This window comes from Myxocyprinus asiaticus, chromosome 3 (genome assembly GCF_019703515.2).
Source record: "Myxocyprinus asiaticus isolate MX2 ecotype Aquarium Trade chromosome 3, UBuf_Myxa_2, whole genome shotgun sequence".
Classification (NCBI taxonomy): Eukaryota; Metazoa; Chordata; class Actinopteri; order Cypriniformes; family Catostomidae; genus Myxocyprinus; species Myxocyprinus asiaticus.
The window spans coordinates 5,759,204-5,810,965 of NC_059346.1; the positions used below are offsets into that span (position 1 = coordinate 5,759,204).

Genomic DNA, 51,762 nt, shown 5'->3' on the forward strand with positions numbered 1-51,762 from the left:
CAAAGTTATTAAAACTATGACATAACACAAATGGATGTATGGAAATATGTACACTGTAAACAAAAATCTTTTTATCAAGAAAAAAAAAGAAAAAAAAAAAGAAATCTGTTAAATTTACAATAAAAAAAAGTCATAAAATGTATATTAACCTTCTGAAACTGTACAAATCTGCTTTTTACTCTATAAGGTATTGCTAATCACTGTAAAAAAAAAAAAAAAAAAAAAAAAATTACAGAAGGGCACATGATGACATGAAGTTCACCAATAGTGGCTCTTCCAGAAGCAATGATTAATAAACATGTAGAGACAGCGCTCAGTGTGACTCACACAAACACTAAACACCATCAGGGTAACACGTGACATTACTGTAAAATAATGCAGTAAACATTTACTAAACTACATTAAATATAAAAGAGAACACCCCAATGTACATAACTGATATTAAAAATAAGAAGAAACATAACTATTCCCATAAAAGATAATGAAATATGATAGGTCATACAGGGAATTGTGGGAATGCCCGATTGTTTTTTTTTTTTGTTTGTTTGTTTGTTTGTTTGTTTTTTTACTGTTATTTTAACAATAATTTACTGTAAAAAGTACATGTACTCTCTTGTTAAACAAAATATACATTATTACCATTAATTATACAGGAAAATCTTACTTTTTACATCTAAAAACTTTAATTTTTACAACATTTTATTGTAAAAATTACTGTATTGTCTTTTAAAATATATAAAAAAAATGTACTGTATATTTTACAGTTAATACTCGTTAATCGATTAACGTTTTTTTTTTTTTTTGTAGCATTTTTACAGTCTTTTACCGTTAAAATTATAGTGTAGTAACCAAAAATGCTAAACAAATCAAAATCATTTTCATTGAGTAGCCATCTTTGTCTAGATTAAAGTTTTAAGTTTCATTAATAAATTCATATGGAGGCACATTTTATACTTGATAAACTAATTTCAAGAATTAATGCATAAGACTTTAGATAAAACAAATAAATAAGATCATAAGAAACATTACTCAATGAAAGATATGTACAATGTTTACCTTTAGTGTTCTAGAGCTAATCTAAACTGATATGCAGTGTTGATTTCATAACAAATGCAGTGTCAAGCATTTGTTAATAACACTAAAACAAGTGTCACAATTTGGAGTCCCAAAAGCTTAATAAGCTCTAAAATAGTGTTAATGAACTATTTAAGTATTCATATTAAAGCTGCTATCTGGTTGGGTTTGTGGTGTTTATTGTGTGGTTAGCTCTTCAATAGTTAGAGTGCTTTATAATGAATAGCTCTGACTCTGTGATGAGTCTGGCTGGTGCCAAACATTGAATCAGGATCAGCTTGCTGCAGCTTTTGTGCGCTGCGTGTTTTAGGTTTCTCTCTCTAACAAGAGCGTGAAAGCGGCTTCCTTCAGTTTTTAATGATATGGTTTGATGTATTTCATGTAATAAGCCAAGATTAACAATAGCAGTTTATAATGGAGTCAAATATAAAGGCTGCTGGTGTAACAATAGAACTTTATAGGCCTTTCTCAGGCATCTGATTTCTTGTTCATTCATCAGAAAACAGCATGAGAGGGGCTGAAACCCAGCCATGGGAAGGACAAAAACTGAGCTTAATTGGTGAATGGCCTTATATGACCTCATGTGGCTCTATAGGCAAGTCACTGTAGAGTTGTAAGATGAAATAAATTACTTTTAAAATTGAAGTTTTCATTCAAGCTGTGCGAGTTCACGTGTTGCAAGTGAATTGAATTAATAGTTCAAGAACACAACCTTGGGGGCAAGACCAAAATGCAAAAAGGCGCCATCTAGTGGAGAAATCAAGAAAAGAATCGAATTCACATCTAAATACAAAAAAATTCCAGCACTTCCCATGATATTAATGTTTTTTTTGGTTGGTTAATACCACCATGGTTTCATCTGAAGTTTCTATATACATAACATATCATGAGAAATTATTCAGTACCATAGTACACTACTGGTCAAATGTTTGGAAATGTATGATCTTGAAAATCTTTTGATTTAATGTTTAAATGCTTTTTTTTTTTTTAATTGCCTATTTTTTTTTTAGATTTAAGCATTAAAATTTGATAACAATTTCCATCAAATTCAACTGAGAAATCTTTAACACAATTAAGTTAATATAAATTGAATATATTTTAAGTTTTATTAATTTAATTTAGTTAAATATTACTCCATTCAAATTGATGGAAATTATACACTGGCCACTCTGCCATAAAGCCCAGATCAGTGGAGTGTTGCAGTGATGGTTGTCCTTCTGCAAATTTCTCTATCTCCACACATGATCTCTGGAGCTCAACCAGAGTGACCATCGGGTTCTTGGTCAGCTCTCTTATAAAGAGTCCAGGTTGTTCAAAACTTCTTCCATTTAAAAATTATGGAGGCCACTGTGCTCTTGGGAACCTTCACTGCAGCCAAACATTTTTGTAGCCTTCCCCAGACCTATGCCTCGACACAGTCCTGTCTCTGAGCTCTGCAGGCAGTTCCTTTGAACTCATGGCTTGGTTTTTGCTCTGATATGCATTTTCAGCTGTGAGACCTTATATAGATAGGTGTGTGCCTTTTCAAATCATGTCCAATCAATTGAATTTGCCACAGGTGGACTCCAATCAAAGTGTAGAAACACCTGAAAGATGATCCAGAGAAATGGGATGCACTTGAGCTAAATTTCAAGTGTCATAGCAAAGGGTCTGAACACATATGTCAATGTGATATTTCAGTTTTTTCTTTTTAATAAATTTACAAAGTTATCAAAAATCGTTTTTTTTTTTTCTTTCTTTTCTTTTTTTTTTTTTTTTGCATTGTTATTATGGGGTATGGTGTGTAGATTGATGTGAAAAAATAAATAATTAAATGAAAGCATTTTAGCATAAGGCTGCAACAAAACAAAATGTGAAAAGAAATGAAGGGATCTGAATACTTTCTGAATGCACTGTATATGCCTAAAAAATGGCAATTTTAAAAAGTCTATTTTTTCAGTACATTTATGGTTAAGTATTTAAAGTATCAATTAAATATAAATATATATAAAAAATTATTTACATTTAAATATACATTTTTTCTATTTAATAATATTAAATTAAATGCAATATCTAAATATCCTGTAAATCTTAAATATAAAGAATAGATTTAAAAATAAATCTTAACTATAAAGGTAAATGTGAAATCGAAATCTTCAGCTTTACATTTAGAGAATTTAAGTTATCTTTTTTATCTAAAGGAATGAGAGCTGGAACAAAAAGACCTACTCTTGCCAGATTTAGCCCACCTTAATAAGCCTAAAAGGATAGTTTTAAAATATGTTTATATATATTTATAGGTAAATACTTGAAAGAATAACCATTTAAAATCTTGAATAGATTGATACATTATATATAATATTTAATATGACATAAAATGTCATATAATATAAATTTCAATATCAAATCAAATCTGGAGCTAAATATTTAATAAATTTGCTCTATTAAAATATATTTCCTATTTATTTAATAGCATATTCAGAACTGGTTTCACAGAGCTTGTATTTTAGAAGTATTTCCACTAATGCCCTGTAGATTTACATTTATGCATTTAGCAGACACTTTTATCCAAAGTGACTTACAGTGCACTTATTACAGGGACAATCCCCCTGCAGCAACCTGGAGTTAAGTGCCTTTCTCAAGGACACAATGGTGGTGGCTGTGGGGATTGAACCAACAACCTTTAGCTTACCAGTTCAGTGCTTTAGTCCACTACACCACTCCACAGATGTAGATGGAACTCTGTTTATATGAAATGTCATTCAAAAGTACTATTTAATTAGCTTAAAGGCATATGTTATATATTAACAGTTTAACTTTCTGCACTTTTCTCACTATTATTTTTGAAACACACATTATTAATTGAACACCAAAGAACAAAGAATATTCTGACACTCTATGACTCACAAGCAAAAAATCTAAGATTTGGTATGTACTGTATGTATATATACAACAATCAGCCACAACATTAAAACCACCTGCCTAATGTTGTGTAGGTCCCCCTCGTGCTGCCAAAACAGCATATATACAGCTGTTGTCTATAGACTGCAGCTCTATTCCCAACCAAAAATAAATAAATAAAAGATACACTCTATACAGTATACTGTATATATATATATATACACTACCATTCAAAAGTTTGGGGTCACTTGCCTGAAATGTTTCTCATGATCTTAAAAATCTTTTGATCTGAAGGCGTATGATTAAATGTTTGAAATTAGTTTTGAAGACAAAAATATAATTGTGCCACCATATTAATTTATTTCATTACAAACTAAAATTTTATTTAAAAAAATAAAGTTTTTGAAATTGATGACTTGGACCAAATAATAAAGAAAAGCAGCCAATAAGTGCCCAACATAGATGGGAACTCCTTCAATACTGTTTAAAAAGCATCCCAGGGTGATACCTCAAGAAGCTGGTTGAGAAAATGCCAAGAGTACATGTCTGCAAATTCTAGGCAAAGAGTGACTACTTTGAAGATGCTAAAATATAACACAGTTTAGATTTATGTCGGATTTTTTTTAGTTACAACATAATTCCCATAGTTCCATTTATGTTATTCCATAGTTGTGATGACTTTACTATTATTCTAAAACGTGAAAAACTTTTCTACAAATAAAATAAGGAATGAGTAAGTAACCCTAAACTTTTGAACAGTAGTGTGTGTATATATATATATATATATATATATATATATATATATATATACACTGTATGTATATATATCTGTATGTATATATAGTGTATCATTTATTAGATATAGAGCTGTAATCTATAGACAAAAAAATAAGTCTTTTCGGTCACTGCATAATCTCTGTTCTTCCTTTAGTGTTATTTCATAGTTTTGATGACTACTATTATCCGAAAGTGTGGAAAATAGTAAGAATAAAGAATGAATAGGTGCCACATCAATTTCTGGAGTGTGGTGATGTGGCAGTGAGCTCGGCGCTGTCTGGTACAGTATTAAAGGGTTTAAGATCAGATGAGGCAGATGGCTTTTCTAAGCACCAGCACACCTGTTACATTCTGATAACTGCTGCCACTCTGCAAATGTGCAAATGCTGAACTGATTCTGTCTCACCTGTTGACATAAAGGACATTTAAATTTAAATGGAGCTACCAGGTTTGAATGTTCAGGATTGGATCCAGTCTGTTGATGTGTTGTCCTCTCTGCTGCTGGACTCTGTGGGGAATATGGACTGTACAGATGACTGGGAGCTGTGTCTAAGATTACTGGAGAATCTGAGTTTGGATCTGATCGGTCAAGTGCAGTGTTTGCTGGAAGACAGAGCAGTTTGCATTCATTTTCTGGGCTCCTTGTGGGCAGAAGATCTCTCGGTCTGGGCTTTTCTGACCCTATAGTCAAGAACAATTTTGCATAATTTAAACAGAGTAAGAGAGGATGTTTTAGACTAGAGGATTCAAATGAAAAAACATTCTGACTGACTCTTTTGGAAAAAGAACATTTAAATGACTTCACAAGTTTGGCATATTATAATGTATTTATTTATTTTTTATTTTTTTTACTTTTTGCAAATATATATATTATAATTAGTTTTTTGTTTTTTATCATTTATGCCGTGTGGAACGCAGGATCTGTCTGCTTCCACCTTACTAAAGGTTTCACTGTAAATACGACAAAAAGACAACAAATGACGTAAAGAAACAGGGTTACTAAAAACTACATAACCCATAGTGCATCACGCGAACAGGAAGTAAACCGCTCAATGACGTGACGGGTCTAGAGGTTCTGTACACAAATATCAAGGGCTGCTTAAATTTTTTATCACGAGATGTAACCATTCTTTCATCGGACCTAGTGAACATTTTCTCCAGATATCTCCCTGATAGTCTGTATTAACGCGTAAGTTATTTCCTTACTTCTTTCTATAATATTTAATTGTCGATCTTAACAATAATTGTGGTGAAAAAGTCAACCTCCGGTAGCTGTGACCGAAACGCTATGTACTATAAATTACGCAACGATTACGTGTCATGAAATAAATGTAGCGACCGATTTTTCTTGTTATTCTGCCGAAATAACATTATATAAAACAACATCTTCAAAGCTATATACATTTTAAATAGTATGGCTCTTGTGTTTCAGGTAATACAACTTCCTTTATTCTGTAAAATTCTTTAGGGGTTGATTTAATGTAAAATACATATTTGAGGGAATACTTTTAAAAGTATTTTAAAACTTTTTTTTTTTAAAGAGTTGTATTACCCGATCAATCCATCAATCAATCAAATTTTATTCAAAGTTATAAATCATATAAATGTTAACTAAATTATTCATTTTTATTAACTCATTTACATTTATTCATTTGGTAGACGTTTTTATCCAAATATATATATATATATATATATATATATATATATATAATATTATTATTATTATTATTTATCCAAATATATATATATATATATATAATATTATTATTATTATTATTATTATTATTTATCCAAATATATATATATATATATATATATATATATATAATATTATTATTATTATTTATCCATATATATATATATATATATATATATAATATTATTATTATTATTATTATTATTTATCCAAATATATATATATTATTATTATTATTATTTATTTATTTACTTAATGAGTGAATGATTAAGTTCTCATGGAAAAGATGTGTTTTTAGCCGTTTTTTGAAGACAGAAAGTGAGTCTGCTTCACGAGTAGTTGGGAAGGTCATTCCACCAATGTGGTACAGTGAAACCGAAAAGTCCGGGAAAGTGATATCGGTGCCTCTTTGTGTTGGTACAACAAGGCGCCGCTCATTAGCTGACCGCAGGCTTCTGGTGGAAACGTAGTTCTGCAGAAATGATTTTAGGTATGCTGGAGCAGACCCAGTGACTTCTGTATGCCAGCATCATCCGGCAGCCAGTGAGCAGAGACAAGGAGTGGTGTAACATGCACTCTCTTTGGTTCGTTGAAGAGCAGATGTGCTGCTGCATTCTGGATCATTTGCAGGGGCCTGATTGAGCATGCAGGGAGGCCTGCAATGAGAGCATTACAGTAGTCCAGTCTAGTTGTGACAAGTGACTGAACAAGAAGTTATATGGCATGTTCAGAGAGGAAGGGTCTTCCTGATATTGAAAGATATTTGAGATGTGGTGTGTGAAATTTAGTTGGTTATCGATGGTTACCCCTAGATTTTTGACCGTTTTGGAAGGCGTTACTGTAGTTGAACCCAGCTGGTGATGTTGTGTTCAACAGCAGGGTTGGCTTGAAGGACGAGGAGCTCAGTCTTCATTGGGTTAAGTTGTAGGTGGTGTTCCTTCATCCAGGCCGAGATGTCTGCCAAACAGGCCGAGATTCAAGCAGTCACCGTGGTTTCGTTGGGCTGGAAAGACAAGTAGAGCTGTGTGTCATCGGCTTAGCAGTGGTAAGAGAACCCATGTGCTTGAATGATGGGTCCCAGTGATGTTGTGAATATAGAGAAGTGGCCCAAGCACTGAGCCCTGAGGTACCCCAGTAAGTAGCTGATGTGACTTGGACACTTCACCTCTCCAGGCTACCTAAAAGGAACTACCTGATTGTCATCCAGCAGCTTGTTCTGTGAAAGATAGGCAGAGATCTGATTGAAAACTGCCCTTTCAAGTGTTTTTACCATGAATGAGATGAGAGAGACAATCATTTTTATGATTTATTTTATTCAAATTTTTAAATCATAAAAATGATTAGTGAGTTAAAATTGTTATCTCAATCATTTTTATGATTTATAACTTAGAATAAAATTTGATTCATTGATCGGGTATACAACTTTCTTTTACTTTGTATTATGCATTTATGCCTATTAAAAAATTAGCATTTTTTATAATTATAATAATACATTTTTATTGTTATAATTGTTTTATAATTTTAATTTATTTTCAACTTTATTCAGTTGAATCTCACGAAACCTCTCAAGAAAATGTCATGTTATTTCTCATCCCAAAATCAAAGTAAAGAAATAAGAAGTAATATTTTGCTTATATAAAATCAAGCCTATTTTTTGACCATTGCACTTTTTTGCTTTGTGATATTATTTTCATGAGAATTAAGCCATTAACCCCCCTCATTCTCATTACCGTAATGCAGAAAAATAAATAACATGTATTAATTTACATTTACATATAAATGATATATTACTTAGATTGTATAGTATTTGCATATTGGATATTTGTTATAGAAAATATATTCTATTATGCAATCTATTATACAATATACAATTCTAAAATGAAATGGTCCTAAAAATAGGCTTAACTTTCTTTATGCAAAATATAGATTTTATTCTTTAGATTTTGGGGTTAAAGTTGACCCGGACATGTTTCGTGATATTTATTTATTATTATTTTGATTAAGTGACACACTGCCAATCCTGATATTAATGCTCCGATGAGCTTGTAATTATGACGTTGTTGTTGTGTGCACACAGCTCACTAATCTTGATGCCGTTTTCTGTGCCAATCTGACTGATTGAGAAAGAAAGAGAACACAGTAAGGATGAGTGGCATGGCGCTCGCGCTGGAGGTGGTGGTGGTATTCTTTCTCGCGCTCTTCCTCCTGCATCGCTATGGAGATTTCCGCAAACAGCAGCGAATGGTGCTGTTCGCCACCCTTCTCGCTTGGTTCCTGTGCTTCCTCATCGTCTTCATCCTTCCGCTAGACGTCAGCACGGTGAGACCCTGCACTTGTTCTTTGGTAACACAACAGGAGAAGCAGAATGTTAGCCTCAGTCACCATTCACTCTCATTGCATCTTGCATATTATGAAAGTGAATGGTGACTAAGACAGAAAGAAAGTCGTACAGGTTTGGAAGGCGAGTAAACGATGACGGAGTTAACATTTTTGGCTGAACTTAATCTTTATTGCATTGAACACATGCTCATACAGAGTGACTTACAAAAAGGCCTTTAGTTTCATGTGTGTTACTGACATGAACATATGGCAATCATGCAATTCACTATACAAATGCTAATTATTACAACCTCTTGTAAACCAGGATGTTTTGGTGTCATGGCCTCTCGATTAAGCCACTGTTCTCTTATTTTCAACTTCTGAAATGTTTTATCTTCTTTTGCTTCTGCAGACCATATATAACCAGTGTAAGATTGATAATCAGGTCCACCTGGTGACGAGCAACACTTTCAACCTTGATAATTCTTCCAACTCCTCTGTATTTCCAACACAAAGGTAAAGAAATGTGTTATTTTACTAAGTAAAGCCCTACAATTTGTTTAAGTGCTGTTGTACAAACAGTGCTAGGACTTTAATGTTTACTTTACTACTTTACAGTTTTATCCAGTTATGCTACATTAACTTTTCAACTTCACCCCACCACTTCTGATTATAGGGTACTGAAGGCTTGTCATAAGCCTTGGAGTTATATCCCAGATGGAATTCTGCCCGTGTTCTGGAGGGTGGTGTACTGGACATCACAGTTTCTAACATGGTGTGAAAGAAATTCAGTCACTGCTGTTTTTTTACAATATAAAGTCACTGCTGAATCAGGAAGTGCTACTAGCATTGGGGGATAATGGGATAGTTCACACAAAAATGAAAATTCTGTCATCATTTTATTCACACTCATGTCATTCTCAATTAATGTGAATTTGGAGGAATAACTTGCATGCTCTTTTTCTTATAATTAAAGTAAATGGGGACTGGGTCTGTCAAGCTTTAAAATGACAAAAACAAAAATCATAAAACTATCAAAAAAAGTCCTCCATATGACTCGTAGGCTATATTACAAAATTTAAGCCGTTATTCACTGATAACCTGACATCATACGTCTAATATTTAAAAGGATAGTTCACCCAAAAATAAAAATTCTCTCATCATTTACTCACCCTCATGCCATCCTAGATGTGTGTGACTTTCTTTCTTCTGCTGAACACAAACCAAGATTTTTAGAAGAATATCTCAGCTCTGTACGTCCATACAATGCAAGTGAATGGTGATCAGGCCTTTGAAATAGGGCTGCAACTAATGATTATTTTGATAATCGACTAATCTAACGATTATTAGAACGATTATTCAACTATTCGGGCAGTTATTGCAACGATCATTAGCTCTTAATAAAAATACTTTTTATTAAGTTTAATTCAGTAACAAATTCACTGCAAAAAATCCTATAGTTATCAAGTGTTTTTGTCTTGTTTTCCATTTAAAATTGTCTAAAAATCCTTAAAGCAAGATACATTGACTTGAGAGGCAACATATAAGATATTTAGACTTGCTTTAAGAGAATGTATCTTAAATATGTGTATTTTTTCACTTGGTTATACTTCTGCGAGTGCAGTAAAGACAAAATATACTTATAATCAAGATCTATTCTCTAAAAGCAAGTCTAAATATCGTATATGCTGCTTCTCAGGTGAATGCATCTTTTTTTTTTTTATTACTTTTTTCTTCTGCAGTATAGCTGCTAAAGTAAATGTACATTGTTTTTAAGGAGTTTTAGATATTTATATTGGAAAACAAGCCAAAACAAAAACAAATCAAAAACGTATTTTGTTGCAGTGTATAATGGGGCGAAGACTCTCTCATCTTTCTGTTCACTTCAATCCATCTTTAAAACAAAAAACAAACTCTCTCTTATGAATAAAGCTGCGTATTGCCAATTTTCTTCACGATAAGAAATGCAGAGTGACACACACATTCTGATTCAATAAGTCTTGAGCCATCATGTTATAATCTAGCTGCATTAAGCACGCGCTCTAGAGGGATGAGTGTCCCCGCGTCAGCCGTTTGAAATGACATCAAACGGCTGTTCGACAATGAAAATGTTTATCGACAATTTCAATAACGTCGACTAATCATTTCAGCCCTACTTTGAAGGTCCAAAAAGCACATAAAGACAGCATAAAAGTAATCCATAAGACTCCAGTGGTTTAATCCATGTCTTCAGAATGATATGATAGGTGTGGGTGAGAAACGGATCAATATATAAGTCCTTTTTTACTATAAATTCTCCTCCCTGCCCAGTAGGTGGCAATATGCACAAATAATGCAAATCGGCAAAAAAGAAGAAGAATGTGAAAGAGAGGATAGTAAAAAATGACTTCAGTATTGATCTGTTTCTCACGCACATCTATCATATCACTTCTGAAGATATGGATTTAACCACTGGAGTCATATGGATTACTTTTATGCTGTCTTTATGTGCATTTTGGACCTTTTTGGAGTTCTGGCCACCATTCACTTGCATTGTATGGAACTACAGAGCTGAAATATTCTTGTAAAAATCTTCGTTTGTCTACAGCAGAAGAAAGAAAGTCATTCACAGCTGGTATGGCATGAGGGCGAGTAAACGATGAGAATTTTTATTTTCAGGTGAACTATCCCTTTAAATTCTCACACAAAGTTATTGTGTGGCTTTAGAAGACTAATATATTGCGAACAAGTCATATGGGCAACTGTTATTGTACTTTTCTCTGCCATTTTGGAGCTTGACAGCACCAGTCCCCTTTCTGGTGATCAGCCAGGATATTCTTCAGAAATTCATCTTTTGTGTTCCACGGAAGAAATTAAGTCAAACATTTTTTAAACAACATGAGGGCGAGTAAATGATGAAGGCTTTTCCTTTTTGGTTGAGCTATTTTATATATATATAGTTTGTAAACGTTATAACAACTGTGATTGTTTTGTTTCTGTGTGTGTAGGCTCTTGATTCCCTTCATGCAGTCGTATGCACGATCAGGTGGTTTCTCTATCTCAGGGAAGATAAAAACAGCCCTGATAGAAAACGCCATTTATTATGGCACATACCTGCTTATCTTCTGCTCTCTGCTCATCTACGTGGCCGTCAGTCCGCAGTGGCACCTCTCCTGGTCTGTGTCCTGTCCTCTTCTCTCCACATCAACCAATCAAAACACTCCAAATACATTTAATTTGTAGGCCAATGGTTTTTCACATCTCCCTTCCCTAGCTAACATAACTAAATGTGTTTTAGGTATGACTTGCGAACAATTGGCATTACAGCAGCCAATACCTGGGGGCTGTTTTTGCTGGTGCTGTTGCTAGGATACGGCCTAGTGGAAATCCCGCGCTCTTATTGGAGGGCATCATGCCACGGGCAACTGCTGGCAAAGACGTATTTTAAAGCAGCAAAACTGATGACAGAGAAAGCAGACGCCGAGGAAAACCTGGAGGATGTCATGGAGGTGAGAAAGGGTCAGAGTGTGAGGAGTAGAGTACTTCTACTTAGAAACACCCCGCTGTTATATCTTTAATGCATCCTTTATTAAAGTTCGAATAATAAGGAAAGCAGGTCATGTAAATAAGTGCAAACTCCGAAACTGGCATATCTCTGTGCAGTCAGCACCGCTTCTATGAGTCACGTCAAGTGTCAAGCACCCGGCCGATGTACACTCTGGTGCGGGCACGCTCTTCCCTTGCGCACACTTGCTCCAGTTAGATTATAAAGTGATGGCTCGCCACAAAGTGAATCATAATACATATGTGTTGTGGTGTGTATCTTATTGTGAAGAAAATCAGCGATATGCAGCTCTATTAAGAAGAGAGAGTTTGTTTTTTGAGAGTTAAAGATGGATCGAAGTGAACACAAAGGGTTGTCTTCCCCCATTATATACACTGCAACAAAATACTTTTTTGATTTGTTGTTTTGGCTTGTTTTCCAATATGAATATCTAAAACTCCTTTAAAATAAAGTACATTTACTTGAGGAGCTATACTGCAGAAGAAAAATGTGTTGTCTGAGAATGTTGAATATATTAAATATAAAAAAATAAATCAAGATACATTTACCTGAAGCAACGTACTGTATGAGATATTTAGACTTGCTTTCAGAGAATATGTCTTTAATTATATTTTGTCTTTACTGCACTGGCAGTAAGTGTAAAAAATACACTTATATACAAAATTCACTTATTCAAGATACATTCTCTGAAAGCAAGTCTAAATATATGTTGTTTATCAGGTAAATTGATCTTGTTTTAAGGATTTTTAGATATTTTTTTAAATGGAAAACAAGACAAAAACACTTGATTACAATAGGATTCTTTGCAGTGAATTTTTTTACTGAATTAAACTCAAGTCATTTTTTCCCTTTAATTCAGTTAATGTCATTTAGATGTATTTTTAAAAGATGATTTTGTCCTCTTTATGAGTAGTAAGCACATTTATTACAACCTTTTAAGTCAAGGTACAAGCTGAATAATCGGTTTAGAGGTAATGATTAATCGTTGCAATAATCGCCCGAATAGTTGAATAATCGTTCCAATAATCGGTAGATTAGTTAATTTATCAAAATAATCGTTAGTTGCAGTCCTATTCCTAAATCTCATTGGAATTTACGCATATTCAAACATGGTGAGGCAAGATGTGTCACGGCAGGTTTGGCGTCATTGACTCCAAACACCGTTGGTTCTGGCATGTGTCGTTACTAAACACGACATGCCAAGTTTCATGGCCAATATCTAGAGAGCAGGGTGGCCAATGGCCAGTTAAATATATGTTTATTATTTAATGATAGGACATCAGATCTAATAAAAGTTACTGAATTTTTAAATATTTATTCAAATTTCCATTTTCAGATTGTTGGTAGATTTTGGAACTGACACGAGGGAACTTACTCTATAAACTGGCCAAGCAGACATGGTTGACGCCAGTAGTCACAAAATAGTGAAATATCAGTGATATATCGACCCATCACCACTCTAAATGTGTATATTGAGCCTGCATGCATTATCGTACCAAAAAATAAAAAGATACTTGCATCTCTTCTCTTTTACAGGATGTCAGAACAGTAAATGAGACTATCAAATACAACCACCCTCTGAGGAAATGCATTGACACGATTCTGAGAAAGGTATGTTTGGTTTGCTGTATTCAGCGTTATTGTGCATTTGTAAAATATGTACAATAAAGTAGATAAAATATTGAAAATATTCTGTTGCATTAACACCTGTGTGTCATTTTCAGTGTCCTGTAGAGTACCAGGAAAAGTTGGGCAGGAACATGGACGATTATGAGGACTTTGATGACAAGGGAAACCCTTATCCTAGTAAAAAAAGTTTAGTCAAACTGCATAAACGGGTAAACATATATAATATTTGTTGCATCCATATTTAATATTAGGGCTGTCAATTTAAAATATTCATTTAATTAATGAATTATATATAAAAAAATGATCTGTTAAAAAGAATACGCAATTAACTAGAGGTCGACCGATAGTGGATTTTGCCGATACAGGTAACTAAGGTAGTGGAAAAGGCCGAAAACCGATTATTCGGCCGATAGTTTTTGAAATTTTGAAATATTAAGTCTTTCCTTACTGTGACGGGCACAGACACAGAGGGTTCAACCACAATCCTAAAAATAACCAGAAAAATGTCAGAGTTGGTGCATAACACAGAACGTTTTTTTAACTTTAAGCAAGCCCAAAACACATCAGGGACTCTTATTTTGAAATGATGGAGGATTTGCTCACGTTACAATGCTTTATATGTAAGTATTTACCAAATTAAGCTTTTTATAGCCTATATTTTCACCAGCTAAAGGGTTTTGCATTTATATATATTTGACCAGATGAGGTTTAATGAGGAATAAGGTTTATTATTATTTACAAGATTTGAAGTTGGAGATACGATTTATGTCATGACCGGGCACGTCTCCAAATAGTCGCATTTTTCTTGCCCTTGCTTAAATTTTATACACTTGATTATCTTATCAAAATAAAATATGCATCGAAGTGAGGATAAAAACAAGGATGTATATTGTCAATGATTTTTTAAATGTTTTTATTTTCTCCCCTTTTTCTCCCCAATTCTGGAATGCCCAATTCCCACTACTTACTAGGTCCTCGTGGTGGCGCAGTTACTCACCTCAATCCGGGTGGCAGAAAACAAGTCTCAGTTGCCTCCGCTTCTGAGACCGTCAATCCGTGCATCTTATCACGTGGCTCGTTGTGCATGACACCGCAGAGACTCCCAGCACGTAGAGGCACACTCTATTCTCCGCGATCCACGCTCAACTTACCACGCGCCCCATTGAGAGCGAGAACCACTAATTGTGATCACGAGGAGGTTATCCCATGTGACTACCCTCCCTAGAAACCAGGCCAATTTTGTTGCTTAGGAGACCTGGCTGGAGTGTCACTCAGCACACCGTGGATTCGAACTCGCGATTCCAGGGGTGGTAGTCAGCGTCAGTACTCGCTGAGCTACCCAGGCCCTGAATATTGTCAATGATAAAAGATTTAGATACAGCAAATCCACACGTTATTGTTTTTATTTTACTTCTAAAGGCTGCTATTATATTGTATTCTAACTGTAGAATCCTCCAGCAATGGCTACAGAGGAACATGGAGGAATAATAAAAATAATAAAATTAAAAAAAAGGCATCAGTGTTGGGTAAGTTACTTAAAAAATAGTAATCCACTGCAAATTACTAATTATTTCTCTAAAATTGTAATCAGATTACTTTACTACTTCGTTGAAAAATTTATCACATTACTAATTACTTTTATTTTAATTTACTTTCTAAAACACTTTTTCGCTCAACAGATTCAAAATAATGTCTAAATTTCTTCCCTGGTTATTGTTGCACACAAGTCATACACTCAGCACCTCTCATTTCTCCTTCACAATGACTCGTTACGGGGCCATAATTAATGTATTCTAAATAAATAATATATTAGAAATTAGCATAACCTTGTAATGTACTCAAAAGTATTTTAATTAAAAGTCAGTATCTGTAATTGATTACATGAATTTAAAATGTAATGCATTACACTACTTTTTTAACTAAAAATAATTAATTACTGTAACTAATTACTTTGTAATTGGATTACACCCAACACTGATCGGCATTGATTTTTGCAGATAACCCATAGTCCCAAAAAGCAACAATCGGCACCGATTAATCTGTAAAACCGATATATCGGTCTACTCTACAAATAACTATACCCCTTCACCCATATGGAAACTTCGTAATAAGGGATACTCTTACCATTGAAGCAACTCAAGCATGAAGTAGCAGTACTTTTTGTAATGTCTATTCAGTGGTTTCTGCCACGTAATGTAATCTCTTTGAATTATCTTCTGGGGGCTTTCCTTTGTAAATGATGATAAATGCAATTAATTGGGATTAATTTGATTAATTAATACAAATATTATGTCATTCATTCATTTTTTTTAATAGATTAACAGCCCTAACATTCATTTAAAGCACCAAATAATCAAATATCCTTGAGGTACACTTTTTTATTTAGTTAAAAATATGTCTTTAAATACACCTTATTATGTCAAAACATGTTTCTATATTTAGACTCATGCATTTGTATTCTCCCCTTAGGTGATCTATGCTGTCCAGAGGCATAACCGCACGCATGTGCAGTGGCAGATTCTATTGGACGAGGCTTTTCACTTAGAGGATGTAGCCAAAAATGAGACAAGCTTGACTCACCAGTTCATTCACAGCTTCCCCACTGCCGAACCACCTGGATGGATCAGCAAGTACCTGTACACTCCCATTGTGGGTGAGAATACCTGTGAATATCTCCACACAACTGTTGTGGATTACAGTACCTTTCTGTTCTTACTACAATAGCACCTTTATTCACACCTACTGTAAGTACATGGAACCTGTAATCCCTCTACGACGTGAAGGCCCAAGCGAAAAATAATTGGATCGGTTGTGAATTATATGGGTCCATTTCAAGACATCGTGTAGATTCACTAAACAGTTGCGCAACTTTTGCATATAGTATTTCAGCGCAAAAACCTGCATCTTATTAGTGATGGGTCGTTCATGAACGATTCGTTCATTTTGAACAAATCTTTTATGTGACTCAGAAGAACGAGTAGTCTCAGATTCGTTCTGATTCGTTCATTTTGTGTTGGCTGCGCATGTGCATTGTGCAACCTCCGTTTGTTTGTTACGTGAAAACCGCATAAGTGCTGTAGAGGAAACAGAAATGATTAGTTCACCTCTCCAGTCTTCTGGTCCGAGTCGTTTGTGCTTTTGTCACGTGACAGCCGTATACGCTATGCATTGCTCACATAGGAAACAGAAATTATTAGTTCACCTCTCGAGTCTTTTGGTCCGAGTCGTTCGTTCTTTTGTCACGTGACAACTGTATACGCTATGCAGTGACAAAAGAACGAATGACTCCGACAAGAAGATCCCAGAGGTGAACTAATCATTTCTGTTTCTTATAATTTGTCCTTGGCTGCATTATTAATTTTTCCTTATTGGGACTATAATCAAAGTTTCCGTAAGTAGACGTGTTGGGGGGGATTTGGCTATTGAAAATATAACATTTTAATTTAATTCTGCTCAAATGAACGAAATGACTTGAATAAAGATTCGTTCATTTTGCTGAACGAGACTCAAAGATTCAAGTCAGTAAAATGATCAGATCTTCCCATCACTACATCTTATTCATTAACCACCCACAATCTATTTTAGCAGGCGCAATCAGCACTGAAATTGCGCTGCGTCTTGAGTATTTAAAAGAAGTCATTCCTTTTGGCGCAAACGCACTCCTTTCTGTGTAAATTAGGCTCATTGTATATTGCGCTTCATTCACAAAACATTTAGATTGCGCTATTAACGCAAATAAAAGTAGGTGGTAAAATGGAGTGGTGGTGGCGTAGTGGACTAAAGCATGGAACTGGTAAGTGGAAGGTTGTTGGTTCAATCCCTACAGCCACCACCATTGTGTCCTTGAGCAAGACACTTAACTCCAGGTTGCTCCAGGGGGATTGTCCCTGTAATCAGGGCACTGTAAGTTGCTTTGGATAAAAGCGTCTGCCAAATGCATAAATGTAAATGTAAAATGAATTTTATTTAAAAGAGATGTTTGAGAACATTTTCAATTCATCAAACACTGATCAAATATGGAGAAGTGCGTTATAGCTCGGCATATAGCCTATCCAGATGCACTGTGTAGTCAAGCACACTTTTTCGGCATGTTTAAGAGATGATTTAGGTGTCTGAATCACTGTGGACATTCAGTGGTCTGCAGCGTGCTAATAAATAGTGCATTTACCGGGCACAATGTATTCATAGTGAATGTGGTAACCCCTCAGTTATAGTATTGTTTTGAGAGCATAAACCAACAAAAAAGCAGACCATGTCGGGGTTTCCCAATAATGTTGCAACTTAAGCATTTACGATCATCTTAACTAATGTCGCTCGTTATTTTAAGATGGAATAACGGCTGTTTCCCAAACCAGCACGCAAATCGCTCGTTAAAGTATATTTAAGTGTTAAGGGAGCTGTCCGATCCAAAGGTGCTGAAACTTTGGCAGGTATGTCCAGGAGTTTGTCTTCTCAAAATGAAAATAATGTGGAAAAACTGACAAGCATGGAAGTTGTTTGTAACCTTGTCAAATCGCCGAAATTGATTAACTATTACAGAATGTAATTATAGAAATAGTAATGGCTTTAGTAAGACAGGGTTTCAAATAGTTCTCAACTTCATAGAGATTAATGAAAGTGACGCAAGAAATGCATGTAACATGAATGCACGTGAAAATGATTTTTGCAGTGTTCTTGTGTGCATTTGATAACCTTAAATGTATTTGATCTCTTCGACACAACCTTTTCCTTCAACGGTGTTTTGTTTGGGTGTTATCTTTTTTCTTTTTTTTTCTTTTTTTTTTGAAAACCAGACTGTTCCTGAAAAAATGTACATTTTACTAAAACTGTGTATTTAGGGCGATATTGCCATATCCATTGTTTTCTTATCAAATATCAGGCAACTATGACAAGACACTCTATAGTGTTTAGTGTTCTGTTGATGTTTGGTCATTTTCAGCACACATGATGACCTACCCATGACCTTAAAGAACTTAGTCACACAATGAATGAGTGTGTGTGTAGAGTAAAGAGATGTATTCAGCGCATTTTTTTGTTTTTCAGAACAAACGATTGCAGTATTTTTTTGTATAGGTGTTTTACTCATGACTTCATCTCTCTCTGTGTCCTGTAGAGTGGTATTGGGAGTGTGTATTCCGGCGCTGGTGTTATCGTGTGCTGGCTGTGGTTTTGTGTCTCTTCTCTGCAGCAGTGGTCTGGTCTGAGTGCACTTTCTTCAGCACACAGCCCATTCTGTCTCTCTTCGCTGTCTTCATCCAGCTTGCAGAGAGAGACTACAACTACGTTTATATAGAGGTGGGAGAGTATTACATAAGCACAATTAAACACATTCACTTATAGGTCATCCAGTGGACTAGAGTGCTCTGAACATGGACTGTCAGTTCGACTGGTTGTGTTTGAGGCTGTACGGTCTTGCTACTGGAGCCTTAAAGACAAAAAAAAAAAAAAAAAATGGTTTAATGAGCACTGTTATCTTTAAGTTGTATTTTTGCCATTTTGTACCATTATTGGAGGGGTAAGTAGAGAGGGAGAGAGGAAATGATCGGGAAAGGACTTAGAGTCTAGACTCAAACTTGTTACTGCACCATATGTCAGAGCACTGTCCTGCATTGACATATTTCCTGTTGAAACAGGAAGTTTGGGTGGGACATCCCTTTGGAAAGATCCCTTTTTTTAAATAGCCAAATCATCAGTCTTGCAGTATTTGAAAACTGCAACACTCCAAGTGAAAAGTAAAAAAAAAAAAAAACGGGTATCGTATTAACTTTATTATTGGTGAATACTGAAAAGTACGGTTGTCCCAGTACCGATACTGGTATCGGAATCGGGTCCAACACCGCGCTCATGTACTTGTACTTGTATAAATGGTCCGATACCATCTAACGTATGAATGTCATAACGTAAACATTCAGCACACAAATTAAAATCACGTCATGTCCTAGTGAGATTATTTAACAGCAAAAGCTGCATTTTAATGAGATAAATATACTGTATCATTTGCATATACAGTGTTTTAAATGTGAGTACTTATGAATGTGTGGATTCGGTGTTGTGCTGATATAAAGACACAAAATGCATATACCTTTTTAGAGCTCCTTGACTAATACATGGAAAACACCATCATGAGCATCGCCAGCTCTGTTTGTAGCAGATGACAGCAGGCAGAGTGCTAATTCACCTTTCAGCATGAGGCACATAAAAAAATAAATAAATAAAAAAAAAAAAAAGGGGGCAGTGGTGGCTCAGCAGTTAAGGCTCTGGGTTACTGATCAGAAGGTTGGGGTTCAAGCCCCAGCACCGCCAAGATGCCACTGTTGGGCCCTTGAGCAAGGCCCTTGACCCTATCTGCTCCAGGGGCGTCATATCATGGCTGACCCTGCACTCTAACCCCAGCTTAGCTGGGATATGTGAAAAAAAAAAAAAAGAATTTCACTGTATATGTGCAAATGTATAATGTGTGATAAATAAATAAAATTATAATTAATTAAAAAAATTACTACAGGTTTATTTCATTAAATACCAGCCTTTTGCGGTTTAATAATCACTTTGAGTCACGTAGTGACCGGCTTTTCCAGAGATGGAAGCTACCGTCATAACCATCAAAGCTCAGTTTAATTAAGGGAAAAAAGTACGACAGAAATAGATCACTACAATATAGTCAGGGTTAGGGAGTAACGAAATACACGTAACGGGATTACGTATTTAAAATACAAAATATTAGTAACTGTATTCCACTACAGTTACAATTTTAATAATTGGTAATTAGAATACAGTTACATTCAAAAAGTATTTTGATTACTAAAGAGATTACTTTGCATATTATTGTTATTTGTTTCATTTAATATTTAGTCCTTTCAGATGGAAAACATTTATACATATAAATGATGCGATCCAAAGTGCATTTGAACAGCGGTGAAACACTTTCTTATGATGTGTTACATTCATACGAGCAGACAGAGAAGTAAGCTTGGAGCAGAAGAAATAGAAATAAACCTTGTGTAAATTGTCATATGAACAGTTAGCTTTATGCTAAGCTTAAATGCTATTTCTAGCTATTTTACATGCACCTGTTACCAGGCACGATCATATTTTTTTTTTATCAAGAAAATCCACGTTAGGTGTCTGGGTAGCTCAGTGAGTATTGATGCTAACTACCACCCCTGGAGTCGTGAGTTCGAATCCAGGGTGTGCTGAGTGACTCCAGCCAGGTCTCCTAAGCAACCAAATTGGGGGATCTTGGAGATCGACGATGGTCAGAGTGATCGCCAACAGCTGATGCCTTTGACCATGTCAAGACGATATTAGGCTCGTTTTCCCAATAATCTATTAAATTATTATTATTATTATCAAATTAATATTACAGGTAATTTGCCCGTAGACACTCGCATGAAGAAACTCACTTTATTATATTATTAAGAACAGATGACAGAAAAACCGTCTATGCGCATTTATGACACACTGATACAGAGGCGTGCAGTCTCGTGGAACACGCATGTAAAAGGTTCTCACTCTTTCTTTGTTTCAGTGTTCTGATTTTTTTAATTTTTTTTTTATTGTTATTTTTTTTCTCAAGAAGTATCGTCTATTAGTGCTGCAAATGATCTCCGACATCTCAGCTCAGGAGGTGCTTTGAGTATTTCCACAGAGCATCTGTGATTAAAACATAAAAGAATACAAAAACACCTCGAACCATGATTTATATTTCAGTGATTATTATCATCATTATAATTATTATTTTTACATTTATAATTGTTTTTATGTCTTTGTTTGTGCAAGTAATTTTCCGCCATGATTTTTAGACGAATTCTTGCCTGACGGTAAATGGAAAGCTGGTTATTTATATACATATTATTCTTTTATCACTTTATTATTTATTTATTTGCTTTTTCGTTTCATTTGGAGAGCAGTTTGAATTTAGAAATGTATTCAAGTTTTTTAAATTGAATTAATTTAATTTTCAATGCAAAATCACTAAAGCAAGAATATTCACCGATCCCTCAGCCCGGGGTTTGCTGATGTAATTGGATATTACGATATATATATATATATAATATCGTGAAGGAGGGAACAAAACAAATTGATTCACACACGATGTATTTTCCCGGACAACGAAATACCCGACCGGTAGAGAATGCACAGATGAAGTAGGTTCTTTGCCAGAGAGATGTTCACAACTGTAGTAAAGCCATCTTTCAAGAAGTTGAACAACATACATTTTAAATGCACTTATTATTTTTTTCCAGTTTCATTTTAACTTTTAGTTAAAATAAATAAAGTTCAAAGTTTGAAATCAAGGTGTTTTGCTTTATTGTGTAGGCTTAACCCTAACCCTGCTTAATGAAAATGACATCATAGTACCACCTAGCGTCCAACCAGCGGTAATACCGGTGTTCGTCGGTTTCCTGTGGAGTTTTTTTTTTTTTCCTATGACCAACTGACCAATCAAAACTTGGTCGACCAAGACTATTCTCATTGACTAACGTTTGGTCGACTATCAGGGGGCAGCCCTAGTAACCTCCTCGTGGTCGCGATTAGGGGTTCTCGCTCTCAATGGGGTGCATGGTAAGTTGTGTGTGTATTGCGGAGAGTAGCATGAGTCTCCACATGCTGTGAGTCTCCGCGGTGTCATGCACAGCGAGCCACATGACAAGATACGTGGATTGACGTCTCAGAAGCGGAGGCAACTGAGACTTGTCCTCCGCCAACCGGACTGACGCGAGTAACCGCGCCACCACGAGGACCTACTAAGTGGGAATTGGGCATTCCAGAATGGGGAGAAAACGTATGATCCACGTTAGATCATAATTTCTTTTTTCTAGTAAGTCCTTTGATATTAGGGCAAAAATTCTTATTCTTGACAATAATTTTTGTATTGTTTTTCTGTATACGTTTTCGGTCCGTTTTCCTGGGAGAGAAAGATTGTAAATATGTACTATGTGTACTGAAAGGGAATTTTGTAAACAATTATGAGTACACTAGCATATGATGACTTAAGAGCAAACACACGTGGTCTAATGCCACAAAACTCTTGTTTTCATGGGGTCTTTACGGTGTGTTCACACAGACAGTGGTTAAATTCCTTTACAGTCCATGTTCAAACATTCGTTCATAGAATCATTCTTTCTACAAAATTGGTATTTCTCTAAAATGTTATTTTCCTTCGTCCACTAGATGGCGTGCTTTATCACCATATTCTTCCTGTGTTACTGCGTCTACTCCACTGTGTTCCGAATCCGAGTCTTTAACTATTACTACCTGGCTCCTCACCATCAGACGGACGCCTACAGTCTTCAGTTCAGCGGCATGTATGAAACATAATATGACTGTTTAAAAAAATAAATAAATAAATAAGAATCTCTGTTGTTTTGATGTGTTGCTGTATCTCTATTTTGTTTTGTTTTAATTCTGTTTGTTCTGCAGGTTATTTTGTCGTTTGACGCCTCCGCTGTGTCTGAATTTTCTGGGAGTGATTCACATGGATTCCACCATCTCACACCAGCAGAGACAGCAGACAGCGTACACATCAGTAAGTCACACACAAACACATCACACTGACCAATAAATATGGAGTACACTGGTACCCTGACATATGTGGTGGTGGCGTAGTGGGCTAAAGCACATAACTTGTAATCAGAAGGTTGCTGGTTCAATCATCACAGCCATCACCATTGTGTCCTTTAGCAAGGCACTTAACTCCAGGTTGCTCCAGGGGGACTGTCCCTGTAATAAGTGCACTGTAAGTCACTTTGGATAAAAGCGTCTGCCAAGTGCGTAAATGTAAAAATGTATATACTTCCTTTTCTTAAATATTTAAGAAATGAAAGTCAATCAAAGGAACCATGATTTAATTTGCTTATCTTTTATTTATACAGTATAATAATAATAATTAGTATATAACAGCAATATTTACCTACTTGTATATATCTACATCTGTTTTCATTCAAATGTCTCTCTCTCTCTCTCTCTCTGTTAGATAATGGGGTCCATGCAGGTCCTGTCTTTCATCGCCAATGGATTTTATATCTACTACCCCATGCTCATTGTTTTGCTCTGCATTGCAACTTACTTCAGGTTAGAATTAACTCAAATGTAGATTCTCCCATATTTGGCTCTCAAATATTCAAAATACTGTTTGTTAATAACTCTTAAAGTCTCTTAAAGGAATATTCCAGCTTCAATACAAGTTAAGCTCAATCGACAGCATTTGTGGCATAATATTGTTTACTATAAAAATAAATTTTGACTTGCCCCTCCTTTTTTTGAGAAAGGCAGAAATCTGTGTTCCAGTGAGACACTTACAATGGAAGTGAATGGGGCCAATTTTTGGAGGGTTTAAAGGCAGAAATGTGAAGCTTATAATTTTGTAAAAGCACTTTCTTTTAATTCTTCTTATTTGAGCTGTAAAGTTGTTTAAATGGTAATTTTTACAGGTTTAGGGTTTGTTGAAATTACATTGTCATGGTACAGAAGCTGTAAAATTGGCTATAACTTTACACAGAAATGGTTAGTAAGCGATTTTATGACACTAAAATCATGTTAACACAGATATAATGTACGTCTTGTGGCTACTTTTGAAACTGTGAGTATTTTTTTAGGTTTATAAATGCCTCTCTGGAACCCAGATTTTTGCCTTTTTTGAAAAAAAGTCTAGATTAATAGTATTAATTATTAATTAAAAGTAATTATTACTATGCCACAAGCGCTGTTGATTGAGCTTAACTTGTATTGAATCCGGACAATTCCTTGAAGTGTTGATGTTCTCTCTCATGCTTTTTCTAGTTTGGGTACACGCTGTCTGAATTTGCTGGGCTTTCAGCAGTTTATGGGGGAGAATTATCTGACCTCTGACCTTGTGGACGAGGGGAGAGAACTAATTCGTAGAGGTACGACAGATTCCCTCCTTTCGTTCCTATTACTCCACTGTTCTCAGAGTTGTGATCTTCGTTTATTTTCTAAACTCTTTCGTCCTGTCTTCAGAGAGGAGGAAACGGCAGAGAACAGAAGATGGAGAAAGCAGGCGAAGAGTGAGTTTGTCTCCATTCTCATTCAAATGTAATGATGAGAATAGAGTGCCATCAGTGTGCTGATAATCATTAATTCCTTCATGATTTCTGCCAGGATTGGAGGGAGCGCTATACTGACCAAAGGGAGAGATACGGAGGCAGGAATAGAAGTGCATACTCAGAGCTGAAGGAGGCAGACAGTTTCAGCACAGATACTGTCAAAGGTGAGGATGATTACTCACAATGTGTCTTATTCACCATCTGTTTAAAGTAACAAAAATTACGTCAGTTATAACTTGGGATTTGATTGTATGCACAGAAAAATCGATATGTTTCCGAAAGGTTATGTACCCTCAAATTGACCCCATTTATCTGAAGTACTGACAAGCCCCATCTGCCATTAGACATTTTTGCATCTATTCAAGTGTAAACACTAGGAATGTTAATAAATAATTGATGATCGATTATTCTACATTAATAATTTGATGGATTAAACTTATCGATGGTCGATGAATCAATTTCAGCACAAATGCGTTCAGTAATCTCGCCAGTAGATAAAGACTGTCAGTACTAGAGGTGGTACTGCCACTTGCGCACTGCATGTCACGTCCTGTCAGATTTGGCAACACAGAATAAAAAACACAGCTTGTAAAGATGAAGCAGGGGTCAAAGTAATAGTAGAGCATTTCTCTATGGATGAACATTAGTGTGTTAAAGTACAACATGACAAGTATTGTTGATCCGCCGGTCTCCCTGTATCATCCACACTACAATCACATCAGTTCTCGCCGGGAGAGCATGCAGGTACATTCACCTGAATTCTCACTGTCACCATTGTAGAGGAATGTTATTAAATGTATTCACCCGGTGTGTTTTAAAATAGTAAGGCCTGAAATATCCCAGAATCTACAACGTGATGTTTTAATGAACTCGAACCTGTATCTTCTATATAAGTTATTAAAAGCAGTAATACATTAATAGTAAATTAAACAATTCACAAATTCATAATAAACACAGCCTGAATGTATTAAATACACTGAAGTAAAAAAATAAAAAGAGGGAAATACCAATAAGTGTATTTAAATAAATGAATTCATTAAAACTTCAATCAAATGAAAGTATAAGGCAAAATGTTGTTCACTAGGGTTACAAATTGTAAGAAATTTTCCTAATCAACAATTGTTAACTTTAATGAATTAAAACTGATTAATCATTAACAATAATACACTATAAGTGTATTTCTTAAACAACCATGTCGGAAGACGTATCCTGTGTTCGTGGAAAAGATGTTACTGTGTTTCAAAAGGGACAAATTATTGGCCTGCATCAAGCAAAGAAAACAACTAAGGAGATTGCTGAAGTCACTGGAATTGTGTTAAGAACTGTCCAACGCATTATTAAAACCTGGAAGGATAGTGGTGAACCGTCAGCTTCATGGAAGGAATGTGGTTGGAGATCACTAAAACGCTGGAAGTCACATCGTAAAAAATTGACAGTAGATCTCACGGCTGTGTTTAATAGTGAAAGTAAGAGCATTTCCACATGCACAATGGGATGAGAACTTACAGGATTGGGACTAAACAGCTGTGTGGCCACAAGAAATCCACTTGTTAGTGCGGCTATCAGAAAAAAAAATAATAATTCAGTTTGCTTGGGAGCACAAAGATTGGACTTTGGAGCAATGGAAATAGGTCATGTGGTCTGATGAGTCCAGATTTACCCTATTCCAAAGTGATGGGCGCAACAGGGTAAGAAGAGAATCGCATGAAGTGATGCACCTGTCATGTATAGTGCCCACTGTACAAGCCTCTGGAGGCAGTGTTATGATCTGGGGTTGCTTCATTTGGTCAGCTCGAGGCTCAGCAACGTTATGTAGCAATAAAATGAAGTCAGCTGACTACCTGAATGTACTGAATGACCAGGTTATCCCATCAATGGATTTTCTTCCCTGACGGCACGGGCATATTCCAGGACGACAATGCCAAGATTCATCAGGCTCAAATTGTGAAAGAGTGGTTCAGGGAGCATGAGGAATCATTTTTATACATGAATTGGCCACCACAGAATCCTGACCCCATTGAAAGTCTTTGGGATGTGCTGGAGAAGACTTTATGGAGTGGTTCGACTCTTCCGTCATCAATACGAGATCTCGGCAAAAAATGAATGCATGTCTGAATGGAAATAAATGTTGTGACATTGCATAAGGTTGTCGAAACTATGCCACAGGGCTAAAGGCGGTCCAATGAAATAATAGAGTATGCAACTTTTTGGCCAGGCAGTGTATTTTTCTTCAGTCAGAGCTTGATTTTATACCAAGTTTGATTTTTGACTGACCAACCATTCTGCAAAAAATCTTGCTGTGCGTGCGAGTGCAAGGATACGTCTGCAGAAAGTGACGAATGGCTTTACGGGTGAGGTTGTGCAGAAAGCCATGATATGGAGATTGTTTGGCCGTGTATTATGTTAATTACTAACTAGTAGCGCACGCTCCCTCATTTAGAAAAATCCGGATTGAACAACACTGGTGTCTGAAAATAACTATTTCAATCTGGGCCGATGTTTGCATCCTGGAATTGATTTTCAGGGTCATTTTGTACCTTTATGGGGAAATATTTTTCTTAACACATTGTGCCATTTATTTATGCAAAATACTTTTGAAATTGAAATGGTTACAACAGTGTCTAAATCCTTAACTAGATAGGTCTAGAAAAGAATATTATGAAAAATATATATTTTTTTACACAAGTGGATCTTGTACACAGTTGAATGAGACCCACTGTCCCTAAAACAACAGAGTAACTGTTTACCTCCAGCTTTACATTTACTGGGAAGTACTCCTGCAAAATGCTTTGGGCACTTATGTTATTATTAAGATTTAGACGAAGAACACTGAGTTTATTTGTGTGTGGCAGCTCCATCTCGAAGAGATCGTAGCGACAAGGCTGAGTTACTAAAGGATGTTGAACCACTGGACTTCAATGCAGATGAACCATTGGAGACAGAAAATAGGAGGTCAGTTTTAAAGCTCACAAAATATTATTTAGTTATTATTGGAAGCTTGGATTCTTCCAATTGTTGACTGCTTCAAGCATGTGATGCCAGTCACTTTTAAGCTGCTTTTCTTCCATTGGGCCGAACGGTTCAGAGCACGTTGAGTAGCTGTTCCAGTAGCATTTCCACTTGATAATGGTAAGCTACAGGTGATTTAAAAACTGTTACCGGCCCGGATTTCTCAGCACAGTTAGCTAATCGTGAGAACCTCGCTTGTGGAACGGCTTTAGTGACGTGGCGACTCACGATTGATCACTTGCTCAATCATTCCAAACCTTAACCATGTTGTTAAGCCTGGAATGGTACAGAACGGCACAATTCAGCAGCATTAAATATTCAGCCCGATGGTGGAAAAGCAGCTTCAGTGTAGTGATGGTTTATGCTGCATCTTATGACTCCGGTTATTTTAGAATCCTTTGTCAGGAAATCAGTCTTTTGAACTTGCAGAGATTTCAGTTGTGACATTTTTTCACAAGGAATATTCTGGGTTCAATACAAGTTCAGCTTAATCGACTGCATTTGTGGCATAAAATTTATTACCACCAAAAAGAATATTATGAAAAGTGGAGTGGAGTGGCGTAGTGGGCTAAAGCACATAACTCGATCCCCACCGCCATCAACATTGTGTCCTTGAGCAAGGCACTTAACTCCAGGTTGCTCCAGGGGGATTGTTCCTGTAATAAGTGCACTGTAAGTCGCTTTGGATAAAAGCATCTGCCAAATGCATAAATGTAAATGTAAAAAGAACTGAGGTTGCAGACAGTGAGGCACTTACAATGGAAGTGAATGTGTTCACTCATGTATTACTTGAGCAGTAAAGTTGTTTTAATCGTCATTTTTACAGTTGTTTTAGGGTTTGTTGAATTACATCATCGTCTAAATTAATATGCATGTAAACATGATTGTATTGTGATAAAATCACTAACCTTTTCTGTGTTATGTCTTGTGGTTATACTTTAGAATTTTAATGTCCAAAAATTGGTCCCATTCACTTCCATTGTAAGTGCCTCTCTGTAACCCAGATTTGTGCTTTTTTTTATTTTTTATTTCCCTTTTCTCCCCAATTTGGAATGCCCAATTCCCAATGCGCTCTTAAGTGCTCATGGTGGCGTAGTGACTAGCCTCAATCCAGGTGGCGGAGGACAAATCTCAGTTGCCTCCGCGTCTGAGACGTCAGTCTGCGCATCTTATCATGTGGCTTGTTGAGCGCATTACCGCGGAGACGTAGTGCGTGTGGAGGCTTCAGGCTATTCTCCGCGGCATCCACGCACAACTCACTACGCACCCCACCGAGAGTGAGAACCACATTATAGTGGTCACGAGGAGGTTACCCCATGTGTCTCTACCTCCCTAGCAACCGGTCCAGTTTTGCTGCTTAGGCGACATGGCTGGAGTCACTCAGCATGCCCTGTGATTTTTGCTTTTTTTTAAAGAAAAAGAGGGATGAGTAAGTTTTGTAGTAATCAACATTATGCCACAAATGCTGTTGGTTGAGCTTAACTTGTGTTGAACCCAGAATAATCCTTTAACAGAGGTCGCTCATAACTGATAGATGTTTATGTCTCTCTGTAGGTACGCTGGAGGGCATTATCTCTCTACCTCTGCATCTCGTGCCTGCATCTTTGATGATGTATGAAAGCAAAGAAAACAAGGAAGTGAAACTGTTTGCACTTTTTAACTTTATACTCTTCCTGAAGTGACAGTGACGGACTGCAGCTGTAAAGGTTCTGTGTGTTGGGGGGGGGGGGGGGGGTATTATGCTATAAATGTGGACATTCTTGTGTCCCCATAATTCAAATAACTAAACTATGTTTTTTTTTGAAAATGTAAAAATGCAGAAAGATTTTTGTGAGGGTTAGGTTTAGAGGTAGGGTTAGGTTTAGGGGATAGAATCTATAGTTCGTACAGAATAAAAATCAATATGTCTATGGAGAGTCCTCATAAGGATAGCCGCACCAACGTGTGTGTGTACGTGTGCGTTTACTGCGTGGTAGTTCACCCCAAAAACCCATAATATTATAATAATTTTGTTGCAAACCCATATGACTTTATTTCTTTCATTGAACACAAAAAGAGATGTTAGGTGGGATGTTTATGCTGCTCTTTTCCATACAACAAAAGTCAATGTGGATGGACACTGTCCAGCTCCAGTAATGTAAAAAAAACAAAAAGCACCATAAAAGTTGACTGTTAAGACCCCCTCTCTGCCATAGCTCTCAAATCACATTCAAGTTCACAAATGGCAGCAGGTTTCTCGCATGTCTCCTGACAGATCATGTCAAGACAGGAGATTTAAGAACTGCGACAGAGGGGAAGATTTTCCGTGACTAACAACTTAAATTTCTGTTTGTTTGTCACACAAAGCTATCGTATGGCTCAGTGTCAGAAACGTTTGCATTAATGAGTAATAAAAGAAAATTAAAAAATACCTGGTATTAAGATGCCTTTTGGGTGTTCCGATCACATGGGGTCAGGTGAGACACATCGCTGTTTACACCTGGTCACTTAAATGTGTCTCCTGTAACCACTTATGATCAGATTTGGAGGGGAGGGTCTCTGTTTCATGATGACATACATCAATCACTACGTAAGTGTTACTGCATGATATTAAAGCGCAACAAAGTCAGAAAAGACAAAGAAAGCGCGAAAAAACGGTGTGCTGTTTCTCCCAGATGCGGTTGAAATGTAATCTAAGCACAAATGTCAAGCAGAATTATCCGTTGTTTTATTGGATTACCTGTATAAAAGGGGCTTCGGGTGTTTGTGCTTCTCATTTGTGTTGATATCAGACACACTAAAAAAGATCTGTGAAGTTCTTGTGCTTGTGTATGTATCTGTTTTTGTTTTGTTTTTCTCAATCGGACGGTTATTTCCTTTTAAAGCCGCTCGTACCCGACAAAGTTTGAACTCTTGTTTTAGCTCAGCAATTGATTGACAGGTGAGGGGTGGTGCTTCACTGCTGCCCGGACGCATACAGGACACATTAGTGTTTACACCTCAAATGCAATCTGGTCACATGCGTTTTTGACCACATTCGTATGTGGTTTCTGTTATCCTATCACAAAACGGTTTAGACCCCCTTTAAATGTGTATTTAGCACTGACCACATGTGAACGGATCACCCGAAATGCATCTTTATACCAGGTGGAAACAGGGTTCTATGACAGCATATAATTGTTTTTACAATTTAAAACAAACTGTCTCATTCATTTATATCATATGTCAATTTAATCAATTCTTTAATTCCTATTGTTGAGAATGTATTACCTTTTACTCTAAGAGTTAAATAACTCACATCTTATGCCTTTTGTATAAATAAGAAAATAGTAAAATATTAACAATATTAATTGTTACTAATAAAAAACAGAAGAATTCATTAAAACCCACATTTTGAATTTTGTGGGCATTTTTGGCACAAGCCCCCCTTCATATCTTACCCTGGAATGGCTTCAATTAACTTGAAATGTAGCGCACAAGTCATATGGACTGCTTTTGAAACCTGACAGCCCGACGTCAATAAATGCTTTCATTGTATTAAAAAAGCGCAGCGTGAACATTCTTTAAAATTTCTCCTTTTAAGTTCCACTGAAGAAAAAAATTCACATAAGTTTGGAGTGATATGAGGGTGAGTAAATGATGACGGAAATTTCATTTTTGGGTGAACTATCCCTTAACCTCTCATTGCTCCCTTTAATTCCGGATGAAGCCAAAATACCAAACACTGCATGCACAGACGTAATGTATGCAGTGCTCACTTCAAAGCAATGATGGTTGTTTTTTTGTTTAGTTTTTTGTAAAAGTGATCATTATTACAGGTTGTGGCTGAAAAGGGAAATAAATAAGGGATGCATTCTTTTGGAATTATTTTTTGAAAGTTTAAATATTATATCTAGAAAATGTAATAGAATGTAAAGGCCTAAATTAAAAAGGGAATATTGTCAGGATATGGGTCAACCAGATTCATGAGGGTTCAATAGTGCCTGTACTGTTTTTCATACTCTGACCTGTGTGCCCTGCTTTGACCTCTGACTTTTCAACCTCAGGATGATAACTTGTTTGACCAGTAAATCATTTACAACAGAAAAGTCTCTCCATTTTTCTTATGAGTATTTTATATAATCGTTCAGTGTTTAAAAAGATGATTCACCCCAAAATGAAAAATATTGAATCATTTACTCACCCTTGTGTAATTTTAAACCTGTATAACTTCATTTCTTCCATGTTACACAAAAGGAGATTTTTGGCAGAACATATAGTCAGTCACCATTCACTTTCATTGCATGGAATAAAAAGAACCATAAAAGTGAATGGTGACTGAGGCTATTAATCCATAACATTCTGCCTAACTTTTGTGTTCCATGGAACAAAGAAAGTCGTACAGGTTTGTAACGACATGAGTGTGAGTAAATGCTGACAGAATTTTTCTTTTAGGTGAACTATCCCTTCAATAGATCAGATTCTAAAGTTACCAAGGAAAATATAAATAAAAAAATGTCTCATCCTGGTTTAACCATTCAGCTCTTATTTGTACTGTAAACATGAGTCTCTTATTTGATGATCAAACAATGCAAAATGTCTGAATGCATATAAAAAAAATGTATTTTACTGTTTTACTGTGTCATGTATGTCCTATTTATTAAAATGTCTTTCCATGTCTGTTTCCCTGAATTGATATTAAATAATTTCTCACTGCTACTGAATGATGTTGAAGGATGATTTGTGCATTATTGGGGGTGACACACATTTTTTGTTTGGGTTTTCTGTAATACCTCAAAAATACCTGACATTTAAAAGCATTCATCAGTGAACTCTATTTTAGGACTACTAATTACTTTATATACACTCAAAAATCCTGGTTCCTGACCCAGAGAATGAACTGTTCATTTAAGTGAGCTGTTAAATTATATAAATAAATAAATAAATATATATAAAATAATTTTTTCAATTACCAGGGACAATAGCAACACCTATATGCACTGGGAATATACTCAGTTATGTGGGTGATTGATATATAATTAAAATATTAAAAGTTTCTTATAAGTTTTTAATTTTCTTGCAGTACGGTCTGATAGGATGTTGGAAATATTACTGCTTCCACCAATATAGTGCGATTGCATTTTAGTTGTAGTATTTACTAGTTTCACATTGCTTTTTACTTGTGCTTTGCAGACAAATTGTAATGTTCATCAGGTGAAACACCCGTGTCGGCATCATGAGACTCTTTGCTAATCCAGCAGCATTTGCTTACTCGATGACAACACTAAAAGTGCTAATTTTTCATATTTTATACACATGCTATAATAATACTTTTTTACATAATATTTTACATTTGACATCTCTCACATTACATATTTACTACTGTTATTCTGTTTTTATTGTATTATATTGTAGTTTTCAATATTGTTTTATATGGTATTATTCATAGGTTTGTGATATGTTAGGTAGCAGTTTAAGTTTGCTAAATGTTAACCCATTGTCTGTCTGTCTGTCTGTCTGTCTTGATAATGCACAACTGTAGTTCAGCGAAGCATCCAAGAAATAATTTCATTGTATGTGGAACTCTGTGCTCTTTACATATATGATTAGTGTTGGGTGTAATGCATTACTAAGTAATTAATTGCTGTAATTAAATTACTTTTTCATTGAAAAAAGTAAGGGATTACTCTTAATCTTTCAGTAATTACAGTTACTTCTGATGTAATTGTGTTAAATGCTGTATAGACTCCAGGACAATTCTCTATAAAACAATAGTGAATTTAAAATTTAACGTCTAATGTTAAAATGTATGTTTTCTAATTTAACGCAGCCCCCTTAAATTCTTTGGCCAGTTCATGAATCATTTATTTGATTTTATATAATTTATTTGAAAGAATTAAAAGAACAGATTCATGTCTGTCCTTGAATTTTTCATCTGGTCGAGGTTGATCAGGGTTTTAGAAATTAATAAGTAATGCAATTACTTTTCAGACAGAGTAATTAGTACATTACTGTAATCTAATTACACCGTAGATGATGTAATTAGTAGTTAGTAATTAATTACTTTTTTAGAGTAACTTGCCCTACACTGCATATACAGGTGCATCTCAATAAATTAGAATGTCGTGGAAAAGTTCATTTATTTCAGTAATTCAACTCAAATTGTGAAACTCGTGTATTAAATAAATTCAGTGCACACAGACTGAAGTAGTTTAAGTCTTTGGTTCTTTTAATTGTGATGATTTTGGCTCACATTTAACAAAAACCCACCAATTCACTATCTCAAAAAATTAGAATATGGTGACATGCCAATCAGCTAATCAACTCAAAACACCTGCAAAGGTTTCCTGAGCCTTCAAAATGGTCTCTCAGTTTGGTTCACTAGGCTACACAATCATGGGGAAGACTGCTGATCTGACAGTTGTCCAGAAGACAATCATTGACACCCTTCACAAGGAGGGTAAGCCACAAACATTCATTGCCAAAGAAGCTGGCTGTTCACAGAGTGCTGTATCCAAGCATGTTAACAGAAAGTTGAGTGGAAGGAAAAAGTGTGGAAGAAAAAGACACACAACCAACCGAGAGAACCGCAGCCTTATGAGGATTTTCAAGCAAAATCGATTCAAGAATTTGGGTGAACTTCACAAGGAATGGACTGAGGCTGGGGTCAAGGCATCAAGAGCCACCACACACAGACAGGTCAAGGAATTTGGCTACAGTTGTCGTATTCCTCTTGTTAAGCCACTCCTGAACCACAGACAACGTCAGAAGCGTCTTACCTGGGCTAAGGAGAAGAAAAACTGGACTGTTGCCCAGTGGTCCAAAGTCCTCTTTTCAGATGAGAGCAAGTTTTGTATTTCATTTGGAAACCAAGGTCCTAGAGTCTGGAGGAAGGGTGGAGAAGCTCATAGCCCAAGTTGCTTGAAGTCCAGTGTTACGTTTCCACAGTCTGTGATGATTTGGGGTGCAATGTCATCTGCTGGTGTTGGTCCATTGTGTTTTTTGAAAACCAAAGTCACTGCACCCGTTCACCAAGAAATTTTGGAGCACTTCATGCTTCCTTCTGCTGACCAGCTTTTTAAAGATGCTGATTTCATTTTCCAGCAGGATTCGGCACCTGCCCACACTGCCAAAAGCACCAAAGGATGGTTAATTGACTGGCCAGCAAACTCACCAGACCTGAACCCCATAGAGAATCTATGGGGTATTGTCAAGAGGAAAATGAGAAACAAGACCAAAAAATGCAGATGAGCTGAAGGCCACTGTCAAAGAAACCTGGGCTTCCATACCACCTCGGCAGTGCCACAAACTGATCACCTCCATGCCACGCCGAATTGAGGCAGTAATTAAAGCAAAAGGAGCCCCTACCAAGTATTGAGTACATATACAGTAAATGAACATACTTTCCAGAAGGCCAACAATTCACTAAAAATGTTTTTTTTATTGGTCTTATGATGTATTCTAATTTTTTGAGATAGTGAATTGGTGGGTTTTTGTTAAATGTGAGCCAAAATCATCACAATTAAAAGAACCAAAGACTTAAACTACTTCAGTCTGTGTGCATTGAATTTATTTAATACACGAGTTTCACAATTTGAGTTGAATTACTGAAATAAATGAACTTTTCCACGACATTCTAATTTATTGAGATGCACCTGTATACTGATATTTTTGAATGTAACCACTTTAAGGGTACTTATGCATCTAGCTAGAACCCATTTATGTAACTTACAACTCATTAATATGTATAATTTGCATAAAAAATTAGTGTCCACAGACCATGTATTTCCCAGGTAACAATTTTAGGTTCTAAAAACGTTTTCCAAATGTTGTTTAAAAATGTTACTAAAACATTAAAATGTCCAGTTTTCTTGTCGTGATTATAACGTTACATAAAGGTTACAAAAACGTTTCTTACAACGTTCTCCTAACTTTATTTTCACCCAAAATATAACGTTCTTTGAACGTTTATTTTTAATATTCTGTGAATGTTAAAATGTCCAGTTTTCTTATTGTGATTAGAACATTATTTAAAGGTAAAAAAAAGAAAGAACATTTTTTTAAAAAACATTTTTAAAACTTTATTTTCCCTCACAATATAACAGTTTAAATGTTTATTTAAACATTATATTAACATTACAATGTTCTTGTTGTGCTTAGAATGTCATTGAAAGGGTAATGTGTTTTACATTTTGCTAACTTTATTTTCCCTCACAGTATAATTCTTGGAATGTTTATTTGTAATATTCCAAGTACATGAAAATGTCCAGTCTTCCTACCATGAATAGAACATTTGAAGGATAGCATTCCTGCTATATATATATATATAAACCCTACAAACTGTATTCTTTCTCATAATAAAGAAATCATGTAAAATTAAGTTATATGAAGCATTTATTAAAACTTTTCACAACCATAAATGTTCAAACCATTTTCAAAAAACTGGTTTAATAGTATAAAAAACAAGGACAACAAATATAAATTCGGATACCTCTAAAATTTTCATGCAAAATTATGAAGCCTCAAATTAAATGTGTGTGTGTGTATTTTATAACATTAACAGTATATAAGTGTGTGTACACATTACACACACTACTGGTGTCCACTCTCCTGATTCTCCACCTGTGAAGTGAACAGATTGCCTCAAGTTATTATTTTTAATTGTTATTATATTATGAGATTATCACAAGACATTCACTTTAGCTACTTCATGCACTTGAACTTGTGTGTTATTTCCCACCAAGGAAAACTGCTAAAACAAGCATATTTCATTATACAACCAAGCATGTTGGCTTGAATGTATGCCTAAAACAATGTTTTGATTGCGCCTCTGCTGCCACAGTGCAAGTGTTAGACCTTAAGGAAGGTACAAAGAAAAGACAAATAAAAACCTTTAGGCCATGTGGCTTGGATACCACATCATCTAATGCCATATGATATCTTTTTGTGAGAAACAGACCAAATTATCCATTCATTGAAAATCTTGCTTTGCACCTTAGCCGATAAATATTGTTTATGCTTCAATTGTATTTTCGAGTTTGCATAGTCACTTTACTCACTTTACTCTAGAGTCAACATTCTAATATATGTATGTAAAAGAACAGCTTGGATGCTGTACTAAATTTTTATGTTCCACAGTGAAACAATCCTTAAAACTGTGAGAAATCTTTCGATTACAAATTGTATTAAAATTAACCATCAGTCAACCAATTTTAATTTTTGAGAAAAAGAGAAAAGAATAAGAATATTCTGAATAGATTAAGACTCACTGAAACTAAAACAGTTTAATAAAAATAAAACTTGTAGTAATTGTAATATGGTAATTTTGGTCAAAGTTACACAACAGACATAAATGCTCTAGTATAAATAAATATCACTGACTGCTCAGGGAAGGTTATTTAGTGCCTGGAAACAGTTAGGGGGGGGTTGTTGGGGATTTTATGCGTGTCAAAAGATCACATATGTGCATTAAGCCTTGCTAATATGCCAGTAAGTCATACACATCCATGTTGTTACAAAAACGTACCCTTGTTCCGCGATGTGGAGCATACTTTAAGGTCTCTGCAATGCATTCAACAAACACCTTTAAGTTTTGGTGGCTACCCAAAAAAACAGTTTTTTAGTGTTAAGCATGTGGACTGGTTTTAGCGGTGTTCGTCACCATGGTAATTTACGCTACATGGCTAACCTGCTCCACAGCTGGTTTTAACCTGGGTTAGATGGCAAACTGAAATAAGACACAATAAAGACACTCCCCCTGTAAATTAAAGCTCACTTTACAGGGAAAGGAGTTCAGAAACAAAATTGCTCAGCTTTTAAAATTATAAATTATAAAATAATTATAAATTATTTTATATGAATTAAATATTATTTATATTATACCCTTAATCTATTACACTTGTGCAATTATATTTTGATAATTAATATTACGTTTTTAATGTAAAATAATATAAACATATACCTACAAATAAGTTTTGGAATCAGTATATAAAGATTTTAAAGTTATTATGCTAACATGTTTTTTTTTTTTTTAAGCTTGTTGTGGACCTATGTAAATTATTAACTGTATAAATTCACTTGTTTCATTGATTTAGCCAAACATTTTCTTTCACAGAAGCAGCAGTGTTTGTTCTTGCTGTTTAAGTGTAATTAAAATGGACGTGAATTGTGCTGACTCTCTCACGAGAAGTGAATCTCTTCGTGTTTCTTTAAATTGGCTGTTCACAGTACGTCACTCATTCATGTGCACACGCTTTGTGTTTAATCATGAACTCCGGTTCAATCTCTGAGTTGACAGAAAAGGTTTAAAACGAATGTAGTGCAACCACGGAATCAGATCTTAACCAGTTTGCATATGTCTGGATTTGTCAACCTAAAACCTTCAACAAGCTTCTTACAACAGGCCTCTGAGCTCATCAAAACAATTAACTCGCATGTGGGTCTGCTTGTAATTCATGAAATCTTTGGTCCCGAAGGGTTATCATCATCTAGTTATATAAAAAAATAAAAATAGACTATGCAAAATATGTCAAATAATTTAATACAGAAAGTTACACTACACTAAACTGAAACGACCAACCACAAATATACCTAGACTCAGCTGATTTGGTGTCAATAGGACCACCCTTCTAAAAAATGGTTTTATCCATGCCTAAACACAACTATGCAAAGTCAGAACACTCTATTAACAAAAAAAATGTATATCTATTGTACTTGCCACTATCCAGTGCTCTACTGTATCGTGCTGGGTGTCTTATTTTTCTACGAGTAAAATCTTCATCCTCACTCTCCAAGTTTGAAGTTATGGTTGCCTGATTTGCTTTGCACCTGGCTTCTTCGTAGCTGTCTGGAAAATAAATTAGTAGAACAGTAAAATATAGAACAGTATAAACCACGAAAATATCAGAAATAGATCCTATAACTGCATAAACTAGAATGGACATGACATGCTTCGACCAGAGTGTAGTATCAGGTGCATCTCTTCGCTTCACCTTGGCCGTTAAGTTTTTACGCGGCCAATAGCAATATACAGCCTGTTGAGAACAAGAGCTTCATGTCAAAAATTAAAAAGACATCCACCTACAGCTGCATATACTGTAGACATTTGTAAGAGTTTTAACAATCAGATGAGAATTATTGGTAATACCTCGCTTGTTATTTCGAGCCATGTAGAAGGCACAACGTCAACAGTGTTATCCTGAGGAAATTTAATCACGGCATAGCATCTCTGAAAAATAAACAAAAATGAGGGTCCGGAATCAATATAGTGCAGGTGCACTGAAAAGTAATTTAAATCAGTTAAACTGTCAGCATGTGTGTCCTCAGGCGCATACAAAGGTATGAAATAGTGGTTCATTAAAGAGTTTTGCCTAGAGAGCACACTATAAAAATGTTAAGGATTTTACAAGGTTTAACAGCAATTTCTTACAATAAAATACAATACTGTATTCTGAATTTAACTGTAAAATAAATGCAGTCTAGGTGTTTTTCTGTCATAACAACAAATTGCTTTAAAAAAAAAAAGAAGAGGTATGCTGGATGTTAAAACAAATAAATAGTATAATTGTAGATAAACAAATGAAGAGGGACATTGCATTGATTGGCTTTGATTGGTTATTTCTCATAAACAATTAGTATGAGTTGTCAACCAGGCATACAGACATTAAAACTCTGCATACAAAACTCAACAATGGTCAAAATTTACAAGCATTTAAGATTTTAAAAAAAAAAGATCCTACAACACAGCATTGCTATATAACAGTGATTTCCTGGCCCTGTTGACTGTAAAGTCACAGAATACAGTTGTCTTTTTAGGGTGTACTCACACTAAGCAAACTGTACTATGCTTGAGCATGTTTGATCCCCAAAGTCCAGTTCGTTTGACTAGTGTGATCGCTCCATACCGTGCCTGGTACGCTGAACCGTGCCCATGCCCACTTGAAGAGGTGGGCTGGGGCACGGTTCAGTTGGACACAGGCACGATATGCATCTAGTGTGGTTGCTAAACATGGCCGAGCACGGAACTCAAAACATGATGGGTACCCTTTTCAATTTATTCGAGAATATCTGGGTTTATAGCAGGTCTGGTTCTCACCTTATTAATGAACGGGAATAGTAGTCGGCGAGTAAAGCTGCAAATTCCTCCGTCAACGTCAGCTGCCTCTGGGGTGGGGGGGGCAATCGTGCTTGGGCACGGTACAGGGCAATCGGCATAGTGTGAGTACGCCCTTAATTGTAAAAACTGTAAGGCCAAATCTTTGGCCATTATTCATGAAACTCAATCATAACAAATACGTGTGTACAATGATTATTAAGTCTCATTCAATGGAACAATAAACATAAGAATGCATTTACTACAAACTAATTTGTTCTGCTCATGTCTCATGAATAAGGTCATGAGGTCAAAGGTAAAAAAAATAAAATAAATAAAAACTACAAATCCAGTGAAATGCATTTATTTTACACAATATGTCCTCAATTCACTTAAAAGTGTATGAAAAACTGTACCTTAATCATTGACAAGGCAGATGTTTGGACGGTCACACTTCGTTTTTTTTATAGTGGTATGAATATCAGTCAGTACTGATAAAGTGGCATTAAAGTCGACAAATCAATTTGCCTGGTTCAATACTTGTACAAAATATCAAAAATGCAAGGGGGTGGTAAGGAGAGAGAAAAAAAAAAAAAAGGATTGTTGCTCAGTATGAATGAAGCACTGAGAGGACGATGCAGGCGCCGTGCTCAGCCTCTATTAAAAATGCCTTTCTGACCAATTGCCTCTCAGACATTGTTTTCATTCTAGTGTGCTTTACTTGGGCCTTATAAACACCAATCAACCTAGAATCACAAGGATGCATGAAGAATGGCTCAAGTTTCTCATAAATGCGACAAAGTACCATTGGTTCTTTGTCTCTGTTTTCACCTACGGCAGAAATAACCTCACAGCACTGCATGTCACTGAGGGCAAAAGCATTGCTTGGTTTTTGAGTACCAACCACAGCTTTGGGCTGTTTTTTTATTTCCTCTCTGTGCTTGTCAATTTCACTGAGACGTTTGACAATTTGTGACAGAGGATTCTTACCAGAGCGTACTAACCTCTTCAGCTGGTGTAGGTAATTTTCAAAAGGAAAAGCACTACATTCATCTAGCCCACCATAAGTGTACGCATCAGAGGCAAGGTGAACCATAGAGTGCACATTATAAACCAAGAACTCATCCCCATAAAACTTTCTACCCTCCTCCACAAAGTGCACCAACAGATCCCCTGCATATGAGTTATACTCTTTCACTAGGTGTGGGCATACTAAAATGGCCAATGCCACGCTGAATAGCATAAAATGTTCATAGAGTTCATCAGAAAGAATGCCTTTCAGTACAACTTTGCCTGTGTAAATGGTCACAGTTCAGTGGCTTTCTACCTGTCAATTTCATCCAGGCCGCGTGGCTTCCTTGCAAAAATGTCTGGAATGAATGGTCTTAAACCAAGAAGTCGGGAACTGATCTCCTTTACCTGGCCAGCTGACAATCTTGTTCTGAGCTTTCCACGCAACCACAAAATAATCAGTTTTCGCATTACGCCAAGACAGCATTGGTGTATATAATCTGCTGGGAATTGCTGAATCATGTCCATTTGGAGCATGCAAAAAGGCGAATCCTCTGAAGGCTGGTGGTGCTCTTCCTGAAACTGCTCACGAAAAGACACGTCTGTTCTTAGAGTTAGATTAAAGGTCTCTGGGTAAATAACCCGACTTCCATCCCAGAAACCTTTTTGTGTGCATTTATCACAACTGTAATAGCCTGAATATTGCTTTGTACACTTAACAAGTGCTTTAGCTGGGGCATCACAAGTGACACAGCGCAGATTAACTCTAATGACACACTTGTCAGTCTCTAATCCATTCTGTAAAAGGTCACTGAGGTCATGAGTAACATCTGTCAAAAAATCAAGATTCCTAGGCTTTGACACACCAAAACACAGAGCAAGAGGAAAACTTAATTTTGCAAAGAAATGGCCACAGTGACTGACTTTTGCTTTTGAACAATGGCAAGCCATCAATATTCAAAGAAATGTCCAGACAATCTAAATGAGTGATAACATTACTAGGGTACATATTCAAGTAACTGCGCATTTGTTCTCTGCATCCAAAATAGAAGTACTGCGTCCCAGATTTCACCTCAAAGGTAACAGTCTCACAAGTGCCAAGCAATGTTCTTGCAGTTCTAGTAAGTTCTGGGTGATGTACTCCAAGAATCTTAAGAAGGCCATCAACTGCATTGTGTTTGACTTGAAACTCATTGTGCAAAGGGAAAATGTACAAATCTAGTTGTATGTTACTATTTCCATGTATGCTGTTTCATAAATTGTTTTATGTTTCAAAACACACTATAATACTTTTGATATTTCATAATAAAAATCAATAAAAAAAGTATATTTTTCTTCAATCAGAGTCGATAAACAGCAGTTTGATGTGCAGGTTCAACTTACCCCATACAATTAATATGGGGCATGATGTCGCAAAAGGTCACCATTTGCTAAATGAACTGTATCTTTTTTCCTGTGGAATGGACATTTTTCAATAACCTTTTTGTTGCCGAGACTTAGATATGTGTCTAAACAGGAATTAACACCCTGAAAAATATTTACTGGAGTAAAAAGTGTAATATCTTTCCCATGTCTCCCCATATTTTTATGAGGTGCAGTTACGGAATAATTTTCAATATTTACAGCCAATACAATCAAATCAAAATAAAATATTTTTTAATAATATTTGCTCTCATACATGCAATACTAATGCAATGGTTACAATTAGACTACAATCATCACATTCATTACATGCTAAAGCTGACAATATATCATTGAAGAAATTAAAGCATTAAGCTCTTTACCGCATTCAAAGCTATTTCCTTAAATCTTGTGGCAGAACAGTTCTTAACATGCACAAAACTTGCTTTGCATCCTGTTTGCACCTTCCTGCAAATGTTGCCAACCTTAGGGCCATAATCTGTTGTGACTTTCCTGTGCCCTGAAGTTAAGTCTTGTCCGAGCCAAACAGTCTACAGAAACATGCACTATTTATATACTAGCTCTCTGGCCAATATTTCTTATGGGATCTCCATGTAAAATACATTTGATGCAAGTGCCTCAAAAGGGTGGGAGGGTGGAGTGAATTCTTGTTGATTTATTATCAATAGATCTACAACCATAAAATAGTTTTGACCAATAGATAGGACAAATTTTCCACAGATGTGTGCACTGAAAAACTGCATATGTTTATTTGTGAAGGTAAAGTCCTTGTTAACAAGGTGACCACTATATTGCCCATGTCTATGGTGGTTACAGCCCTATCTGAAACAAACAAAACAACAACAAAAAAAAAAAAAAAAAAAAACTTGATTGAGGCTATAAAGTGAATAAAGAGGTCTAAAAGCAATTTTACCTGGTGACCAGATTTTTGTACTAGGACACTGAGGCTTGATTAAAATGCACTTGAAAAAAAAAAAAAAAGTCCTAACATTTAAATTCCCTTGTGTGTGTATACAGAATCTACTGTAATGAACCGTGAAAGCACTCTCAGTGATTCTCAAGCTGAAATCTCAGGCACATCTGTGACCTAACATGCCAAAAATCTTTGGAGAATTGTCTAATCTGTCAACTTAGCATCATGGACTCTTAAACTTTAATATACACATTTGACATATTCACTTACTATGTTTATCTCTCATTTGGAATAGCTATGATTCTGAATATACTTAGAGATCAGCAGTTCTTCAGGGCTTCCTCACAAAAATAATTTATAGCCACAAACCAGCCAGCAGCTATCAAGCTACTCATCACTCACCGTACTAAATACCGTCAGGAGGATTTTGTCCTTAGCACAGACAGTCCTTCAACATGAACAGCTTATTTAAATTATGATTTCTACAGAGTTTTAATGAACCATTTTCACTGAAATGTTTAAACCAAAAAGTTAAATTAAGAAACTGCACTCATTTGGAGTTGGTATATACTGTATGAACATTACCATGTTAATGTTATGTAAATGTTAAAACTTTTCTACAAGTTTTAAATGTTATATTGTTTGTTTATCTTATTCTGCTGCATGTTTGAAGGGAAAGGTTGTATAGGTTTTTATTCAACACAGTCCTTAAGATGTCCAGGGCTTGTATTTATTGGCCATTTCCCATACAAGGTATTGAATTATGACCCTTGGGTGCAATGACCCATAAAATCAAAAAGCCTGTGAACCTGACACCCACCTTTGCCTATTACGTTTTTGCTGTCAAAGCTACATTTATTTCCGACCATGTCAACTTCTAACACCTAAAACAACCATAAGGAGACCGAACAAACAGCTGCAAGCTTAGTTCAGCACCAACTGATTGCCATACATGCGCATGACATAACTTAGTTAACTGCAGTATTGAATGGTGTAAATTTAGCTAATCTTTAATAGAAATTATTAATAGCTGCACGTTATGACATGTTTACTTGTCTGATGTCCTTCGCAAATGCTCAAGTGCAAACTTCTAGATTTTGAAGACTATAACGTCAATAATTTTTAGTGGTACTAAGTGGACTGCTGCAATTCAAATGAGATTACATTTTGATGGTTCGCTGATCCATCAAATATATTTTCTATAACAAGAATCGTCACCTTGATCATTGACTTAAAGTATGATAGTATGATAGCTGAGACGTATGTATTACATTTGATCACAGTTTGTATAAAGTGCAGAAATGAAAGGAGTTAAGAGCTTCTGGCATTCATTTTTTATACCATGCATGTGATAACGCAATTACACATGTAGTGCACCAACATATTCAGTAATTTATGCACGATAGGGGCTTCAAGAGTGTGTCTCTCATGTACCACTGCTTGAAAATGCAAAGATCAGAATACAGTAAATTTTAAGAGCTCAGGCCCACAATAGGGAGACACTGTCCACAAAATGGAGAATGCTATTAAATAACTTTACCAGCACTACCTATTCCTTGATAAGTTTCCATTCTTAATTTTCTGAATTTATTTCTTAATTTGTTCTTCAATGTAGCCCCACTTTGCCTTGATAACACTCTTCATATTCTATCAACCAATTTCATGATGAAGCTGTCTTGGAGTTCCCATATATCATGGGCAACTGTTGGCTGCTTTTTATTTTTTTTTATTAATTATTTTTTTTAAATGACATAAAATAATAGTTTTGTTAAGCAAATTCAGGAATTTAAGCAGAAGCCTTCAGATAATAATGATAATAATAGTTATATATATATATATATATATATATATATATATATATATATATATAGCACCTTACCACAAGCTCAAGAACACTCCATATACATTTAACAGGACAAAGTACATTAATATACATTTCAACAGAAGTTACAATTTCAATCACAAAGGGGGAAATCAAACATCAATGAGTAACAGACAGATAATGCGCTGAGAAAAGATGTGTTTTAAGCTGAGATTTAAAGATGGAAATAGAGGAGATGTCACGGAGTCTCTGAGGTAGAGAGTTCCACAGTTTAGGTGCAACTACACTGAAGGATCTCCCACCAAAAGTGGATGGACGAAATCTAGGAACAGACAACAATTTGGAATCAGAAGAACGAAGAGTGCGTGCTGGTGTGTATGGATGCAGCAGATCACATATATAATGAGGTGCCAGATCATTGAGAGCTTTGTATGTCAGGAGAAGAATTTTAAACTTAATACGGCATAAGACAGGCAGCCAGTGAAGACTAGGGGTGTGACAGCGATATTAAAACGTGACGATATTTCTTGTTGAGGTGAAAAGCTGTCTCACGATATCAGCATTAGTGATGGGCATTCAGGCTCTTTTCAGTGAGCCGGCTCTTTTGGCTCCCTAACAGCTCTTTAAAAAAAAAATTGTATTTTTTTCAAGATAAACAGTTTGCGATAGTTTGACTATGATTGGTGTTAAAACAATTCTAATTAAATTATTAAATGAAATCATACTCTACCTTAACCACAATGTATTTAAAAATGCATTGGTTTGCATTTGCATTTAAAGTATAACTTTTTAATGTATATAAACAAAGTGCATATAAATATAACCATTCAAAACAAATACAATCTGAACAGCATAATAGAATATTGCACCATATCAAAGAAAAATAACAATTTGCAAAACTGCAGCATCCCACAAATTGAAATAAATGTAAAAAAGGATGCTATTACACATGTGCATTTAAAGTATAACTTTTTTAATGTATATAAACAAAGTGCATATAAACGTAACAATTCAAAACGAATACAATCTGAACAACATAATAAGTTGGCTCCGCCCTCCCTCACGCATCTTTGGTTTCATTGGTTGACACCCCGTGTCTGATTGACAGGAACAACAGGTGAGGCGGTTAGTCTGAGCAGACAGAACGAATGTGTGTGCGCTTGAGCATTTAGGCCTATATTGTTTTATTTCTTTTTTCGTTCTTTGAATTCATTAATTCTATTCATTTAAATCTTTTGATTATTCATATCTTAATGATATATTTTTATAAACAGATTCGGCTCTTCTGATATGCGAGCCGTCTCCCAACGTTCACCTACAAGAGCCGGTGTTCTGACAATCTGACCTACCTCTCAGAATGTGCTGCCCACACGCACTGCGCATGCGCATGACGTTTTCTAGCTTGGAAACTGCATACCTGAAGACACGCCCATAATTTTGAGCTGAATAATAGTACAATTATATTTAGTATTTTACAGTGAAACAGAATCTTTCCCAATAATTATAATAATTTCTGCATTGTCTGTGATACAAATATACGCGGTAGGAATTTGACGGTTAAACACCACCTTTACATAACTGAAGCTGTTCGTGTGTTCGAAAAAGGTTTCTAAATATATATTTTTAAATACTCTAGAATCATATCTGAAATCTACTCAAATGGAACTTTAGATAGCACAAATATCTTATAGAATTTTGTAACTGATAAGACATCATAAATTAAAAAACAACCACGTTTTTATGCTAGCGTAACACATGAAATTAGCTAGTAGTCTATGTGGTGATGTTAAATGAATTCCCAACACTACATTGGATGTCTCCTTAATCAAACACACCTGATTAATCTCATCAGCTCGTTTGTAGAACGAATGAAATCACGAGAATCACTTTTCATGCTTTGTGTGCACATATTATATACATGAATATTCTGTATGTGGTTAGTGATTTGTGAAAGACAGGCTAGTTTCCATCTTTTTGCGGGGTATTAATGTATTTATATTAATGTAAAACCGTATAACAAACGGTTATATGTCTTAAGTGAATGTAAACAAGTGGGACAAAAAATAGATATGCGTCTGTTAATGTCAAGTCAAATTTATTTGTATTGCGCTTTTCACAGTACACATTGTTTCAAAGCAGCTTTACAGAACTAAGTTTCCATTTTCTTAAAAATACATAATTGAAAATGTGAATTAAAATTATTAGTGCCAATATCAATTAGCCATATGTCACATTTTAGAATAAAATATTAGAAAGGACTGAATAGATGTTTGCAATGTTTTAAGACTAACAGATATTAATTGTAACATGAGATTAATAGTAAACAAGTGGGACAACAACAAAAAATGTAATATGTGTCAAAGGATTGGATTTGTGCATTTAAGCCTAGCAGCGTAAATATAGCATTGTTGATATGATTAGCTGAGTTCCTAACAGCACCTATAGGCTTACTCTGCATCTTATTTAACACTAAGTTATGTTAAAGGTGCACTAACTATTTTTTTTATGTTATTTTTTTGCTAATTGCTAAAGTGTTACAGATGAAGAAATTAATAGTATTTTTGAAATATGTTTAAAATGATGTACACACGCATGAGATTAAGACTAGTCATATCAGTGTTTTAAGATGATTTATACTGGAGTGGTGGTGGCGTAGTGGGCTAAAGCACATAACTGGTAATCAGAAAGTTGCTGGTTTAATCCCCACAGCCACCATCATTGTGTCCTTGAGAAAGGCACTTAACTCCAGGTTGCTCCAGGGGGATTGTCCCTGTAATAAGTGCACTGTAAGTCACTTTGGATAAAAGCATCTGCCAAATGCATATATGTAAATGTATACTGTTATTTTACTTTGTGCAGCAAGCACATCCATGAGCACTACCATGTTCAAATCAGGCCAGATCAGATCAAGTCTTCAAAAAATGCATCCACACCGTTAGGCTTCTAAGATCACTGAATGAAGAAGAACCAGTTACTTGGTGCACCTTTAATTTGTTTGGTTATGCTTATTTTACTTGTTGAAAAGATAACTTGTAAGACAATTCTGCTTTGCCATCCATCTGCTCCTGAATCTTTTACTCTTTACAGCACTGTAATCATGGAGGGAAGATATGGAGAAGTTCTCAATCTACTGACTTTAAATAAGTTCGCTGCACAGTACAGCAAGTCAGAACGGCAAAGTTTGAAGCGGTATGCTGCAAAGTTCAGAGTCACTGGTTAGTATGTCAGTAGTAAATCAGTAGTTTTGTACCAAAAGTGGATTAAATTAGGTAAATCTCTGATATAATTTAGGCATTTTAATTTATGGATGCAGATGGCATGCTATACTACGGAAGAAGAAAAGCAGTATTGATTCCCTATTGGAGGCCACAGTGGAATATTCAAAATGAGAAATGCACTGTGTGCCAGATATTATTGGCCAGGGATGAAAGTGGACATTGAGAAATGGGTAATTACCTATTATAAAACAAATAGTTCAGACTGTATTATCTGATTTGTTGAGCCGTGTTACAAGTCATAGCAAAATGACTATAAACACACATCTGTGATTGCACCCATATTGATATGTTCAACAATATGACAGACTACAACTTTTGCCCAGATATGATTGGTCAGTAACACTTAGGTGGTCTTAGAAAAAGCTCAGTTGCATTTGTGATAGATTAAAACAATAAACCACAAGAGGCTGTGCGTTACAGTGATGATATCATGGGATATCATTAGGCACAATGCTGAGCTTATTGCTTTTAGAACACAACAGCAGTATGATAAGACACTAATTTCTAGTTACATATTTTTAATAATGATCAGAAAAAATAATTCTTCTGCTCAGGGTTTCCCTACCCTGTTCCTACAGAGGACCCCCAGCACTACACATTTCCCTACATAGTAAGCGAAAAACAGTATGTGAAAAAAGTAGTATGTCTGAATTCAACGTGTTAAACTTTAATTAAGGAAAATTACTTGGTTCACCTTTAATATAGAATATTAGAAATTAATATTCTGAAAATGCAAGTGCTCAGTGGCTTTCTGTAGCACTTACCAGTGGGCGTGAAGACAGTGGAGCTCACATGATCTTTCTCATGTCTGATACTATAGTGTAGTGTAGCCGTTTTTCACTGTTTTTGTCTCTGCCCTCATTTGAAGATATTATATATTATGCATAAAAATACTGGCTCAGAAATCGGCATTAGAGTTTGATTCATGTGTGAGTAATTGATTATAATATCATGCATTTTCCACTGCATTATCCTGCCAAAAAAATTAGGGCAACCAATAGGAACACCTACTAGCGATACAACAGTACAGCAACTGGCAACAAAAATGCTGGGGTGTGAACATGGCTTAAACTCCACCCAGACCTTCAATTAAAAGTGAAAAACCCGAAGTGTGTCCGGTCCGTTAGCATTTATTTGTGATTGTTTACACCCTTGAAATGGTGTATAGGAAACATTCTATTTGAAAGCTGCTTATTGGATCAATTCATGTAAATGTCATATTATGCGACTACGCATTACTTTACGGAGAGCTTACGGCCTACTAGTTAAGTCTTGCCTTAAGAACAGGTGGTGCAACCAAATTAAGCACTGACTTAGTTACAAACTAACTAGTAGTTACTAAGCTCTTAGTGTGAACTTTACATCCTAACTTACGTGAGAACTTAGGCACAGCTGATGCAACCCTACCCTGGTCAGCAGTGGTGTGTACCTACCGAGTGGTCCGAGGAGGGACAAACCACAAACCGGTGACAGGGTGTTGGGTGCCTAATGCTCATCGATGCACAAGGGCAACAAAGGCTATCCCGTCTGGTCCAAACTGACATAAGGTCTACTGTGGCCCAAGTCACAGAAAATTGTATTGATGGTTACCGGAGGAATATGTCACAACACACAGCGCATCGCACCCTGCTGTTAATGTGGCAGCTGTTGGAGGACCATAATATTATGACCATAGTGGTCATAACGTTTTGGCTCATCAGTGTGGACTAAATTGCTCCAAATTTATAAATATATGTTAATTGGATATTAGTGTGTTTAAATTGGAATGCAAAATTTTAAATGGTTTGCAAAATAATATGATTGTTTTGTGAAAGTTCTAAATGTAACAGTTGTGGTGTTTATATTGATATTAAATCAAAATATGATAGTAATCAAAATCTGGAGTATGTTGTGTTGGTGTATGTCCTTAACCTTGCGCTCAAAGAGATGGCGATTAGGTGGTACTTGGGAACTCTGATTTGATCAAAGTTTGAGAACTACTGTTCTATGTAACTGCAAGTCTTTTTTAACACTTTAAACTTCAAGCAAGGGGTTTGACAAACTTTACTTTTCTAGCTTAAAGACTGAAATACAGTGTTTACATAATATTTTATCATATGTCTTAAATTGTACAGATAATGGTTCATCTGGTATTCACAATCATTTCAGGGCCCTCAGAAAACTTGTTAATGACCATCAGAATAATTGGGATGTTTTTCTTGATGCAACTATGTTTTCATTGTGTTCATCCAAACAACTACTAAATACAGTCCCTTCCTCTTGATGTATGCAAGAGAAGCAAGATTTCCTTCTGAAGTCCCATAAGAATTGCCGGTAAGTCTTATTTTTGTGTTCAGTCTAAATTAAGTCGTAATCATGATGATCATGATGCGTGTAGATAACTTGACCAGCTAGGCTACTGTCTACAGATTACCTAAAGGAATCATGAGGAATCAAATTTGACATAAAAGAGCTTGATGTATTATGAAAACAAAATGTAATTTTCGTGAATCATTATAAACTTCCACAACGTTCTGATGTCACAGAAATAAGAGCATTAACACATGACCACCCACATTTAGCCAAAGAGCGTCCATAATTTATTTATAACAAGATAACTGTTCATTTACATCTGATTGTATCAGTGTGATCAGCACATTTCAATGCGGATTGTTTTGTGATGTGGTCACAATGTAATGTAGGCTTCGCAAAGAAACTATTGAAGGATGGGGCGGTTCAAAACTATATAATGGACTGTACATCAAACCCACAGCTGCTTTGTGAGAAGGCTGCTTAGTGCTCAGAACACTGTTGCTTGTGTCTATTTAGGCATTTTAAAAGCACAACAGCAAAAAAAAAAAAAAAAAAAAAAAAAAAAGTTTGGGCCATTTAAAAAAAAGTGTCAGAGAGTGGGGACAATAGTCATGAAAAAACTGAAATATAATTGTTTTTTATGCAGATAAAAAAACAAAAAACAATACTATCCATGGGGAGAAACTAATCAATATGTTGTATAGAAACCATTACAATTATTAAAGTATTGCAGTAATCCTGAAACTAAAACTTTAGAGAGCAGTTTTCATTATTGTGTGGTCTAATGTATTTTTATTTTATTTTTACCTCTTAGCTGTCACACATTGTTCTCCCCCACACTTCTGAATCATTTGTTGAAACCAGAGCTGAACAAATAGAACTTATTAAAGAAAGGGCAAGTGAAAATATAGTGAAATCCCAGACAAAGCAACAGGAGGCCTATGTAAAACGCTTGCAAAAAAGAATACAAGAACATCACTTTCA

General features: G+C 35.6%; 1 protein-coding gene across 4 annotated transcripts; it reads left to right on the forward strand.

Annotated features, from left to right (window-relative positions):
* The first annotated feature begins 5,782 nt into the window (after positions 1-5,782).
* On the forward strand, positions 5,783-32,641 carry LOC127426520 (G-protein coupled receptor-associated protein LMBRD2B-like). 4 transcript variants are annotated; one of them, XM_051673389.1, is made up of 19 exons: positions 5,791-5,920; positions 7,304-7,472; positions 8,505-8,746; positions 9,159-9,262; positions 9,423-9,521; positions 11,734-11,901; positions 12,024-12,234; positions 13,827-13,901; positions 14,015-14,128; positions 16,389-16,572; positions 19,033-19,214; positions 23,091-23,224; positions 23,340-23,445; positions 23,893-23,990; positions 24,699-24,802; positions 24,897-24,943; positions 25,038-25,146; positions 27,835-27,934; positions 29,546-32,641. In XM_051673389.1, exons 3-19 carry the CDS (start codon positions 8,573-8,575, stop codon positions 29,607-29,609), a joined length of 2,073 nt encoding a protein of 690 aa, XP_051529349.1. In that variant the 5' UTR covers positions 5,791-5,920; positions 7,304-7,472; positions 8,505-8,572; the 3' UTR covers positions 29,610-32,641. The 4 variants fall into 4 exon arrangements, with proteins under 4 accessions (XP_051529361.1, XP_051529353.1, XP_051529369.1 ...); XM_051673401.1 differs by lacking the exon at positions 7,304-7,472 and having other exon boundaries at positions 5,783-5,920; positions 8,537-8,746; XM_051673393.1 differs by lacking the exon at positions 7,304-7,472 and having other exon boundaries at positions 5,786-5,920.
* Positions 32,642-51,762: the final 19,121 nt, after the last annotated feature.

Bases quoted from the DNA above. Each gene is read 5' to 3' on its own strand.
- LOC127426520 (XM_051673401.1), top strand. From the start codon at position 8,573: ATGAGTGGCATGGCGCTCGCGCTGGAGGTGGTGGTGGTATTCTTTCTC. The intron at 23,991-24,698 runs GTTAGAATTAAC...TGCTTTTTCTAG, and splicing joins TGCATTGCAACTTACTTCAG to TTTGGGTACACGCTGTCTGA. The intron at 24,944-25,037 runs GTGAGTTTGTCT...GATTTCTGCCAG, and splicing joins ATGGAGAAAGCAGGCGAAGA to GATTGGAGGGAGCGCTATAC.